This window comes from Primulina eburnea, chromosome 1 (genome assembly GCF_022965805.1).
Source record: "Primulina eburnea isolate SZY01 chromosome 1, ASM2296580v1, whole genome shotgun sequence".
NCBI classification, from domain to species: Eukaryota; Viridiplantae; Streptophyta; class Magnoliopsida; order Lamiales; family Gesneriaceae; genus Primulina; species Primulina eburnea.
In genome coordinates, this window is record NC_133101.1 from 16,921,768 (window position 1) to 16,993,856 (window position 72,089).

Genomic DNA, 72,089 nt, shown 5'->3' on the forward strand with positions numbered 1-72,089 from the left:
CGCTCGGGCGGTAATATTCTACCGCTCGGGCGCCAAACATTCTGTCCAAAAAGTCAAATTGGCGCTCGGGCGGTTCTTTTCTACCGCTCGGACGCGAGATGTTCGGCCTAGCATCTTGAGATGTTCGGTTTAACATCTTGGCTTAAAATAAACCAACGCCGGCTTCGTCATTTGAGTTCCTATAACCTCAATTCTGTCAATTAATCATCGTCTGATTATATCAATTAAATCTTGGGCATTACATTATTAAATGTAATTTTTAATTAAATTTATTTGACAATATAAATTTTAATAATAATAATAATAATTTTGTAAGTGATTCTTTAAAATTAATCCAATATAAAATATATATTTTAATATATGTGTAAGAAACTCATAATTAAATTTTGTTATGATTGTATACATTATGTCATAGTTTTCGGTGCAGACATGGATACTGTGAGGGCCTTACTTTACGCAGGTGGCTATGTCATTATTGAAGATGGTAGGGTTGGATATAGTATCCCTGCGATCAGGCCCATTAAAATCCCTTGATCTGCTAAATTTTCCCAACTGGTGAATTATGTGCATCGCAAGCTGGAGATCGACCCATCAAAATTCTGCATCAAATTGTCAACGAAATATTGTTATAGCTCGTTGTCTCATTACATTGAAGAGCATGTCTATATCACAGATGATGATAGTCTACAATTTATGTTTGAGTTTCCGACACTGGATTGCATGTACTTGTATGTTGATTCATCGCCATTGTTACAGAACGTAAGTGATTATGATTTTGATGCAGTCATGCCGGTAATAACACAAGGTTTGGGAACAATAGGTTTAAATGAAGCGGGACCTTCTATGTATCACGTCGATGAACAGTCAGCTCAGACATACTCTGGGATCGACACAAGTCCTTGGGATCACTGTATCACGGCTTACACTGAAGAAGACTATGCATGAGGGATGAATAGAACACGAGAATGTAATTTTACCTCAGGGGGTTGGGATCATCATATCATGGTTCCATCTGGAGTTGATGTCGCATGGTGTTCTAGTAGAACAGGCCAATTGGATTTAAATTCATGGGCTGATGAAGAAATTACCACAAATGTTAGACATTTTGATAGTTCTACTGGGTCTGCAAATATTCCCACCCCAATTACAGAACACATGGCTGAGCAAGATGATTTATTTGGGGATATTTCGCATCATGTCATGAATAGCGATGATGATTTGTATACTACATCTATTGACAGAGAAGATGATGATCATGTTGACAATGCAAATGAAGTGACATCGACACGCGTGTTGATGTCTGGAGCAACAATGACATAGAACATTCCTATTGCACCGGAGCAACAATTACATGAAATTCCCCAATTTTTCAATGAAGTCTATGTCGAAAAAATTCCAGATTCTTTGGTATTCCTTCTGAATCACACACAAACTTTTACAATCCTGAAAGGCCAGAGCTCGGTGTAAAAATGGTTTTTAAGAGAAAAAAATATTTAATAGCTTCAGTGAAGGATTTTTCTGTTCGGGTTTTGAGAATTGAATATATCGTTGTTCAAAGTTCTTCGACAATTTGGAAGGTCAAATGCAAGAACTGGTTCGAAGGTGGCAATTGTGGGTGGGGACTTTGAGCATCGTTGAAAAAATGTTTAGGCTACTCCATGATCACAAAATATGGTGATGATCACACATGGATGTCTACCCAAGTCGGTATAGATCACCACAACCTTGACGTAAACATGATAGCCAATACACTTTTTGAAATCGTGCGTTGTGATCCTGCATACGAGATCAAAGATGTGCATGTCTTTATCCTCTTCAGTGCTTTGATCATTAATCATATTATTTAGGCAATGGTCTAGCAAAGCGGTCAGATAAAGATGTGCACCTTTAATCTGAGAAGATGTAGGCGTAAAACCTAACCAATAAGCGCATCGCTGTTGTAAAGTATGTTTGTTGTACGTGGTATCTACACCAGTGATGGGCATGCCATCAATATTCCACCCCCAAATATGGGCAATGTCATGTAGGGTGATTGTTTCCTCGCCGACTGTCAGGTGAAATGTGTGTGTCTCACGACGCCATCTCTCAACAATGGCTGTAAGCAAATGATTATCATAATTTTTAATAAGACCACACTGAATGACACCATAGAAGTCCATGCGTCCTAGACATAGACTGACACAGAGGTGAATCCCAGCATTAAGCAATCTCCAAAAACATTTGTCAGACCGACGTGGCGGAATTAGTTCATCCATGTTTTCAGCATTGATATTATTTTATATGTGTCTAGCCCGCAAATATAACACATTATCCATATTTTCAGTCATGTTGCAAACAAAAAATCATTAGTTAACAAATATTATATTTTTCATCAACAAAAAATTATTATTCAACAAATATTATATTTTTATAGTAAACGAAATTTATTTGCAATTTTCGGCTGTAAAAAATAAAACATATTACCGTAAATGATTATATTGTCTTTTCTAAATAATAGTAACATATAGTATTTTGTTAGTATGATAATAGTCTTAAAAAAAATTAACGAATAATAAATAATTACTAAAAAAATTTAATTTTGTTATTATTATTACATTTAAGCTAATATTATTATTTTTTCAATAAAAAAATTTTATTTGTTAGATTGTAGTAAAGAAAATTCAAAAAATTTTAAATTTCATTTAAGTATTACAAGTGAAAATCAGTATACCCAACCAAGTATTAATTAAATTTTAATTGTATAAATTATTGATACACGTGCAGACAGTAAACGTTGAATATTTTTTCATACAAATATATATATATAAAAAAATTGCTACAAGTTGTATTATTCATATGCAATGTATATATTTATTACGAGCTATTAATAAAAAAATTTGACTTGCAATTATACAAATTATCAGTCAATACATTTTATAACATAAATTTGACCCGACATCGTATCATGTACAAAGATTGTGCAAGAAGACGTTAAAACGTGATTTTCGGTGCAGTGAGTGACAGAATATACTAGTTTTATAAACGTTTTCAATTTGCAACATTTTTATAATTATTTTTTTAATTTATAATATTTTTTTAAAAAAAAAGCCCTCACATCATCGCAGAAAAACAGTGGTAACACCAAAATATTTTACATAAATAAGTAAATTAAATATTTTAAAAAGTAAAATATATTGGACATAGGAAAATTTATATTATTCATATATTATATTACTCGTACACAGTGTGTATGCTTCACTTCATTAGTACTTGAAACATCTATGACTGTATGGCTTATACAGTAATGTTTTAATTTGAATTGCATGTATTAAAAATTCACTTAAGCAAAAGCACGTTCTTTTTTAAAAAAATATTCTAGTCTGTTATCTTCTCCAACCAAACGAACTCTTAGTCAAACCATGGAATTATACTAAATTTTCTAATATGTATCATATTTAAATTGTAGGAAAATTATGGAGATATAATTTTTCCTTTTTATATTTTATATAAAAATATGTAAAAAAAAAAAACTGCTTACAAATTTATTGGCAGTTATGATATTAAAAAGAACTTACATTTCCGAACATATCATGTTTAATTTTCACTTATATATTTTTAAAACAATTTAATATAAGATGCACGAGTTTAAAACAGTTCAATAATAAATATAATGAACAAAAATAACAATGTTACCTCTTAAGATTTGTCTGTATGAAATAAATGATTAATCAACGAACAATATAATAACCTGTCAATGTTAAACATTCTTTCAAAAAATACAAATAAAACAATATTAATTCAACAATAATAAAATAAAATAATACTTAACAAGTCTCGATAACAAAAAATTATGAGCCTAACAAACCGACGAGAATTATTTCCAACAAACGAAAATATTGACGTTTCGCAAAATAAAAATACCGAAGATGGAAGAATATGTCACCGATGATCCAAAAAAATGAAATGTTGAGGACTACCAACAAATCGCCAAATGAAAATACCGAATGGAATGATCGGGAAGGTGCAAATAAATTGCCGAAGAAATACCGAATGGAATGGGAGGGTGCAACAAATAAATAGAGGGGAAGAGTTTTCAGAATCCGTGACCTCCTGCCACGGGCAAGAGGTCATGGATTCAATGAATCCGTGACTCTCTTCTTTCATTTTCTTTTTAATTTTTTTTTAAAATTTTTAAGTGTGAATCAAGTGCAGTGGAATGCGGATTGTATTAGTTTGGTAAACCCTTTCATTTTGCAGCATTTTTATAATGATTTTTTTAATTTATAATATTTTTAAAAAAAGCCCCGGGAAGTTTACCATACCATTATATAATATTTTTGTGTTTTTCGGAAAAGGCATTATGTAATTAATTTTATATTGAGTTTAAAAGTAGTTAATTAGTTCAAATTCAAATCCATATGATTGAATTTAATTGCAAGATTAGCTTTTACAAAAGTATAATTTCATTTGATCTAACCAATACATTTGGTTTGAAATTTATTTATTTATTTTTATTGTAATTTAAATAAAGGTGTTGGAAATATTTTATCCAGAGTTATATTTTGTAAGAAGTTTTAGGGATTTATAAGTGTCAATATTTTATTGAAAAAAATTATATTTTTGGTTTTGTAATTTTGCCACTTTGTGAGTTTGGTTTTCTATGTAATTAATTTTAGTTTTAGTTTTAAATCTTCTGATTTTTGGAAATTGTAATTTTTTTTTAATTTGATGTGAGATTACCCACATCAACATTATGGTTAGTTCCACATCAGCGCCACACAGGAAAAGAAATAAAATTTTCAAAAAAAGAACGACAATAGACTAAAACTAAAATTTGACGACATAAAAAATTTAAAAAACACCTTTTCCTATTTTATTTTTATAAATAAGATGTCTAGATAAAGTTAAATTACGCTATGATTGACGATAATGTTTTATCTGAATATTCTTCTTCAGGCCCGTGTTAGAGAGTTAAACCTTTCATAGTCCATCATTATCTGGGCCTTCAGCCCCGAAAATATTGTGGGCCATGGTCACAAACACTAGCCCAATAAATCTTGTCTTTTCCACCATTAGTGGCCCAACTCTGCAACTCCTTTATCTGTATGGTTTCAGTGAGTTTTGATTGGTTTAAAAAAGGTGATATGTTTAATATCAAAAAGACAATTTTTATTGTCTTAATTATGAAAAAGAATATGAATCAAAAGGTAGTTTTGGATGTATTTTGGATTTCATTACTGAATTTTAGAACAACAGTTTCGGGATATAATTCAATTTCTGGAGACAATTTTATTCTTTCTTTCAGTGGGAGGTTGCAACTTTCTTTCAGACGAGTTGCAATTAGCTGTCAAACAGTTTATTTTGATATTTATAAGGTTTTTAAAATATTCTATAAAATATTTTTCGTAGTTTATAGATGAATTTAAAGAACTTATCAAATATCAACTCACAAAAAACACATTCTTACAAGTCGTAAAGTAAAAAAAATCTAAGTAAAAGCCATTTTGCTACACAAGTGTTGGGGCCAGTTTATTATATATACTAGTGTACCGACGCACACGTTGCGTACTTGTATAATATTTTTTATAAATCATTTAATTTATATTTAAATGAGGATCAAAATATAATTATAAAAAATAGTGAGGGACTATACTGTAATTTTGATAATATAAATTAAAAAATAAATTGAAAAATAAAAGAATAAAAAAAGTATTCAATAAAATTGAACCTATAACCTAAACCCTAAGAAACAATGACTATATCCACTGAACTATATATAACTTGCATTAAAATTTTAACATTTTATTAATATATATAATTATTAAAACAGACCATGACAACAAAGTTAGTTATTCTAAGTGTCTCAATCTTACTAAAATAGTATATATATATATATATATATATATATATATATATATATATATATATATATATATATATATATCAACTTATTGAGTTCAATAATAGAGTCAAATTCAAATTCCATTTGATTGAATTTAAATATAAGGTTAGCTTCTCACAAAGATATAATAATTTGAAATTAAACAAAATTTCTGTTAGATTCGATTTCAAATAAATGCAAACATGTGTTGATAAAATTGAGCACATACCATAAAACTTTTGCTAGGATTGGGGATGAGTTTAGAGGAGGGCAAACAAATATTTTAAAATATTTTCAAAATTTTTGAGATTATTGAGTTGACTTACAAGTTCAATAATTTTTTTTGACTTCGAAATGATAAAAAAAACTATATAAGTGTGGAAATAATTTTTCTATTAACCAAACTAATAAAGTAAATAAAGGCACAAAGTAAACATAGAGATGAAACAATTTGTTTATGAAAGTTCGAAGACTAAGTTTCCATGTCTTATCTTTTTTTTTTTTTTTTTACTAAAAGATTTGGTCATTACAATCTTTGTACAAACCCAATTCAGTCCAGTTCAACAACTTTTTTTGAGTTGAAACTTCTAGTACACCACTATTTTCGATTTGTTCAACAACTTTTTTTGATAGAGAACAATCACAAATTTTTTCAATATAAATCTTTTCTAAAAAGAAGAGCGTGAATAGATAACATAAAATAATCAACAATTGATACGATAAAACTATGAAGAGTGTGCTTATAATGAAGCTGAATAATGTTTGAATGCTTGAATTCTTTTTGTCTGTCGGAAATGCAGCCACCTTGCCATTTGAGCTTGATCTCCTGTTTATAGGTGAAGCCTTCCAACGTTAATAAATATAGCCGGTTGGGGCAGATGTACCATTGAATCGGAGAATACAATACAACGTATCTTTGTCTTTCTCTTTAAATAGTACAGATAATGCATATCTTATTTCCACTACCCTGAAGAGGAAACAAGTTTGATTTCTGTGACCATCTTGGTTTCTTGTGCCAGATAGATTTACATGCACTATGATGGATAATTATGTTTTGGCAAGTTTATAAAAAAAATTATCTAAGTCGAATTGGTGCGGAATAATCAGAATGTAAAAATTGGTGAAGTATAAAAATTGGCAAGATGTCTTAACAATGAACTCGGAAGTGTATGATTTTCAAGTCTACCGATTATTTGAAGTCTGCTGATTCCTAGTCAACAACTCTTTTATCCAAACCGATATTTTCCTCAATTATCCAAACATTCAGATTAGCAATAAGATAACTTCGGAGAATAGTTTTGGGGTAAAAGACAACACTACAGAAGCCGTTATAGAGCAAGAATCTCACGCATTCACTGACTATACCATTTCAAGAAACCTATCTTTGAAAGTTTGATAATCTCCTATAAATATGATTGACATTTGAACATATAATATCTGAAAAATTCATTGCATGCATTCACATAAAATTTCTGCCGATTTTCAATGTTCCTCGTCGAAGTGCATCTAAGATGAATTCTACACTACCACATATTTGTTATATATGATCAATTGAGGATCATTTGTGTGTGTTAGAATTTATTCTAAACTAATTGTAATTGTGAGAAGAGTCGTTCTGCACAAATTGTTTAAATTTGATAGACTAGGAGTTTCGGTTGACGAAAATGTATAAAGTCAAATCTGAAGCTTGTAGTTGCAAATTGATTATAATCACCAAAGCATTCTAGTGAAAATTATTCTAGAAATAGAATAAGGGGAGACATATAAAGAATGCATCATCTTTGAACTTCCATAAACAATTTACTGCCTCAAAACTTTAGGGCTTTATATACTATGCTGATTATTGCTTAATTAAATGTCATTTTGGTTTAACTGAGATCACGAGTCTATTTCTGCGCATCAACATTACCTTGCCGACTTTTATATCTGTCGAGTTGATATATTGACTGTGTTTTGTTAACCCAAGTCAATCAACCAAAATTTTCATTAGGTGTTCATTTACCCCCTCCTCTAAAAACCTAGCATATCCAAACAAGTGGTATCAGAGCGGTTTATCTTGACCTCTGAACCTGCATACTAAAACAACCTCATTCAACAAAATTTCCATGTTTTCCAAATAAGAGTTTGATGGTTGGATGATAAGAAAGAAAATCTTGTAGCACAACATGATGATATATGGTACATCATTACTTATTGTGGGGACCCGGACGCTAATCATCTTCTTAATCGTTATTGGGATAATTGGATCAATATAATTAATCTGGGTCTAATTTTTTTTTTTAAATATAGTGTGGAACGCAATGGAATCAATCTAATATATATATCAGTATAAAAGTATAAATCTTATACAACATACATTCATCTAAATCTAAGGTTCAACAACTAATTATCAAGTGTTCAACCCTATTTACATCGAAGTCCGTAGTCTCCACTCTAATCACGATCTCTCCTCATCTTCTTGACCCTGATCCTATCCCTCCTGTTGCCATGCACACATACAAACACGATAACAGCCGGATAACTCCAGTGAGATATATATCTCAGTATAAACAATGTAAACATGCAGTCATATAACAACATATATAAAAGCATGAAACACATATCTATAACATGTATCAGATCTGAAAAGCATGTATCAATACAAACTCTGAATCACACTCTGTGACTCCTAGACTCTGACTCCACTCATCCTGATCTAGGGATCCCAATCTGAATAAGAGCGCAACGTTCTCCCATCTACTTTACCCCAGCTAGATGGTGGTACGTTCTTAGTCCCAGACTTTGGCTATCTATATCGAAGATCTGCAATAGGAGTCGGTCTTCTCCTCAGTCTATCGATATATATCCAAAAGTAAAGTGACTTGGAGGTTCTGCCATGACGGTTCTGTCAAAGACTAGGCGGTTCTGCCCAACTCTAACTCATGCTTTGCTATAATCAATAGAATAAGCATATCAATATCAAAAATTGCAAATATCAAATGCAACAATCATTCAGTATGTGATTTTGGGAGACTCAAGTCAATCTAACTCGAGTTGTGCAATCCCGAATGAACATTTATTTATACCTTTCTTTCCGTCTTTCTGAATCTGTCGAAGTCTCGAACGCAAAGTCTGTCAATACTCAATATGGCAATGACAATAACGAGGAATACAATATCAATACCTCCCTCACTCGATTCTGGATATAATCAGAACTAAATCACATTCTGTTTCAACGACATAACTGCTCAATTTCAATATACCCAGCAATAAAAATCGACACATAGCAATTCTTGTAACTCATTATCAATAACGATACACATCAGATATCATATCTCAACCCAATCAACTCTGAAATTCATAACAATTCCATAATCAGTCTGTTTTTCAATCTGTCTTTGATTCTACGATGTCTAGCATGTCAAGAACATCATATATGAATCATATTCGATTCTGACAACATCATAATTTCAAGACATTACAAAACGTAACAAAACTTACGTCCAGTTGTAGTCTGTAACGAGAGGATCACTATACCGAAGTCGGATTCAAAATCGGACGAACGGATTATTCGCAAATCGAATTCTAAACTCATGAACTTAAAACTTCTCCCAAAGCCTCTCTTCCTGTTTCTTGAATTCTGAGGCTAAATCGTGTTTGATATATATATTTAAATTGCATGCCAAAGCTAGGTGGCTCACTCCTTTGCAATACACGTCTCGCGCATATGCGCGGCCCTCTTCGGCTCATATACGCGAGACATAATGTCTCGGCGCGTCTGTATCACGGTAGCTCGCGCATATGCATGCCCTCATTCGGCGCATATGCTCGAGGTCCTTCAGCTTTCTTTGCAACTCTCGGGTACCCTCGCGCATGTGCGCCGATACACGTCGCGCATATGCGCGAGGTGTTCTGCCTATTCCGCGCATATGCGCCCAATCTGATCGCGCATATGCGCGAGGCTCATTTCCTCGCACAAAATTCCAACTTCTTTTCGGCTTCCCCGGTCTGATCCGTTCTGTCTATAATCACATCAATTAATCAACGAATCATTTTAAATTAACAACACATCAAATCTCGGGCATTACAATTCTACCCCCCTAAGATTCGATTTCGTCCTCGAAATCACAGGTAATCAATCAAATATCAAATCAGATACAATAAGGAATGTAGAATAGAAGCTTAATAAAAATACTCACATCAGTGAAATAAAGCTGGTGATAGGACTTGTTTTTACATGTTTTTAGTGTTGGTTTTGAGTCGCGTTCATGCATCATATAAGTTTGTTTTAGTTGAAATTTGCATTTTTTTGGCATTATTTAGCATTTGACTGATCTCGTGTATTCTATGGTTATTTTGTAGGAATTGAACCAAAAAGTGGGAGAAACTTTGGCATAATATCGAAGAGGTCTCGCTAGGGCGGTCAAAAGTGACCTCCCCAGCGAGCATTGTGGTCTGGCCGAGGATTATTTTGCGCAAGTGTCTCGCTAGGGCGGTCGAAACCAGGGACATACTCGAGGAAGCTTATTCGAGGACCTCTAGCTAGGGTGGTCAAAATATACCGCCCTAGCGAGAAGCGAGATTGAGTAATATTTGTTTCCAAATTTCTAGGGACTCTATCCTACACCAAAACCTAACACACGAGATCAGCAGCCGTTTTTCATCTTTTATAAGACTTTTCATCATTTTTCTTGGAGAAGAGGCTAGGAGAAAAGGAGATTTCGAAGACCTCGTGATTTCCACGCGTCGTGGCCGTCATCCATCGTCATCTTTAGTATTTTCATTATTCAGTATTTTATTTCTTACATTGACTGTGGTTTTTATCATGAATTTCAGTAGCTAAAACTCTAGATTTGTTGGGATTTGAGGGGATCCTACCCCGTACTCGGTGTTTAACATTATTTCTCGACGTTTTTATTAGTGATTTGTTAATGCTATTGTTCGTTTTTGTTTCAATCGAAGCCTAGCTAACTTCCTTTGATTATTTCATGTTGTTGATGATTTCGATAGAATAATTAACAATAGAATCAAATAGTATAAACCACGGATCTACAATTTTAGTAGATATACGGAATTGGATACGTGTCGATAGTGATAGTTCACCCGAATGAAAGCTAGTGGATTCCATAGAATGTAATGCAATCTTGAACTGTTAAATATTTGAGGACACTTGAGTAATGCATGTTTTTTATTAGTATTAATATAGTTTGACAGAGTATATTAATTAGTCTAGGGAATTCCGTCGAATGCACTAGTAAAAGTCGAGTGTAATTATTTAAACACGAGTGGTAGGTGAACTGCTAATTCCCAACAAATTCATTTCTCATTTGATTTAATCCAAATTAATCATTGCTTTCTTGAATACGTTTTCTTTGCATTTTAATTATTTTAGTAGTTTAATTTACATTAGTTTAATCATCAACTCATTTTATCATTGCTAAAGAAATTTTACTTGAAAATAAAAATAGTGTAACGCAGTCCTTGTGGAACGGTACTCGTATTCACTTACGTTTATTATAACTTGACTATCGTGCACTTGCGATATTTAAATCGAGCTTTCATTTATAAAATAAATTTTGGGATTATTCACTGTGCAAGTTTGGCTCGATCAAGTTTTTGGCGCTGTTGTCGGGGACTGTTGATTCACAAATTTTTATTTTTCATTTAAATTCTTTAGTATTATTTATTTTATTGTTATTTGATACTCTCATTGTGTTGCAGAATTTTCTTGTGGTGCATGCGAAGATCACTCGAGTGTAAGCTTGAGCCTTTTGACCCCGAGATCGAACGCACAGCTAGACGTCGACTACAGCAGCAAAGAGCGAAGAAAAGAATGGAAGGCGATCAACAAATAGAGGAGCCAAGGCGTATACCGATGTTGGACTATGCACAGCCGTCTCTTGATGGAGCACGTCCAAGCATCGTAAGACCAGTCATTCGAGTTAATCAGTTTGAGATCAAGCCAGCTATCATTCAGATGATTCAGAACACTGTCCAATTTGGGGGAAGTGCACTTGACGACCCTAATTCTCATATAGCTGACTTTCTTGAAATTTGTGATACTTTTAAGTTTAATGGCGTGTCTGATGATGCTGTTCGTTTGCGTTTATTTCCATTTTCACTGTTTGCCTGTAGGGTCTATTACTACATGGGAGGATATGGCAAAGGCATTCCTGATCAAGTACTTTCCTCCGTCGAAGACTATGAAGCTCAGAGCCGACATTACTACTTTTGCTCAATATGAGCAAGAGTCACTTTACGAGGCATGGGAGCGCTACAAGGACTTGTTCAGGAGATGTCCACACCATGAGCTGCCTCTTGGGTTAGTTGTTCAAACTTTCTACTACGGTCTGCTTACTCCTAACCGTACTATGATAGATGCTGCTGCCTGTGGTAACTTACTGAGAAAGACGGCGGAGGAAGGATATGAGTTATTGGAGGAGATGGCTGCTAGTAGCTATCATCCTCAGTCTGATAGGCAGAGACGAGGTGCTGGAGTTAATCAAGTTAATGATTTGTCGGCGGTTTCAGCACAGTTAGAGGCTTTGAATAGAAAGATTGATGTGATGAACATGAGTGGGTCGGCTATGCATCTGCAAGAAATTTTCTGTGATAAGTGTGGGGGTGAGCATGATGTGCAGGATTGCCAAGATGGCAATCCATTCTATGTGCCTGAGGGAGCACCGGTAAAACAAGTGGGATTCCAGAACCGTCCTAGAAATGACCCTTACTCGAACACATATAATCCGGGATGGAGGAATCACCCAAACTTTTCATGGGGAGGTCAAAACAACCAAAATCGCCAACAAAGAGGTCCACCGTATGGGATGCACCAATGATTCAAGCCAGAACCGCCTCGGGAGGAGAAGTCCAATTTAGAGCAAATGATGACTAAATTTATTTCTGCAACAGAGACAAGATTTCAGAACCAAGATGCATCCATAAAGGGGTTAGAGAATCAAATTGGACAATTGGCTAAGTTGATTGCTAATAGGGAGCAAGGAGCTTTGCCAAGCAACACGAAAACTAACCCAAGAGAACATGTGAAGGCGGTGGAATTGCGTAGTGGAAAAACACTCGAGTCTAATGAGGAAAAGACCAAGCACGGTGAGGATGAGGTGGAAAATCGAGGAGGTAAGTCTTCTAACTCTACACCTACACCTATTGCACAGAATAAAATTGTTATCCCTCCACCTTTTCCTGCAGCAATGAAGAAAGCTAAATTAGATGCACAATTTGGTAAATTTCTTGAGATATTTAAAAAATTGCATATTAACATTCCTTTTGCTGATGCTTTATTGAATATGCCAAGTTATGCAAAATTCTTGAAAGATATCTTAGCAAATAAGCGGAAGCTAGAAGATCATATGACGGAGAATTTGACTGAAAATTGCTCCGCTTTAGTTCAAAACAAGATGCCTCCTAAGCAAAAAGATCCAAGGAGTTTCTCTATACCTTGCATTATTGGTGACATTAATTTTCATAAAGCTTTATGTGATCTTGGTGCGAGTATTAATCTGATGCCTTTATCTGTGTTTAGGAGACTGGGATTAGGTGAACCCAAGCCAACTAGGATATCGTTGCAGCTGGCTGACAGATCTGTCAAGTATCCACGTGGGATTATCGAAGATGTTTTGGTGAAAGTGGATAAGTTCATTTTTCCTGCAGATTTTGTGATACTTGACATGGAAGAAGATTTAGAGATGCCTTTAATCCTAGGGAGACCGTTTCTGGCTACAGGGAAAGCGCTGATTGATGTTGAGGAGGGGAAATTGAGACTGAGAGTTGGAGAAGAAGAAATTATTTTTGATGTTTTCAATACTCTCAAGCACACAATGCACAATGATAGTTGCTTTCGTATTGATGTCTTGGATTCTCTTGTTTGTGATTTTATGCAGGATGGATTGAAAGAACCATTGGAGGCCACTCTCACCACTGAAAAGCAGGAGGACGAGCTAGACGAGGACAAGATGGAGATGGTAGCTCACTTGAATGCCATTCCACCTTGGAGAAAGCAAGTGAGGCTTAGACTAGAGGAATTGGGAGACAGAAAAGATTTAATGCCTCAAAAGTCAAGCCTAGAGGAGCCCCCTACTTTGGAGCTCAAACCACTACCTTCACATCTCAAGTACGTATATTTAGGAGAAAATGATAAATTGCCTATTATTATTTCCTCTTCTTTGACAGATGATATGGAGAGTAAGCTCATGGGAGTCCTTAAGGAGCATAAAGGAGCATTCGCTTGGAAGGTGTCGGACATAAAAGGGATAAGTCCTTCGATCTGCATGCACAAAATTCTGATGGAAGATAAATACTCACCTCTAGCACAACCACAAAGGAGACTAAATCCAAAGATGCAAGAGATAGTAAAAGCTGAAACAATTAAACTTCTGGATGCAGGTATTATCTATCCTATCTCTGATAGTGCGTGGGTAAGTCCTGTACAATTTGTGCCTAAAAAGGGTGGGATTACTGTTATTACTAATGAAAAAAATGAGTTGATTCCCACTAGAACTGTTACGGGTTGGCGTGTGTGCATAGATTATTAGAAATTGAATGATGAAACCCGTAAAGATCACTTTCCCTTGCCATTTATCGATCAAATGATTGAACGATTAGCAGGTCATGAATTTTATTGCTTTTTAGACGGATATTCGGGATACAATCAAATCACAATTGCACCTGAGGACCAAGAGAAAACTACTTTCACTTGCCCTTATGGTACTTTTGCGTTTAGACGTATGCCCTTTGGTTTATGCAATGCACCTGCAACATTTCAAAGATGCATGACCGCTATCTTTCATGTCATGACTGAAAATTTCCTTGAAATTTTTATGGATGACTTCTCTATTTTTGGCTCCTCATTTAATGAATGTCTAGAGAATTTGAACTTGGTGTTAATTAGATGTGAAGAGAGCAATTTGGTGTTAAATTGGGAGAAGTGTCATTTTATGGTTCAAGAGGGGATTGTGTTAGGACACAAGGTATCAGAGAATGGAATTGAGGTCGAAAAGGCCAAGGTGGAAGTAATCAAAAACTTACCACCACCTTCATCAATAAAAGGAGTTAGAAGTTTCCTAGGGCATGCTGGTTTTTATAGGCGCTTTATTAAATATTTTTCTAAAATTGCTAAACCTTTATCCTCTTTGTTGATGAAATATGTTGAATTTAATTTTGATTCTGCTTGTCTGCACGCATTCGAGATACTCAAGGAAAGCTTGGTGACAGCACCTGTTCTGACTGCCCCTGATTGGGAGTTACCGTTTGAGGTGATGTGCGATGCTAGTGATACAGCTGTTGGTGCGGTGCTGGGTCAAAGGAAGAACAAGGTATTTCATACCATCTACTATGCAAGTAAGACTTTAAATGATGCTCAATTGAATTACGCTACTACTGAAAAGGAATTACTTGCTATAGTATTTGCTTTCGATAAATTTCATTCATATCTTGTTCTGTCTAAAGTAACTGTGTATACAGATCATTCTGCCCTCAAATACTTGCTTGCTAAGAAAGATGCGAAACCTAGGTTAATTAGGTGGATTTTATTATTGCAAGAATTTGATCTCGAGATTCGAGATAAAAAGGGTGTGGAAAATGTAGTTGCTGATCATCTGTCTAGGCTTGAGCATGTTAGAATTAAGGGCAGTGATGATGATATAGATGACAGGTTTCCGGAAGAACAATTGCTTGAGATGAAACTTTGTCCATGGTATGCAAATTTCGCTAACTTTCCTATCACAGGCACACCTCCACCAAACCTATCGTTTCACCAACGAAAGAAATTCTTTTCTGACGTGAAATACTATTTTTGGGAGGAACCGTTTTTGTTTAAAATTTGTGCAGATTCCATGATAAAACGGTGTGTTGCGGAGGAAGAGTTTGATCGAATTCTCAACCATTGCCATGACCGTGAGGTAGGTGGTCATTTCAGACCAATAAGGACAGCATCCAAGGTACTTGAAAGTGGCTTTTATTGGCCAACTCTCTTTAAAGATGCTCGTTCTTATGTGCTACATTGTGATAAATGCCAGCGGACAGGTAACATCTCTAACCGTCACGAAATGCCTTTAAATAATATCATTGAGTGTGAGGTTTTTGATGTGTGGGGGATAGACTTTATGGGACCGTTTCCTAGTTCTTTCACGAAAAAATATATTTTGGTGGCAGTGGAGTATGTATCTAAATGGGTGGAGGCAGAGGCTTGTGCCACTAATGATGCACAAGTGGTGTTAAAATTTTTGAAGAAACATATTTTTAATCGATTTGGTGCACCACGTGCAATCATAAATGATGGTGGCACCCATTTTTGCAACAAAATTTTTGATAAACTGTTGGGCAAATATGGTGTCACCCACAAGGTCTCCACTTCATACAATCCCCAAACTAGTGGACAAGTTGAAGTATCCAATCGAGAAATTAAGAGGATTCTAGAAAAGACAGTTAATGTGAATAGAAAGGACTGGTCCATTCGGTTAGATGATGCTTTGTGGGCTTATCGTACTGCTTTTAAAACACCTATAGACACTACACCATATAGGTTGCTTTTTGGTAAAGCATGTCATTTACCAGTAGAATTAGAGCATAGAGCATATTGGGCGACCAAAGCACTAAACTTTGATTTTGCTTTTGCAGGTGAAAAACGATTGCTGCAATTGAATCAGTTAGATGAGTTTCGAGGAAATGCTTATGATCTTGCACTATCTTACAAGAAACGCACCAAACGAGCCCATGATAAACACATTATAAGAAGGGAATTCAAAGTGGGTGAAGCGGTGTTACATGATGGCAAGGAGGGGACATTTACTGTGAACGCTCAAAGATTGAAGCACTATATCGGTGGCACAATTGAGCCACAAATTGGAGTCACTCGGCTCCATTACAGTCATTGAGGACATGGGTGAAAAGTAGAGCTCTAGACTATAAATTGAGAACTACTTCTATTCCTTATATTGATTTTGATTATATTTTTTTAGTTATTAATCGCATCATTTGCATTTAGGTAGTTGCATGGCATTGCATTCAAATTTTTTCCCGAATACTTCTCGCTCGGGCGGTCAGTTTTCAAAACTGACCGCCCCAGCGGGTACTCGTTTTTTTAAAAAAGTCTTTTGCGAAAACTTCTCGCTAGGGCGGGCAAAATATACCGCCCTAGCGAGTCGCGCAGATAAAAAAAATTTTCTCCCCGAAAACTTCTCGCTCGGGCGGTCAATTTTGACCGCCCTAGCGATTCGCGCAGATTAACAAAAAAATTTTTTTCCGAAAACTTCTCGCTCGGGCGGTCAGTTTTGACCGCCCTAGCGAGTCGCGCAGATTATAAAAACTTTCCTCTTCTCTTTTCTTCCCCACTTCGAAACCCTCACCCCCTTTCCCGATTTTTTGCTCCCAATCTCTCAATCTCACTCAATTCATCTCTTCTCACAAAATTTCAGGTACAATCGTGCACCCTCACCTTCACCAAGTGCCAAGACGCGATTTTTACGGTCAAGAACTCAACTCTCCGGCGAACCCACGATTTCCGGCCACCGCCGCTCTTTTCCGGTCGCCTCTTCCGTTCCCGACCGACACCAAGTTCCAGAAAACATCTTCCTACTACGGGCTACTTGTGCTCTTCTCCAATTTTCCACAATGGCACCCAAAAGATCTAAGGTAAGTCATGGTGCTTCTAGTTCTCGTTCCACTCCATCTATGTTTGTGAATGAAAAATCTAGGGAGAGATTTGAGCATGCTAGACTTCATAGGAAACCAATCCCTGAGCGTGGATTTAGCTCGTTTATTATCGGTCAATTTTCGGAGTTCCAAGTAGCAGGAAGAGGGTGGACTACCTTTGTGGCACAACCGAATGCAGCAGTGGTTCCGGTTGTGCGTGAATTCTATGTCAATGCTCCGGAGGGGAATGAGCATAAGGCATTTGTGAGGGGACATCTAGTCCCGTATGATTCCGAGACGATCAATGACATGTTGGGTTTACCGGCAGTGGATGATTCGGTGTTTCAGGTGTGGGTGTTTAACCCGGATTATGATTTGATCATTCGCACACTCTGTTATCCGGGCACCACGTGGAAACAACTGGGGACGTATACGGTTTTTCTTGAAAAATTTTTGAAAGTGGACGCGGCATTGTGGTATGCGTTCTTGTCTAAGAGATTGATGTCGGTCGGTCATACGAGTGATGTGCAGCGTGAGCGGGCAGTTGTTCTTTATGCCATCTATACTGGGATGGTGATTGATGTGGGCAGGCTCATTTTCGGACAGCTTAACATGTGTATAAATAGCAGCAATTTGGCTTTTTACTTCCCGACGATAGTGACTGAGCTGTGTGCCCGAGCGGGGGTGATATTTGCAGATGATGATGAGTGGTTACCGCCGATGAGAGCCATTGATGAGGTTCTTTATAGATCCAAGAGGGAGAAAAGACAGGCTGAGCTGCCCGAGGAGGTATTTTTCGATTATGGGGGAGTAGCTCAACCACCTCCGGCCTTAGGACATGCACCACCACCTCCGTAGCCACGCCGCCGTTCCATGCGAGATCGCATCGACGAATTGGGCGCTTGGGCCACTTATCAGACTGAGTACCAGGCCGTTAATCAGGCTCACATTCAGAACATCGAATACCTGGTGCAGGGGATCTCAACTCATTTGGGCATCGACACTTCCGGACAGCCACCTACACCCGCATACCCGCCACCCTTCAGTTTCAGTACCATTATCCTATTCTCCCAGCAGCTGCAGAGGGAGTTCCACCGCCAGAGAATGAGGAGGAGGATGATTTTTGATCAGGGGAGTTTACTGTTTCCCCTTTCTTTTTATTTTGCATATTCTGTCTTTGCATTTACATTCATGAGTTGTTATGTTTTTAGTGTTTGTTTCGTTTTGTGCGATGAGGGCATTGCACAACTCTAGTATGAGGGGGGGGGGGGGGGTAGGTTGTTAGTAGTGCTTGTGTTGAGTTGGTTGTTTTTTATTACGTTATAGTATTGCATGTTTGGTGTTGTTTATGGTGAGAAGAAATAGTTTATGAGCCAATGATGATGTTGAATTGATACTATACAAAAGTATTGATTGGATCATCTCATGAATGGTACTCTTAATTGTCAAAGCATGAATTTTGGTACAAAGTTTGAACTTTTTGAGCACATATGTGCGGGGACTAGAATTTTGTAGGAATCATGGTGAAATCTGAAGGTTTTGTGTGGTTAACTTGAAAGGCATCATTTATGAGTTGATTTAGCATGTAAACCCGTGAAAATAAGTCACTAATTGGGACCTTGAATGAGAACATTTGATTTGCCTTGAACTTTACATATACCCCCTTTTTCAATGCACTGAATAAAAATATCATACTCCTAACCAGCTGTAATCCAAGGTTATATATTCTTAGCCTAGGGAGTACATGTATGAAAATTGTGCAGCCAAAAAAAAAAGAAAGAGAAAAAAATGGTGGAGATGTAAGGTGAGGGGGAGCCGAAATAAAATGAATGAAATTCTATTCCTAGGCTAAAAGTTGGAGATGTAAGGAGACGAGGAAAGTCAGACGAAAAGTCTTGACGATTGCACAATGAAAATGATCGGTGTACTCCCGACTTTTAGCCACTTGAGCTTATTTTCCTTCTTTTCGACACCCTTATCTGCACTTAAGAATTGAATAAAGTTCAACTTATGGTTAGTGATAAATGGACACGGGGGTGCATGCTAGTGAGACTTGTCTTGAAGTGTTAATTGAGTGACTCGCATGATTTGATGATTGATCTATTTGAAATACAAATTACTAGACCCATCATGACACACACACACGTTCAAATTAGTGTCGAGATTTATGTGTAGATGAGAATGAGTATTCGTTTGCGATTTGACTTGATTATGATTTGTATGTGGGAAAGTTCGCTGAGGCATGAGCATAACAGTTGTTAACTCACCATGGACATTTACTTGTGTTGGTTATTTCTTGTTTGAGTATTTTGTGGTTGTTGTGTTTGTTTAGAATCTCGTGCTTTAGCCTATTTTGCTCGAGGGCGAGCAAAAGGTTAGTATGAAAGGGTTGATAGGACTCGTTTTTACGTGTTTTTAGTGTTGGTTTTGAGTCGCGTTCATGCATCATATTAGTTTGTTTTAGTTGAATTTTGCATTTTTTTAGCATTATTTAGCATTTGACGGATCTCGTGTATTCTATGGTTATTTTGTAGGAATTGAACCAAAAAGTGGGAGAAACTTTCGCATAATATCGAAGAGGTCTCGCTAGGGCGGTCAAAAGTGACCTCCCCAGCGAGCATTGTGGTCTGGCCGAGGATTATTTTGCGCAAGTGTCTCGCTAGGGCGGTCAAAAGTGACCGCCCCAGCGAAACCAGGGACATACTCGAGGAAGCTTATTCGAGGACCTCTCGCTAGGGCGGTCAAAAGATACCGCCCTAGCGAGAAGCGAGATTGAGAAAGATTTGTTTCCAAATTTCTAGGGACTCTATCCTACACCAAAACCTAACACACGAGATCAGCAGCCGTTTTTCATCTTTTATCAGACTTTTCATCATTTTTCTTGGAGAGGAGGCTAGGAGAAAAGGAGATTTCGAAGACCTCGAGATTTCCACGCGTCGTGGCCGTCATCCATCGTCATCTTTAGTATTTTCATTATTCAGTATTTTATTTCTTACATTGATTGTGATTTTTATCATGAATTTCAGTAGCTAAAACTCTAGATTTGTTGGGATTTGAGGGGATCCTACCCCGTACTCGGTGTTTAACATTATTTCTCGACGTTTTTATTAGTGATTTGTTAATGCTATTGTTCGTTCTTGTTTCAATCGAAGCCTAGCTAACTTCCTTTGATTATTTCATGTTGTTGGTGATTTCGATATAATAATTAACAATAGAATCAAATAGTATAAACCACGGATCTACAATTTTAGTAGATATACGGAATTGGATACGTGTCGATAGTGATAGTTCACCCGAATGAAAGCTAGTGGATTCCATAGAATGTAATGAAATCTTGAACTGTTAAATATTTGAGGACACTTGAGTACTGCATGTTTTTGATTAGTATTAATATAGTTCGACAGAGTATATTAATTAGTCTAGGGAATTCCGTCGAATGCACGAGTAAAAGTCGAGTGTAATTATTTAAACACGAGTGGTAGGTGAACTGCTAATTCCCAACAAATTCATTTCTCATTTGATTTAATCCAAATTAATCATTGCTTTCTTGAATACGTTTTCTTTGCATTTTAATTATTTTAGTTGTTTAATTTACATTAGTTTAATCATCAACTCATTTTATCGTTGCTAAAGAAATTTTACTTGAAAATAAAAATAGTGTAACACAGTCCTTGTGGAACGGTACTCGTATTCACTTACGTTTATTATAACTTGACTATCGTGCACTTGCGATATTTAAATCGAGCTTTCATTTATAAAATAAATTTTGGGATTATTCACTGTGCAAGTTTGGCTCGATCAGCTGGGAACCTCTGTCTCATATCAGACTCAGTCTCCCAGGTAGCTTCTTCAATGCCATGACGACTCCACTGAACTTTCACAAGTGGAATAATCTTCGTTCTGAGATGTTTTTCCTTCCGATCAAGAATCTGAATCGGCTTTTCAAAATAACTCAATGTTTCATCAAGTTCGGCCTCGTCTGGCTGAATAATATGTGAAGCATCTGGCATGTACTTCCGCAATAATGATACATGAAAGACATCATGTATCCCAGATAATGAAGGTGGTAATGCGAGTCAAATACCAATGGTCTACGTCGCACATTGGCATATTTGGCTTGTCTATCTTGGGCTGCCTTCATTATTTTCTGTATCAGCTTCACTTTCTCCTTCATATCTCTGATTATATCAGGTCCAATCTCAGGGACTTCAGAGATATCGTCCCAATACAGAGGGGATCTGCATTTCTTACCGTACAACGCCTCGAAAGGAGTCATCTCAATACTCGTCTGATAGCTGTTGTTGTACGAGAATTCACAAAGTGGCAAGGCATCTTGCCAATTAGTGCTAAAATTCAGCACTACAGCTCTAAGCATATCTTCCAATCTCTGGATAGTCCGTTCTGACTGTCCGTCGATCTGTGGATGATATGCGGTACTAAGATGTAACTTCGTACCTAGAGCCTGCTGTAAACTCTGCCAGAAGTGCGAAGTAAACCGAGGATCATGGTCTGAAACAATCGACTTCGGCACTCCGTGCAATCTAACCACCTCTCTGACATATATCTATGCCATCTGGTCATGTCGGTATGTCATCTTGTACGGAATAAAACATGCGGATTTGGTCAATCTGTCAATTACGACCCAAATCGCATCACAACCTCGAGAAGATCTCGGTAGCTTCGTCACAAAATCCATGGAAATGTCATCCTATTTCCATTCAGGAATAGATAAGCTTTGTAATAGTCCTCCTGGTCTCTTTCTTTCTGCTTTCACCTGCTGGCAATTCAGACATTTTGATACAAACTCGGCAATATCAGCTTTCATCTGTTTCCACCAAAACTGTCTTTTCAAATCATTATACATTTTTCTGCCACCAGGATGAATACTGAATCGACTGCTGTGTGCTTCTGATAAAATCTGTCGCTTCAATTCTGAAACATTCGGCACAACCAGACGATCATTCACATACAGTACACTTTTTCGTACCTGATACTCAGATCGATGCCCTGCTCTAACCATCGATATTGAGTTCTGAACATTCTGATCACTTTTCTGAGCTACTTTAACTCTTGAAATCAGCTCTGGTTCAACTTGAACAACATATAATCTCATCGGTCTGTAATTTGTCTCAAATACTAATCCAGACAAACAGCATTCTTCAATCATATTCGAAACGCCAATTGTCGATAAGGATAAAGAGCATACCTTTCGACTCAGTGCGTCCGCTGCTGCATTGGATTTCCCCGGATAGTATTTGATTTCACAATCGAAATCCTTCAGTAAATCAAGCCATCTTCTCTGTCTCATATTCAGCTCTGACTGTGAAAACAGATACTTCAGGCTCTTATGATCAGAATAAATCTCAAACTTTTACCCATAAAGATAATGTCGCCATATCTTCAGAGCAAAGATAATGGCTGCCAATTCAAGATCATGGATTGGGTAACGAGTCTCATGTGGTTTCAGTTGACTCGAGGCATAAGCGATAACATGTCCTCGCTGCATTAGAACACAACTCAATCCTCGGTGAGATGCATCACAGTAAACCACAAAATCACCAGTACCTGAGGGGATAGTCAGTATCGGTGCACTGGTCAATCTTTTCTTCAATTCAAGAAAGCTGGTCTCACATTCTTCAGACCAAACAAATGGAGCATTCTTCTGAGTCAACTGAGTAATAGGCTTGGCAATACTCGAGAAATCTTTAATAAATCGTTGGTAATATCCTGCCAAACCCATAAAACTGCGAATTTCGGGCACTGATGTCGGTCTCGGCCAAGAAATCACCGCCTCAACTTTACTGGGATCAACAGATATACCATCTCCGGATATAATGTGACCCAAGAATACAACCTGTCTCAACCAAAACTCGCATTTCGACAGTTTAGCATATATTTTCTCAGCCCTCAGAATTCCCAACACAGTTCTCAGATGCTCAGCATGCTCAATCACATTCTTTGAATAAATCAAAATATCATCAATGAATATGATAACAAAATCATCAAGATATCTCTGAAAGACACGGTTCATTAATCCCATAAATACAGCTGGCGCATTCGTTAAACCAAACGGCATGACAATAAATTCATAGTGTCCATACATGGTTCTGAATGTTGTCTTTGAGATATCAGAATCTTTGGCTCTCAGCTGATGATATCCAGATCTCAGATCAATCATGGATTATACAGAAGAACCCTGCAACTGATCAAAAAAATCAACACTACGAGGCAAAGGGTATTTGTTTTTTACCGTTGCCTTGTTCAGTTGCCGGTAATCAATACATAATCTCATAGAACCGTGTTTCTTCCTCACAAATAATACTGGAGCACCCCAAAGAGAAACACTCGGTCTAATGTATCCCTTGGCCAGTAGATCTTCTAACAGATCTTTCAATTCTTTTAACTCAATCGGTGTCATTCTATACGAAGCTCTAGAAATCGGTACTGTACCGGGCATCAACTCAATGCTGAAGTCAATATCTCGGATCGGAGGCAATCCCGGAATCTCGTCTGGGAAGACGTCAGAAAACTCACACACCACTGGCAGATCTGCCAACGATGGACTCGATTTCAGTAAATCAACTGAATAGACAAGGAATCCCTCTGCTCCTTTCTGTAACAATCGAGTCATAGACAATACGGATATCAAAGGAATTCTGATCTAGAACCCTTACCATAGAATTTCCACTCGTCAGCCATATCTGGTCTGAATCTCACAATCTTGTGGAAACAATCAACAGTCGCTCTATACTTGGTCAGCATATCAATCCCGATAATACAGTCAAAATCAGACAACCCAAGTACAATGCAATCTAACTCAATCTCCTGCCCATCATACTGTAGTATGCAATGTTTTACAGAATTCATTGATATTAAACATGTCCCCAATGGAGAAGAGACAGACACTACAGACGATAATGACTCAATAGGCAATGCATGACTCAATGCAAATTTCTCAGAAATAAATGTATGAGAAGCACCAGTATCAATCAATACATAAGCAGGGTAACCAGAAATAAAACAGTTACCTGCAACGACATCATCTGGTGCTTCCTCTGCCTGCTTCTCTATCATTGCGAATACTCTGGCTTGCTGTCTAGGAGGCTGGCTCACTGTCTAGCTACCTCCGGGCCTCTGCTGTGACTGAGCTGGGGCTGGCTGAAATGAATGAACAACAGCAGATCGTTTATCAGTCTGTGCCGTTGATCCAGATGATTCGGCTCCCTGAGATCTTTGGGAACCTCTCTGTCGACACACTCTAGCAAAGTGTCTCGGTTGTTTGCAAACGTTGCAGCTACCAGTCACTCCCTGGCATTGCTCAGTGGGATGTCTCCCTCCGCAAGTTCTGCAGTAAGGTCCAGTATAACTCTGTTTGGAACCACTGGAGCTAGAAGAACTGCTCCATGATTTCTTGAACGGCTTTCCTCGGGCTTTCAAGAAATCTTTCTTTCCAATACTGCTGCTACCACCCTCAAATCTGGAAGGAGGTTGATGTGGCCTCGGTATTTGAGGAACATACGAAGCTCCTTTCTGTCTCATCATACTAGCTTCTGCTCTTTTGGCTCGGTTCAGGGCATCAGTGAAATTATTCGGTCGCCATATGTTCACCAATGTAAAAATATCGGGGTTCAAGCCATTGATGAACTGATCAGCAGTAGCTTCCTCGCTTTCAGCAACATGTGGAGCAAATCTCAACAAGGTGGAGTACTTAGTCACATACTCTTCAACGTTTAACTGCCCCTGTCTCAAATTGGCAAATTCTGCCCTTTTTTCTTTCTTGTACGACACTGGAAAGAACCTCTGATAAAATTCAGTTCTAAACACATTCCAGGTAATAGTCTTACCTCGATGTTCTAATGCCCGCTTGGTTGTGATCCACCAGTTCTTTGCCACATCGTGTAACTGGTGTCCTATCAGCTTCACTCTCCGCTCAATTGTGTAATCCAAAGACTCAAACAACATTTCTATGTCATCTAATCAGCCTTCACATTCCACAGAAGTCTCTGTTCCTTTCAGGGTTGGCGGTTTAAATGACTGAAACCTCTTCAACAGTGTTTCCATTGGTGTCACTGTAACGTCCATTGGAGGATTCGAAGTACTACCCTATTCTGGTACTCTTCTCGGAGGCATATCTGATAATCAAATGGATTAGTAACAAATACCACAATTCTGTTTCAGTCCTCCTCCGATCATCTTACTGCTGATCTAGAATCGGTGCTGATCCATTCTCAATAAAACATATTACCATATCAAATCAGATAAGCAAGTAACATGTATTAAAGCAGTAAGACATGCTAGCATTCAAAAGCAGGAAAGAAAACTCAATCTACCCCGCTCACTAGCTCCTATCTCAATCTAAAGGATCTATCGCTCTGATACCACCTGTTGTGGAGACCCGGACGCTAATCATCTTCTTAATTGTTATTGGGATAATTGGATCAATATAATTAATCTGGGTCTAATTTTTTTAAAAAAATATAGTGCGGAACGTAATGGAATCAATCTAATATACATATCAGTATAAAAGTATAAATCTTATACAACATACATTCATCTATATCTAAGGTTCAACAACTAATTATCAAGTGTTCAACCCTATTTACATCGAAGTCCGTAGTCTCCACTCTAATCACGATCTATCCTCATCTTCTTGACCCTGATCATGTCCCTCCTGTTGCCACGCACACATACAAACACGACAACAGCCGGATAACTCCGGTGAGATATATATCCCAGTATAAACAATGTAAATATGCAGTCATATAACAACATATATAAAAGCATGAAACACATATCTATAACATGTATCAGATCTGAAAAGCATGTATCAATACAAACTCTGAATCACACTCTGTGACTCCTAGACTCTGACTCCACTCATCCTGATCTAGGGATCCCAATCTGAATAAGAGCGCAACGTTCTCCCATCTACTTTACCCCAGCTAGATGGTGGTACGTTCTTAGTCCCAGACTTTGGCTATCTATATCGAAGATCTGCAATAGGAGTCGGTCTTCTCCTCAGTCTATCGATATATATCCAAAAGTAAAGTGACTTGGAGGTTCTGCCATGACGGTTCTGTCAAAGACTAGGCGGTTCTGCCCAACTCTAACTCATGCTTTGCTATAATCAATAGAATAAGCATATCAATATCAAAAATTGCAAATATCAAATGCAACAATCATTCAGTATGTGATTTTGGGAGACTCAAGTCAATTTAACTCGAGTTGTGCAATCCCGAATCAACATTTATTTATACATTTCTTTCCGTCTTTCTGAATCTGTCGAAGTCTCGAACTCAAAGTCTGTCAATACTCAATCTGGCAATGACAATAACGAGGAATACAATATCAATACCTCCCTCACTCGATTCTGGATATAATCAGAACTATATCACATTCTGTTTCAACAGCATAACTGCCCAATTTCAATATACCCAGCAATACAAATCGACACATATCAATTCCTGTAACTCATGATCAATAATGATACACATCTGATATCATATCTCAACCCAATCAACTCTGAAATTCATAACAATTTCATAATCAATCTGTTTTTCAATCTGTCTTTGATTCTACGATGTCTAGCATGTCAAGAACATCATATATGAATCATATTCGATTCTGACAACATCATAATTTCAAGACATAACAAAACGTAACAAAACTTACGTCCAGTTGTAGTCTGTAATGAGAGGATCACTATACCGAAGTCGGATTGAAAATCGGACGAACGGATTATTCGCAAATCGAATTCTAAACTCACGAACTTAAAACTTCCCCAAAACCTTTCTTCCTGTTTTCTTGAATTCTGAGGCTAAATCGTGCTTGATATATATATATATATATATATATATATATATATATATATATATATATATATATATATATAATATTGCATGCCAAAGCTAGGTGGCTCACTCCTTTGCAATACACGTCTCGCGCATATGCGCGGCCCTCTTCGGCGCATATGCGCGAGACATAATGTCGGCGCGTCTGTATCATGGTAGCTCGCGCATATGAGCGCCCTCATTCGGCGCATATACGCGAGGTCCTTCAGCTTTCTTTGCAACTCTCGGGTACCCTCGCGCATGTGCGCCGATACATGTCGCGCATATGCGCGAGGTGTTCTGCCTATTCCGCGCATATGCGCCCAATCTGATCGCGCATATGCGCGAGGCTCATTTCCTCAAACAAAATTCCAACTTCTTTCCGGCTTCCCCGGTCTCATCCGTTCTGTCTATAATCACATCAATTAATCAACGAATCATTTTTGATTAACAACACATCAAATCTCGGGCATTACACTTATAGACCAACCAAGATCACGAAGGTTTATATTGAATGTAAGGCCCTGTAATTAATTATCCGGTAATTTTGCCATAATTAGAATAATTATTGAGTTGTAAATTTAAATAATTATTTATGCCAAATAAATTTTAGAAGTGTGTTAAAGATATGTATTTTAGAATATCGGAGAATTTAACAATATAAAATACATATAGAGTTTAAATAACACACGAGAGCAAAATAAATACAGACCGAGATAGATGGGCTTGAGTTACTATTTTAGTAACCAAATACACAAGATATATATATATATATATATATATATATATATATATATATATATATATATATATATATATATATATAAACACACACACATATACATACACACAATTTACCAAATAAAAGAAGGAAGAATCGAGAAAGGGAAGAGAAGAAAGAAACTTTCCCAAACCCAAATTTTCGCCACCCTTGGAGCAACTGCGGGAAAATCGCGATATTTCTTCCGTCCGGCGTCGAAATTTCTATCGGTCTGAAGGGGTGTCTTCCTAACATCCTAAGCTTCGATTAAAGTCAGAAATCGCGAAGTTTGAGCAAGGATTCTGGTATATCGAAGCTGTTGTTCTGGTGCTCTGTTTCTGCACGAATTCTTCCGATTTTGGGTGAGAGTTTTTAGGTTGCTGCGATTTTTGTAGCTTGAATTTGTAGAAATAATCTAAATAAACTTTGTAGGGCTTTATGTTAGCTGTTCAAAGCCACTAGAATCATCAAATTTCGATAAGAAACGAATTTGATATGATTTTTCTACCAAAATGTGTCAAATCAAAATCTTCAAGTGTGTTGTGCAGGACACCTACTGTAATTCGAGTTTTTGTCAATTTTGAGCTCGGATTCTGGACTTGTGATTCAAATAAAAGTTATAGAGCTATGTATTTTCTTCGTAATGATATAAGTTTCGTTAAATTACATTAAGAATTTACTCATTTTGCCGAAACTGCTCAGTACGAGATTCTGTCCGAAAATCTGTTGAGTGGCAGTGTGTTCTTGAAAATTGTGAGAGTAATATACTGAGATTATGAAGATGGTTTCAACTGGAGAAACTTAGATAATTGAGTTATCTTTCATTTCCAGTTGGCGGATATTGATTTGAGTTAATATTGAGTGAGATACGAATTTAATGTTCTTTTGTGCCAAATCGGACATTGGTATGAAATGTAGTTTTCATGATCGACTTATTGTGGTTTTGTTTAGGCCGAGAGTCTTGAAGTGAAGCTGTTATTGGAATTGCCAAGTTGTTATAGGTATGTTACAGCTTGGTAACGTACGACGGTAAAACATAAATTACGTTTAATTATCATTCTGTGTTACATGGATCATGTTTATGAATTGTTGACTGTTATAAATTGTTAAATGCCTTCGTTGTGATCTATCTTTATTATTATGACATATTATTGGCATTTAGCATCGGGCATATAGTTATGACATTCATGTTGAGCCCTATCGTTCTTGTTGGCCCATTGTTGATATCCGTTGTTATCTGGCACTGTTGTTTATCTCGGGATCATTGTGTGGCTGATAGGCCTATATCCTGGCCTCCTCGTTGAAAAGGCATCCTTAACCATGGAAATGGTAAGTTTTCCATCTGGAGCCGAGTTGCTAAGAGAAACTACAAGTGTTTCCCAGCTATCAGGAAGTGAACTGAGAAGTAGGAGTGTCTGCATCTCATCTCCAAGCGGTATCTCTACAGACGATAATTGATTTACCAGACTCTGGTACTCACTGGTATGCTCGGCAACAGAAGTTCCACTTTTGAACTTCATATTGACTAACCGCCTCATCAACAGGGCTTTATTCCGAGCGGTCTTGGCCTGGTACATGTCCTCCAGCTTCTTCCAGAGAGCATATGTGTCTGTCTCCTATGCAACATGGTGGAAGACACTATGATCAATCCATTGTCGGATTTGACCAATAGATTTCCGGTTTAATTTCCTCCACTCTGACGCTTTGGTTGGATCAGGATTTTCACCTTTCAATTCTACGGGATCGAACAAATCTTTACAGTTGAGGAGATCTTCCATCCGAGGTTTCCACAGCGTGTAGTTGGTTGTCGTGAGCATAATCATAGCTCCAGAATATGATGTTGACTCTTCTGTGGTCATCTTAAATATTTATTTATCAAAATAGGAGCTGAATCTCGTAAAACGGAGTACACCGTTGTGTCCGGAACGGCCGAAAATGATGGAATAGGCACTTCGGGGTCAGAAATTCTATTGCTGAAAATTTTGGGATCACTATATAACTTTCTGATAGTTCAGTGGTCTCTAAGTCATTACCAAAAGTTCAAGGGCCATTCTGTACTTTAGGAAAGATAAAGGACCATTTTGAAACGAGCAGAAAGTATAAGGACCAAAATGCAATTTTCAGAAAATTGAATAGTGCTGATGACGTGGCACTGACTGGACGCTTACGTTGCAATGACGTGGCGAGCACTGTTCATCATCTTCTTCGTAAAGAACTTTTGAAAAATCACAGAAAATTCGTTTGATGTCCGATTTTCGATTTGAAAATACCGGTAGACTCGTGGGAACGAGAGCTACGTCGTGGTATAATCAAAACAAGATTTCAGACAATTTAACGCAATCGAATTTTTCACAAAGAGCTCTCCTTCGATGGCTAATACCTCTAACCAGACTCTGATACCACTTGTTGGGAATTAAACTATCAAAGATCAAAATAATTTGAGAGAAAAATCAATCTATTCAATTCATAGATTTAATTTACAGAGAGAAATAAAAACTCTCAGATCCTCGCAGCACTCTCAAGGCTCTCCTCTACTTGGGATTAGGATTCCTCAACTGGGAATGAGATGATTTAAACAACGAGTTGAAGCCTCTATTTATAGAGGATATTCTGCACATGTTAATGGGTGTGAATGGAAGATGGCAGTCATTGGAGAATCAACAATAGCTGCACCTACCGTTGAAAAAGTGGACCTTCTAGATGGTGGTTGGAGATTTCCAATTTGAGTTCTTCATAATTGTGATCGAAAATGAAAGAATATAAAAGTAGTACATCTAACCAGGCAGTGAATTTGATTCTTGGAAGAGTTGCCAAGACAAATCCCTTTAAACACAAACAATTTTGGGCGGATGCCAATTCTCAAAAACCATTGGAACGATATTGGCGCTGATGAGATTGTTCACACACTTAATATAACTAAAACTTGTTTTAGATTTTCCCGAAAGGGATTTGACTCGAGCGATGTAATGAGAAACTCCAAAGCCAAATCTAGATTCTACACTCCAATGCACTTTTAAGGGAGACTTCAATGCTATCGGAATATGCAAGGATTACCTGAATTATACCCTTGATTCTCCAAACTCCTCGGTAATAGACAACAATAGGTGAATCATCAGGATGCAAAGCTTCGACCTCTCTTCGCACATTCTCACACGACACATTATGATCGGTCGACAATCGTTCTGCAACAACCGAATTATAATCTCCATCGAATCCCTCCTACCAAGAACAGCTCTTGAATCTCCCAAGTTTGCCACATATAATTCACCACCTGAAATTGCACCAACGAGACAACATGATCCCACCGAAGCAATCTGCGGCTTCAGTGGCAATGATCGCTTAACTAAGTGAGTAAAATCTTCCTCTGTCGCATTAAAAGCCTTGTTTATTACATCTGACGATAACCTCCCATGTTCTGTGGCAAATTCTACAGGAAACAGAGTAAAAATAAACAAACTTTGTTTTAAACTTATCGTCTTGCACTGCGATTCAAAAATATTCACAAAAAATTACTCTAAAACCCAACTATCCCTGCCATGAACACAAAATTAAAACTTCGCGTATGGAAACACAAAAACCCACAATCCCCAAACAAAAAAAAAACAACAATACCGAACAAAATTCAGAGAAAGAATTTACTGTGGAGATAAGGGAAGAGGTGACGATTGACGAAGCGGGAAGCCTCCGGCCTACCATGGCCGTCGTAAACTCCGACGTAGGTGGCGGACGGCGACGTAAACACCTAGCTCTGATCCTCCAGGCTGGAATTCGCCTGCACCACCGCTATCGAGAAGTCTCCAGACGCGTGCGGCTTGAGGTCCGTGTGCCACATCAAACTATCGGTGTTTCGCCACCCCAAGCACCTGAAACAGCAAGATTGCGACATCCCTTTTTCGGCAGCTCGAGAAGTTTAAGGTTTCAGGAGAATTCGATGCGTACGAGTTAGAAAATGGAACTTGAATTGTGGGTATATAAAGAGGAGGGAACCGCGTAGACAACAAAAACTTGTAGCACGCGCTTTTCTCTCACAGCTCTCTCTTCATAATCATTTGTATTCTTTATTTTATTTTTCCGACTGCAAATCTTATGAAATTGTCTCAATCTCCATATTCATAATTTTATATATTTTAAGGATATCTACAACCATAAAATCTATTTTGATATAAATTTTATATTAAAATAATGTGATTTTTGTACTAAATACAACGTCCATCTCCAACTCATTAACTTCAAATTTTACGTCAAAAAAAATATTCTCTAAATATTCTTGGTGCAAAGGTTAGAGATGTCCTAATACTGAAAAAAAAAAAAAAAAAAACTAAATTATAGTAAATTTATGGAGATACAAAACTGCATGTCTCGATTTTATTAAAATTTAACTACGAACATAAATTTATAAACAACAAAACTTATCATATGTCATAAATTATTCTAATTAATTATTATAAAGTCTTGTAAAAATAATCTCCAAATTTTTTTGTATCATATATAGAATTTTTTACATAAAAAATTACTGAACACGAAAATGATTTAATTTACATGCACAAGTTATGTATAGAGGAGATAATAATCTCGTGCTCGATAATATATAGAGTGGGTCTTATGTGAGACCATATCACGGATCATAATCTGTGAGACAAGTCAAACATACTCATATTCACAATAAAAAATAATACTCTTAGCATAAAAAGTAATACTTTTTATGGGTGACCCAAATAAGAGATTCGTCTCACAAATACGACTCGTGAGACCGTCTCACACAAGTTTTTGCCTTAGAATAATACATCAACGATGTATCTAATGTGAAATATTAGACCAACTGGAAAATTGTGGATCACACGTATATTGATAAATATCCATATTTAGATATAAATTTGAGACAATACCTAAAGGATAACATCTCATTAACATGATGTGACGTTGGTGATCCATCGCCAAATTCATGTTTGCGACAAATCAGCAAAGGAATTCATCTAGTCCCAAAAATATTGGTAGTAAGGTAACTGCAATGAATTTAAAGGTTCTGACTATGATGCTCCAAATTCTATTATATCCTTTACCAAACAAATTCCATTATTAATTTGTTGCGCATGCCCATCATAATTAAAACTCGAAAAACGAAGAATTTTTCTGGAATTGATAAATTTAATGCCACTGGAAAAATAATTTACATCCATTGAGCTTAATAAAAGAATAACTTAATTTCTCAATCCCACAAACTCAAATTAAATTATGATAAAGAACCATCAACTAGTTGGGATTCATCGATATTTTTTTTAATCCCATTCTTAAATAACCTTTAACTTGTCGCGGTGCAGCGGTGGCATGGCGAGACTAGGCGCGCATATGCACGAGCAGATGAATTGACAAACGTTGAGACAGTATAGTAGGTCTCGCGAATATGCGCGAGCATTGGACGTGCATATTCGCGAGCTGGTGAATTGCAAAATGCGGAGACAGAGAGTCTCGAGATATGCGCCGCTTCTGGACGCGCATATGCGCGAGACGTGCTGTATGAAGAATGAGACACATGTTATGCCATTCAATGAAATATGTAAATTGTTTCATTTTCATTTCAGAAATTGGAATAGGAAGAACCGAGCTCCTCCATGCGTGGAAATTTTGAAGTTTTCTTCATATCTTAGAATTGTGATTTTGCGAGATCCGACAGTCCGATTTTCAATCCGAGTTTAGTTCCGTGCTCCTCTTGTCAAAGGCTTCAAAATAATGTAAGTTTTATTGCTTTCCTTTATGGTTTGAAAATTTGATGTTAGGGGATCATAATTCGATTGATATTATATGTTCCTGAGATTATGGTAGACATATAACCGAAAACGGATCGAAGAACGGACACCGTATGAAATTTTTATTATTTTCAAATTATATTCGATGGAATTGTACAGATTTGGAATTGTAATTGTAATCGTTGATGAGTATGAGTTGTTGAGATTGGCCTCTTGTTATTTGCGTTGCCGGTATCTCGAAATTGTACCATTATGCCGTTGAAACGTATTTAGAGTGAGATTTATTGCTTTGAATTGAAAGTTGATATTGTGCCTCTCGAATAGATTATTCCAGACTTGGTATTGAAGACTTCGACTTCAAAATCAGTTAAAGAACGAGTCAAAGCCAAACCCCGAGAAAAGAAAAGTATAAGTCAATGTTAAACCGGGATTTATAACTCGAGTAAGATGTAACTTGAGTTTCCCAAAACCACATACTACATTGTTATTGTTTTGATATATTCGAATTCATTTTATTATGTGCTTGTTTTATTGATTTATAGAAAAGCAGAGAATAGAAGATAGATATTGAGAAAGAGTCTTTGGCAAAGGTGCCAAGTAACTGGACGTTTGGTTTTTATCGATGTGCTTAGGAGAAGATCGACTCCTATTGTAGATACTCGATATAGTGTACCAAAGTCTGGGAATAAGAACGTACCACCATCTAAAAGGGGAGAGTAGATGGGAGATTGTTGCGTTATTATTCAAACCGGGATCCCTAGATAAGAGTCGAGTCAAAGATTAAGAGTTTAAGAGTTTGATTTACAGATTTATATCGATTTATGTTCCGCAGATTATGATGCATGTTATTTGATACATGTTTTATGTTTTTTGTTTATGCTGGTATGAAATGCATGTATACATTGTTTATACTGGGAAATATATTTCTCACCGGAGTTATCCGGCTGTTTTTGTGTTTGTATGTGTGCATGACAACAGGTGGGACAGAATCAGGGTCGAGAAGAGGATGAAATATCGAGATTAGAATGGTGATCCAGGCATAGATGTAGATCTGGTTTTCAACACATGATATGTAGTTGATGAACTCTAGTTTGTTATGACTTTGGTTTGAATAAGTCTTGTATCTTTGATCTTGTTGTAGACATTGCACTTGATCTTGTAAATTAAATAAAATGAAGCATAACTTTAGTATTTTTACACTTGTTTATGAAGTGTTCAACTTTAAAAATAAAAAAATCGACCTAGTATATTTAATTGATCCACTTAAGCCCAAAGAAGATTGAATAAATGAATTAGCGTCCGGGTCCCCACAGCAGGTGGTATCATAGCTGTATGTTCCTTAGACTGGGATAAAAAAGAGTGAGCGGAATAGATGGAGGTTTCTTCCTTGCTTCTGTGGTGCTAGCATGTGATTGATTATAAGGTTGATGTAAAAATATTATATGCTAGTATGACGGCATGTTTTATTGCTTTAGAAAATACATGTTTACCTGATTATCTGATTTGATCGGAAACGTGTATTATTGGAGAATGAATCAGAACCGATTCTTGATCATAAGTATGATGATCATAGGAGGGCTGAGACAGATTTGTTAGATTTGATTACTAACCATTTTGATAATCAGATATGCCTCCTCGAAGAATTTCTGAACAGGGTAGTAACTCCAATAATCTGATGGATTTTACAGCGAAACCCATGGAAACACTGTTAAAGAGATTTCAGTCATTCAAACCGCCGACTTTTAAAGGCACTGAAACTTCTATTGACTGTGAGAGCTGGCTTGATGATATTGAGATGTTATTTGATTCACTAGAATATACAGATGAGGGTAGAGTCAAATTGATTGGGCACCAGTTACATGATGTTGCAAAGAGTTGGTGGCTCACAACTAAGAGAGCTTTGGAGCATCGAGGTACGATTTTTACTTAAAGATCTTTAAAACCAAATTTTATCAAAGATTTTTCCCAGTATCGTACAGAAACGACAAAGGTTCAGAGTTTGCCAACCTGAAATAGGGTCAACTGAATATTGAAGAATATGTGGCTAAGTTCTCTACTTTGCTACGTTTTGCTCCGCATGTTGCTGATAATGATGAAGTCGTGGATGATCAGTTTATCAATGGGATGAATCCTGATATTTTTACACTGTAAAATACGAGACGACCAAATAATTTTGCTGATGCCTTGAATAGAGCAAAAGGAGCTGAAGCGGGCCTGATCAGGCAGAGAGGAGCTTCGTATGTTGCTCCAGTACAGAAACAGCAACAACCTTCCACTCAGTTCCACCAACCACCTCCCAGATTTGATAGTAGCATTAGTAGCAGCGGGAAGAAGAATAATTTGAAAGCTCGAGGGAAATAGTTTAAGAAGTTTGGGAGTAGTTCATCTAGCTCCAGTGGTTCACGACAGAACCAGAGTTATACAGGGGTCTATTGCAGAACTTGTGGAGGAAGACATCCAACAGAGCAATGCCAATGAGTGTTTGGTAGTTGCAACATTTGTCGACAGACGGGACACTTCGCTAGAGCTTGTCAACAGAAAAGTTCTCAACGATCCCAGGGAGCAGAATCATCTGGATCAGTGGCTCAGACTGATAGACGATCATCTGTTGTTCACACGTTCCAGCCAGCACCTGCCCAGTGATAGCCGAGGCTAGGAGGAAGCCAGACTGTTAGCCAACTTCCGAGACAGCAGGCCAGAATGTTTGCATTGACTGAAGAACAGGCCCAGGAAGCACCTGATGATGTGGTTGCTGGTGACTGTTCTCTTTATGGTTGCCATGCTTATGTAATGATAGATACGGGTGAATCTCATACTTTTATGTCTGAGCGATTTGCATTGATGCATGCTTTGCCTGTTGAGTCTTTATCTGCTATAGTATATGTCTCTTCACCTTTGGGGAGAGGTCTTATATCAGTGAATTCTGTTTGACATTGTATGCTGCAGTATGATGGTAATGAGATAGAGTTAGATTGTATCGTACTCGATTTGTCTGATTTTCGACTGAATTATTGGTATTGATAAGCTAACCAAGTAAAAAGCTACCGTAGATTGTTTCCAGAAAATTGTAAGATTCAGACCTGAGATGGCTGATGAATGGAAATTTTACGGTGAGGGTTCCAGAGCTCGAATTCCTTTAGTATCTGCGTTTTCTATGACTCGATTATTATAGAAGGGAGCAGAGGGATTCCTTGCGTATTCAGTAGATGTGCTGAAGTCGAGCCCTTCATTGACAGATTTGCCAGTGGTATGTGAGTTTGCGGACGTTTTCCCATATGAGATTCCGGGTTTGCCTCCAGTCCGAGAAATAGATTTCAGCATTGAATTGATACCAGGTACAGTACCTATTTCTAAAACTCCATACAGAATGACACCAGTTGAACTGAAAGAATTGAAAGATTAGTTAGAGGATTTACTGGCCAAGGGTTACATCAGACCGAGTGTTTCTCCTTGGGGTGCTCCAGTATTGTTTGTCAGAAATAAAGACGGTTCAAATGAGACTCTGCATTGACTATCGGCAATTGAACAAGGCTACGATAAAGAATAAATATCCTTTGCCTCGTATTGATGATTTATTTGATCAGTTGCAGGGTTCTTATATTTATTCCAAAATCGATCTGAGATCTGGATATATTCAGCTGAGAGTCAGAGATTCTGATATACCGAAGACATCTTTCAGAACCAGGTATGGCCACTATGAGTTTATAGTCATGCTGTTTGGTTTAACGAATGCTCCAGCTGTATTTATGGGTTTGATGAACCATATATTTCAAAAATATCTTGATGATTTTGTGATTATCTTTATTGATGATATTCTGATTATTCAAAGAATATAATTGATCACGCTGAGCATTTGAGAATCGTACTGAAAACTCTGAGGGCCGAGAAACTGTATGCAAAGCTATCGAAATGTGAGTTTTGGTTGAAACAAATTGTATTTTTGGGGCACATTATATCTGGAGATGGTATTTCTGTCGATCCTAGCAACTTTGAGGCCGTGATCAACTGGCCTAGACCGACATCAGTGCCGGATATATGTAATTTTATGGGTTTAGCGGGCTATTATCGTCGATTTATTAAAGATTTTTCTAGTATTGCTAATCCGATTACGCAGCTAACCCAGAAGAATGCCCCTTTTATTTGGTCAGAAGCATGTGAATCCAGTTTTCTAGAGTTGAAGAAGAGATTAACCAGTGCTCCGATGTGGAATATTCCGTCAGGTACTGGTGATTTTTTTGTTTATTGTGATGCTTCTCACAGGGGACTTGGTTGTGTTCTGATGCAGCAAGGACATGTTATTGCTTATGCCTCAAGACAATTAAAACCACATGAGACTCGCTACCCGATTCATGATCTTGAATTGGCTGCCATTGTATTTGCATTGAAGATCTGGCGACACTATCTATATGGTGAGAAGTTTGAAATTTATTCTGATCACAAGATTTTGAAATATCTATTTTCACAGTCAGAACCGAATTTGAGACAACGGAGATGGCTTGATTTGTTGAAAGATTTTGATTGTGAAATCAAATATTATCCGGGAAAGTCAAATGCAGCAGCTGATGCGCTGAGTCGAAAGGTATGTTTTTTATCCTTATCGACGATTGGTGTTTCAAATTTGATTGAAGATTGCTGTTTTTTCTAGATTAGCGTTTGAGACAGATTGTAAACCTTTGAGACTTAATACTATTCAAGTTGAACCAGAGTTGATTTTGAGAATCAAAGAAACACAGAAAGTTGATCAGAATATTCAGAATTCGATTTCTATGGTCAGATCAGGGCATCGATCAGAATATCAGGTTCGTGATAATGTATTATATGTGAATAACCGTCTTGTTGTGCCATATGTTTCAGAGTTGAGACAACAGATTTTGGCAGAAGCACACGGTATTTGTTTTAGTATTCATCCTGGTGGCAGAAAAATGTACAATGATATGAAGAAACAATTTTGGTGGAAACAGATGAAATCAGATATTGCAGAGTTTGTATCCAAATGCTTGAATTGCCAATAGGTGAAAGCAGAGAAGAAGAAACCAGGAGGTCTATTGCATAGCTTATCTATTCCAGAATGGAAATAGAATCACATTTCCATGGATTTTGTGACGAAGCTACCACGATCCTCCCGAGGTTGTGATGCGATTTAGGTCATTATTGACAGATTAACCAAATCATCATGTTTTATTCCTTACCGAATGACATACAGACACGATCAGATGGCAGAGATTTATGTCAGCGAAGTGGTCAGAATGCATGGAGTGCCAAAGTTCATTGTATCAGATCGTGATCCTCGATTTACTTCACACTATTGGCACAGTTTGCAACAAGCTCTAGGTACGAAATTACACCTGAGTGCTGCATATCATTCACAGACAGATGGACAATCAGAACAGACTATCCAGACATTGGAATATATGCTTAGAGCTGTAGTGCTAGATTTTGGCACTAGTTGGAAAGATTCTTTACCACTTTGTGAATTCTCCTACAACAACAGCTATCAGACGAGTATAGAGATGGCTCCGTTTGAAGCGTTGTACGGCAAGAAGTGCAGATCTCCTCTCTATTGGAATGATATCTCTGAGGTACCTGAACTTGGACCTGACATGATTCGAGATATGACTAAGAAAGTAAAGCTGATTCAGCAGAGAATGAAAACAGCTAAGGATAGACAAGCCAAATATGCAAATATTCGACTTCGACCTATAGTATTTGAGGCAGGAGACAGAGTATTTCTGAAGATTTCTCCTTTCAAAGGCGTTGTCAGATTTGGCAAGAGAGGGAAATTGTCTCCACGTTATATCGGCCCGTATGATGTTCTTGAGAAGATAGGTGATCGTGCCTATAGACTTGTACCGTTATGCCGTTGAAACGTATTTAGAGTGAGATTTATTGCTTTGAATTGAAAGTTGATATTGTTCCTCTCGAATAGATTATTCCAGACTTGGTATTGAAGACTTCGAATTCGAGAGTTCAACTTCAGAATCAGTAAAAGAACGAGTCAAAGCCAAACCCCGAGAAAAGAAAGTTATAAGTCAATGTTAAACTGAGATTTATAACTCAAGTAAGATGTAACTTGATTTTCCCAAAACCACATACTACATTGTTATTGTTTAGATATATTCGAATTCATTGTATTATGTGCTTGTTTTATTGATTTATAGAAAAGCAGAGAATAGAAGATGGATATCGAGAACGAGTCTTTGGCAGAGGTGCCAAGTCACTTGACGTTTGGTTTATATCGATGCGCTTAGGAGAAGATCGACTCTTATTATAGATACTCGATATAGTGTACCAAAGTCTGGGAATAAGAACGTACCACCATCTAGAAGGGGAGAGTAGATGGGAGACTGTTGCGTTCTTATTCAAACCGGGATCCCTAGATAAGAGTCGAGTCAAAGATTAAGAGTTTAAGAGTTTGATTTACATATTTATATCTAATTATGTTCCGCAGATTATGATGCAAGCTATTTGATACATGTTTTATGTTTTTGTTTATGCTGGTATGAAATGCATGTATACATTGTTTATACTGGGAAATATATTTCTCACCGGAGTTATCCGGATGTTGTTGTGTTTGTATGTGTGCATGACAACAGGTGGGACAGGATCAGGGTCGAGAAGAGGATGAAAGATCGAGATTAGAGTGGTGATCCAGGCATAGATGTAGAGCTGGTTTTCAACACATGATATGTAGTTGATGAACACTAGTTTGTTATGAATTTGGTTTGAATAAGTCTTGTATCTTTGATCTTGTTGTAGACATTACACTTGATCTTGTAAATTAAATAAAATGAAGCATAACTTGTTTTAGTATTTGTACACTTGTTTATGAAGTGTTCAACTTTTTAAAAAAAATCGACCTAGTATATTTAAATAATCAACTTAATCCCAAAGAAGATTGAAGAAACGAATAGGGTCCGGGTCCCCACACTGCCGAAAGAGGTGTGTTAAAATTAATTAGGGAATAATTCTTTGGTTAAATAATTTTCGTACCAGTTGTAAAGGTCAAAAAAGTTTTGGTCTTTCTTCGTTGTGATGTGTCTAAAATTTCTCTCCATCAAGGGCGGAGCCAAAAAAATGAAATAAGGGAGAAAAAATAATTTTTAAAATATTTTAACATCAAAACATATAAATTAAAATATAGTAATAGATATTTATCTTAACAGTTCATTTCATCACTTTATGAATATCGAAGTGAAAGGCTTGACTAAATTATTGTATGTGTATCACACATTGTTGGGTGTAATAATTGTCCATATTAGTTGGAACAGTCGAAACATGATGCTTGGGCTACTGTATGGTTTAAAATATTAGAGTTGCATCGTTATCAACACCTATAGCTTTTGGTAAATATGCGAGAGTTCGGTCATACAATTTGTATTAGAGTCAATGTCACGTGTTCGATTCTCATTGATTGCAAGGAGAGCAATTATTAAGAGATAGATTTTTGAGCAATAATTGTTCTTCCTGAGTAGAGCAATTGAAACGTGGTATTTGAGATGTTGTACGATTTAAAAGATTAGAGTTGCACCGTTACCACCAGCTATAGTTTTTGGTAAAGCTGCAAGCATTCAATCCTACACATGTGTTGCATTATAATTGCCACATTTTGTTGTAATAATAATTTCTAGAACGTTGTTTGTTTAAAAGACCTTAAAATTACTCAAATTAATTTTTAGAGTCGTCTCCAAAAAAATTTGATTTTTAACAAAATTATTGAATTTGAGCATGTTCAAAATTTTTTGGAGACGAATTCGAGTCGAAATTATTTAATTGATAATTTGCGAGCCGCTCAAGATCTTTAATATTTTATTGATATAGCATAATTATTTATTAAATGAATATATTATGAATTTTTATTTCTAAGTTTGAATCGAAATAAAAATTCATAATATATTCATTTTTTTTATCTATTAGAGTATGTGTCCAGCGAACCAACTTGTGATTTCTGTTTTATTTACTCTTATGTAAAAATAATTTTTATTTTAATAATATTTTAAGATTTTAACCAATTATGTCATTTAATTTATATACATATCCATGCAAGCTGAATAGATAAAGTCTTTAAATATACATGAAGTACACTGAGGTCTATCTCGCAATGTAAAGTCATGAAACTCATTAGAAATCATATCATATCTTTCAAATTTTAGAAGTCTATTGGCACAGTTAATGCAGTTCACACTTGGTGAATGGAAAGCTAATTGAAATTCATTTAAGTGCTGCTCGAAAAATGTGGTGCTAAATTGCATACATGTAAGTATGCTTTTATTGGTCAAGATGAATATCATGTGTTGGCTCCACATATATCTTTTGTGGTTCTCATTGGGATTGAGTTATTGTATTCGTTGAACTCTTCGTATTGGGTCGATCGATGATGATGAAGTCATTGCTAGTATTCATAAACAAACAAATTTACGACTTCACCATTTTCAGTGAGTAATTTTTCTTTCTTTCAATATAAATTTTCCTAATTGTTAGTGTTTGCATAGAAAATTTTGTAGGCGTGCCAGACACAAAATCGTACCAAATGAATAATCTGACTTTTATTATCAAGCGACACAGATCCGATTTTTTGTTAATTCTAACTCCCTCAGTACGCTATAAAGTTAAGAATTTAAACGAAAAATCTGATGAAATTTGTAAAAAAAAAAATCCATGAACAACATCTAATCTAATTATGTTATTATGAATTGAAATAACATTTTTACAACTATAAACATAAAAGTTGTTCAGGAATATGCTAAGAAATTTACGATAAACTAAAAGGAATGAAGATAAAATCGAAATTTGCAGAAGCTTTTGTTGTAGATCTTTTTGTGTTGATGAGTTTGTGTAGAGTTCGTTCTTAGATTCTTCTTTCTGCTTTTGTACGATACTCATCAACGATTGATGCTCGTTTTTTTACACGACCATGTACGTGTGATAGTGGCCTCGTTCATGGCCCATAACTTAGTCAATCTTGCATCTCCTCAAAATTTCAGACGCCAAATCTCTTTTAACCTAATGGGATGGAAATGTTTTCTTTCTACTGTGCTTCTATTCCATATATTTCCTTGGACCATCAATTTTATGTTATTTTATTTTTCAAGGCCAACAAATTGTTGGACTTTGAGGCTTATTGGGCTTATCTTTGAATGAGAAATTGGATAAGCAAGCAAGGCCTAGTTCATGGCAAGTGGGAAATGTCCCACATAGGAAAATAGACATAGCATTGATGAGCTTATATTGAGTTGCACTTTGTAGAGGTGTAACAATGATTGGTCAAGAGGCTCTCTCTCGCGCGCACAGGCGCAGGGGGGTGCAAATCATGGGCCCGATTTGCATTGGAAAAAGGCTTGACTTGTGTGCAGGCGTACGTGCGCGACCTGGGCGCGTCGAATGTCGGATCGATCAAGGCAAAATTTCCCATGCTATTTTTATTTTCGAAAATTGGAATTATGGTCCAAGACCTTTGGTATTTCAGCTGACCCTTGGTGTTGTAACTGAGATGGCCTTTGGTGCTTCAGCTGCTAACTTTTGGTGCTCCGGCTGCTGGCCTTTGGCCTTTCGGATGACCAACGGTTACAGCCGTAACTGTCCATATGAGTGCCTATAAATAGAGGCAGCCTCAAGTCTTTCAGTATCATCCAACACACTCTCCAACATTCCCAAATTCTCGAAGCTTTACTTGTTCTGTTGTCTCGGCTGCTGCTGCTCCTACCAGCTGCTGCCTCTCTGTTGTTGCTCTGCCCAGTGATATAGTTTAGGTACTTCCTCAGTTCGCCGTGGTGGTGCCTTGTGCTACGGTACTACTGGTTTTCCGTTGTATCCTGGGAAACAGACGTCCGCGTTCATCCTCGCAGCACACACCGGAGGGGACGAATCTGTTTTAAGGACACTGTATTACATACAGGCCTCGGTTTGCTTTAATTTTTGCACTGTCCTGCTGTTTTGTTTATCGCAATACTGTTCGATTTACTAGTTCTCTTTTCGTGTACCTTTCTGTTTGTGCGTACACGTTTTGTATAACAATCTTAAAATAGAGTACTTATAACGAGTTTTGTTTCAGATATGGCTACTGAAACTAACGTGCAAAGGGAAACTGTTCATGTTGTCCCTCCTCAAGTTGTCACTCATGGTACCCCACGTGCTGCTGCGGTTGCTGTTCCAGCAAGTCACGGTGAAAAACCCGAAAAGTTTACTGGTGTGGACTTCAAAAGGTGGCAGCAGAAGATGCTGTTTTACTTGACGATGCTGAACCTGGCTAGATTCCTCACGGAGGATGCTCCTAAACTCAACGAGGGTGAGGGAGATGTTGAATCTGTTAGTGCGGTTGAGGCATGGAATCATTCTGATTTCTTGTGCCGAAACTATGTACTAAACGGATTGGCAGATTCGCTCTACAACTTGTTTTGCGAAAAGAAAACGGCTAAAGAGCTGTGGGAATCCCTCGACAGAAAGTACAAAACCGAGGATGCCGGGGCCAAGAAGTTTCTTGTTGGTCGCTCTCTGGACTTTAAAATGGTGGATTCAAAGCCGGTTATCAGCCAAGTTCAAGAACTCCAAGTGATTCTTCACGAGATTCACGGTGAGGGGATGACTTTGAGCGAATCATTCCAAGTGGCTGCTATTGTTGAGAAGCTACCACCAGCTTGGAAGGATTTCAAGAATTACTTGAAGCACAAACGAAAGGAGATGAATGTTGAAGAGTTTATTGTTCGACTTCGTATTGAGGAAGACAACAAGAGTTCGGAAAGAAGATTGTTCTCTCCTGTTGCTGCTAAGGCAAATGTTGTCAAGCATGGTCAAAGCTCGAAAGAGAGAACCTTCTCCTCCTCCAACAAAAAGTTGAACATGGGACCCAAAGGAGGCGTTTCAAAGAAGTAGTTCTCGGGAAAATGCTATAACTGTGATGGCATGGGTCACAAGGCATCGGAATGTAAGAAGCCAAGGAGAAACCGAGAGGCAAATGTGGTAGAGAACATTTCTCAGGAGGTTTCAAACATGAATCTCTGTGCTGTAATATCAGAGGTTAATCTGGTGGGTTCGAATCCAAGGGAGTGGTGGATCGACACGGGTGCCATTCGCCATGTTTGCTTGGATAAGGAGATGTTTGCAACTCTTGAGGAATCTGAGAATGGGGAAAAGCTGTTCATGGGAAATTCCGCCACTTCTGAAATCAAGGGTCAAAGAAAAGTTGTCCTAAAGATGACATCGGGAAAAGAACTGACGTTGAACAATGTGTTGTATGTGCCTGACATCCGCAAGAACTTGGTGTCCGGGTCGCTTCTTAACAAGCATGGTTTCCGCATTGTCTTCGAGTCATATAAGGTTGTTTTGTCTAAGAGTGGAATGTTTGTTGGCAAATGTTATGTTTGTAATGGTTTGTTCAAACTAAATGTAATGGCTATTAAGCCCGTGATCAATAAAGTTAATACTTTTGCTTACTTGCTTGAGTCTTCTTGTTTATGGCATGGTAGACTTGGACACGTTAATTACGATACAATTCGTAGATTAATAAACATGAAAAGCATTCCTGCATTCCAAATTGATAAACAACACAAATGTGAAACTTGTGTTGAGGCAAAACTAACGAGATCATCTTTTCGAACTATTGAAAGAAATAGTGAACCACTTGATATAATTCACAGTGATGTATGTGATTTAAAAGGTGTACAAACTCGTGGTGGAAATAAATACTTCATTACTTTTGTTGACGATAGCACAAAATTTTGTTATGTGTATCTCCTCAAAAGTAAGGATGAAGCTATTGATAAATTTATCCAATATAAGAGTGAAGTTGAAAATCAACTTAGCAAGAAAATTAAGGTGCTAAGAAGTGATCGTGGAGGTGAATATGAATCATCGTTTGCTGAGTTTTGTGCTCAACATGGTATCAAACACGAAAGAACTGCACCTTATTCTCCTCCGCAAAATGGCATTGCAGAGAGAAAAAATCGCACTTTGAAAGAAATGATGAATGCGTTGTTATTAAGTTCTGGTTTACCACAGAACATGTGGGGGGAAGCTGTTCTAACAGCAAATTACCTTTTAAATAAGGTGCCCCGAAAAAAGCAAGATAAAAGTCCATATGAGTTATGGAAAGGTAGAAGTCCTTCCTTCCAATATTTGCGAGTGTGGGGGTGCCTTGCCAAGGTAGCAGTACCCACTCCAAAGAAAGTAAAGATATGACCAAAAACCGTGGATTGCATTTTCATTGGATATGCTCAAAACAGTAGTGCGTATCGTTTTCTTGTATATGAATCTCAAATACCTGATATTCACAAGAATACGATAATGGAATCAAGAAATGCTTCGTTCTTTGAACACATGTTTCCATGCAAATCTAAGGAAGAACCAAGTTCATCCAAAAGATTATATGAAACAATTGATGAAGAACAAGAGCTTGAAAAGACATTGAACCTAGACGTAGCAAGAGAGCTAGGACTGAGAAATCCTTTGGACCGGATTTCATCACTTTCATGATGGAAAGTGAACCTCAAAGCTTCAAGGAAGCAACTAGTTCATCTGAGGGACCTCTATGGAAAGAGGCTATCAATTCTGAAATGGAATCCATTTTACAAAACCATACGTGGGAATTAGTAAATCTTCCTCCGGGAAGCAAACCACTAGGCTGTAAATGGGTTTTCAAAAGGAAAATGAAATCAGATGGAACAATAGATAAGTATAAAGCCAGATTGGTAATTAAAGGTTACCATCAACGTGAAGGGCTTGATTAATTTGACACATATTCTCCTGTATCGAGAATAACCTCTATTCGTGTGATACTAGCGATTGCCGCATTGCGGAATCTTGAAGTACACCAAATGGACGTAAAGACGGCTTTTCTAAATGGAGATTTAGAAGAGGAAATTTACATGGGACAACCTGAGGGATTTTTTGCGATTGGGCAAGAAAATAAGGTTTGTAAACTGGTGAAGTCTCTATATGGCTTAAAACAAGCACCAAAGCAATGGCACAAAAAATTTGATAAAGCCATGATGGAAAGTGGATTTAAATTCAGTGAATGTGACAAATGTGTATACATAAAAAACACTGAAAATGGATATGTCATTTTATGTCTTTACGTAGATGACATACTTATCATTGGTAGTAATGATAAGATGATTAAATCCACAAAGAAACTATTGAACTCAAGATTTGACATGAAAGATTTGGGCTTAGCCGATGTGATCCTTGGAATTAAAATCCATAGAACATCAGAAGGGATAGTCCTAAGTCAGTTACATTATGTTGACAAAATACTTAAGAAATTCAATAACGATGACTCTGCATTGGCTAGAACCCCGATAGATACCAGTCAGCATCTATCAAAGAATCGAGGTGAGAGTATGTCTCAATTAGAATACTCTCGAGTCATTGGAAGTCTGATGTACCTAATGAGTTGTACAAGACCAGACATAGCCTATGCAGTAAGCAAATTGAATAGATTCACGAGTAATCCAGGAGTTGAACACTGGAAAGCAATTATCAGATTGCTAAGATACTTAAGGTACACTCGTGATCATGGGCTGCACTATACAAGATATCATGCTGTTATTGAAGGATACAGTGATGCAAATTGGATATCTGATATGAAAGATTCAAAATCTACAAGTGGGTTCGTATTTACTTTAGGAGGTGCAGCAATTGCGTGGAAGTCTTCTAAACAAACTGTAATAGCCAGATCCACAGTGGAATCTGAGTTTATAGCTCTTGACAAGTGTGGTGAAGAGGCTGAATGGCTGCGTCACTTTTTAGAAGATGTTCCAAGATGGGAAAAACATGTGCCGGCTATATGCATACATTGTGACAGCCAATCTGCGATTGTTAGGGCACAAAATAATATGTATAATGATAAGTCTAGGCATATACGTCGTAGACATAATACCATTAGACAACTACTCTCAACTGGAGTTATCTCTTTTGACTATGTAAAGTCAAAGGATAATATAGCGGATCCGCTAACCAAAGGGTTAAACAGAGAGTTAGTTGCGAAAATGTCAAGGGGAATGGGGCTCAAGCCTATAGAATAAATTAGTGCGAACGAAAACCCAACCTATGCTGACTGGAGATCCCAAGATCTAGGTTCAATGGGACAACCTAATCGCATTAATTTGGAGAATCACTGTGGGGGTTATCCCTAGTCCATTCCTATTATAAAACAGTGAATGTTGAGGATAAGCTTATGGCTTTTAATGATTCTGATAAGAAGCAATATAGAATCATCTATGTGAGAGAAAGGTGGGGCCGCTTCGAAGGAATTGCAGGGCTCAATTCTAGACCCTCTTGCAGAACCAGGAGTGTGTTCATGGCCAAAACGAACACAATCATGAGAACTGAATAGTATTAGGAAGAGTCTTGTGTGAAGTATATCTTAACTCACACAAACGGCTGTACAGTTCAAAGACATCATGTCTACTGTCAACCAGTGAATTATTATGCTTTCACAAGGGAAGGTTCAAAGGGTAATACCTACCTATCCTATGCAAGATTCAACTGTTGAACTTTATCACGGAAAATCGTTGAATATCTTTTCAATTTCCATTCATGTGGGGGATTGTTGGACTTTAAGGCTTATTGGGCTTATCTTTGAATGGGAAATTGGATAAGCAAGCAAGGCCTAGTTCATGTCAAGTGGGAAATTTTCGTCAAAGGAAAATAGACATAGCATTGGTGAGCTTATATTGAGTTGCACTTTGTAGAGGTGTAACAATGATTGGTCAAGAGGCTCTCTCTCGCGCGCACAGGCGCAGGGGGGGTGCAAATCATGGGCCCGATTTGCAGTGGAAAAAGAATTGACTTGTGTGCAGGCGTACGTGCGCGACCTGGGCGCGTCGAATGTCGGACCGATCAAGGCAAAATTTCCCACCGAGGTTCACGTGGCTTTTGCTATTTTTATTTTCGAAAATTGGAATTATGGACCAAGACCTTTGGTATTTCAGCTGACCCTTGGTGTTGTAACTGAGATGGCCTTTGGTGCTTCAGCTGCTAACTTTTGGTGCTCCGGCTGCTGGCCTTTGGCATTTCGGATGACCAACGGTTACAGCCGTAACTGTCCATATGAGTGCCTATAAATAGAGGCAGCCTCAAGTCTTTCAGTATCATCCAACACACTCTCCAACATTCCCAAATTCTCGAAGCTTTACTTGTTCTGTTGTCTCGGCTGCTGCTGCTCCTACCAGCTGCTGCCTCTCTGTCGTTGCTCTGCCCCGTGATAAAGTTCAGGTACTTCCTCAGTTCGCCGTGGTGGTGCCTTGTGCTACGGTACTACTGGTTTTTCGTTGTATCCTGGGAAACAGACGTCCGCGTTCATCCTCGCAACACACACCGGAGGGGGCGAATCTGTTTTAAGGACACTGTATTACATACAGGCCTCAGTTTGCTTTAATTTTTGCACTGTCCTGCTGTTTTGTTTATCGCAATACTGTTCGATTTACTAGTTCTCTTTTCGTGTACCTTTCTGTTTGTGGGTACACGTTTTGTATAACACAAATATCCTCCGTAGCCAATTTGGCCAATAGACCAATTTCGCTATTTATACAAACTCAACTGTGCTGTCAAAACCTATTTACAAGTACTAGGCTCAAATTTTAAAAGACGGATGGAAGAGAAGGGCAAGACGTATAAAATTAATCATCACTCTTCTAAATCAACAATAAAACCACATTTAAAAAATTTTAATTCATCTTTTTCCTCCAACTTCTCTAGCCAACAAATTCTATACAACACCGACTTTCCCATCAAATTTCTACCTTCTATATATCCTAATTTTGTTTCCCTTCCTCAAATACAACTCATTAATGTAACTAGTCATCCCACTTGTCACTAACGCTCATCAGGCCCATTTGCCGCTTCCCCTTTGATTTGTCATTTCTTTAATTCCGACAATATGTCATTTTTCTAATTCTTCATAGCACAAAATATTTAAAGTTTATGTGACCTTCACGATCATACACTCAAGATGTTTGAGATTTGGTGTGAATGGGGGTTGTGTGTTCAGCTTTATGACTTATATATTTCAGAATTTGTTGATTCCATAACTTTGAGACCTTGAACTCAAGAGCATGAATTACTGATTGAATTCATTTTTCCTTGATTTGAATCTACTTGTACTTCTCTGAATCTAAAAGCACGTGTACAAAGAATGCGAAATATTTATTTTTAAGAAAAATTCATACATGAATATTTGTTGATTTTCTCGAGCTCGTGGCATTTTACGCTAATGTTCTAGTTAATAAACAAACTTTATTATTGATCTCTTTGCGATCTTGTATCATGTACACCTAGAAAATAAGTTCAAAAATACTACTGAATGAATTTTAAGACCAATATTCGGCAACTTTATACAAATTTATGTTTATAGTAGTCAAATATTTCAACAACTAGATCATACTTTGGTTGTGTTTCATTCTATTTTGTTTTCACTGTAATTTTAGCCTCTATGTGTGCCATTACCTTGATTTCTCATATGGTTACCATTTATTTAATAAGAACGACCAATTAGAGAATATGAGGATTTGAGAATTTCAAAGGTCAATACAAAAAAAAATATCTTAAAGACCAATAAAAATGAAGAAGCTTGTCTCATAGGAGTGTCACTGGCCAATTTTAAAAAAAAAATGATCAATCCTAGATGGAAGCTTTGCAGGTGGATGAACACATACACATGCAATGCCACACACACTGTGAACCTAGTGCGGAAAACTAGCGTCAATCCTCGGGCTATGTGCACCTTCAGTCCAGCAAAGTCAACCATCGAGACCTTCTTTAACATTATTATCATAATCACCTGCATCGATCACACCTAGTGAATCTAAAGACTCAACACAACATATTCTTGATAACAACAATATATGTATAAAGATCACATACAACAGTGAAAAATACTTGTACTTAAAATATCATTTCCATGAAGATGCGTAAACTTTAAACATGAACATTTTCGTAAACATTTTCATGATGCATAAACTTTAAATATAAACATGTTCGTAAATATTTTCGTAAACATTTTCATATCAACATAAACATATTCATATTCATCATAAACATATTCATATTCGTATTCATATGAATATATTCATATTCATATTTGTTTTCGTTGAATTAAGATCGTGATTGTGACTCGTATTCGTATTCGATGATGGATCCATCTACATAAAACCACAGTACTGGGCGGCGGGAACATCAGCAACACTCTCACCGGTCAACTGAGCCTTGGCCAATGTATTAACATATTAACGTATTCATATTCGTATCCATGGAAATACGATCGTTGGGCTCTCACTGGGACCATAACCCTAACGATATCTCCAACATATCATCGTATTAGTCACAATCCATTCACATCCTTCAACATATTATCATCACTTAAAAAAATCATGCATATACGTATCGTTTTTATTTTTGAAATCAAGCATACAACATGTCTTTTAACGTCAACATTTTATCGTAAAAATCCATAAACATTTAAAATCAACATTTTGACATATTAAATTGTAAACATTTAAAATAAACATTTCGACATAAAAATCGTTAAACATATAAAATAATCATATTATCATATAAAACAGCATTCAGAGCATTGCCATGATGTTTACTAATTTCTAGGTGTAAAATGACTGTTTTACCTCTAGACGTAAAATTTCTACGTTTTGACTTTTTCTTAATTTCTTCGACTCTATACCATCCCAAATAACTATTTATTTTTTAATATTTTTATTTGGCTTAAATCGACGACTTTTAAATTAATATTTAAATATAACGTATTAATGCGTTTTAATCTCGAATTAAACCAAACCTTAATATAAAATTCTGAAATTAAAAAATTAGACTTTTAATAATTATTTGAGCTTAAATATAATTTTTCATAATTTTATTAAGCTTAAATCTAGGCGTTTCAAGTACTTCTTGATTATTCGTTTTTAATGCTTAGACGTACATCCCGGTTTTGACTCGTATTGACTCGAACTTAACCAAACTTCAACCAAAGCTTAATAACACCTAAATAACCCATACTAAACCCAAATCAAGCCAATTATAACCCTTGAACAAGCCTAGGAAGCTACTAAGTTTTCTAAACTTAATTTTCGAAGCCCTAGTTTGTTAGAACCCTATCTTGCCTCGACCCTAGCCCTTCTCCAACCCAACCAGCCCTTGTGTACCCTTCCTAGGACCACGATGATTCCCTTAACCACCTACTGGAGCAGACTCTACAAATCATTCAAGCACGGCCCTACCCACGCCCCTCTATGCCATCCATGACAGCAAAAAGGCTAGCACCCTTCACCCTTCCCTTCCAGCCCTTGCACAGCCCATATAAGACCATGACTAGACTCTCTTAGGAACATTGAACACATCCCAACAGCAGCTAAGAGCCATGTGCTTTTAGGAACCATAGCCAAAAAACCTAGCCCATGAAACTCAATATTTTCGTTCATGTTGCTACCCTATCTTGTCCAACCCTTAAACATGCACCTAAGGACCCTTAAACATGTGGAAAAACGTCCCTTTGTTAGAGATTTTCTCAAAAATCATGTTTTCACGTATATATAAACATGATATAATATGCGGAAGCTTAAATCGAGTGTTACCTCCGGTCATTGAAAATTTTTTGAAGCTTTCGGATTTCTTTTCGATTGAAGTCTTCTAAACACTTCAACACTCCTTTAGATGGTGTATTTTCAGTATGAGATTGTGTGTTCAGGGACCTCAATGCCTTCGGTATTTATAGGCACACTCATACCATCACCGAGTGTTTTGGGAGCTCGAGAGTCAAACCAAATTTGTATACGCATCTTAATGTTCAAAATTTGAGGCTGCCGTGTACAATTTTTTCAACAATTGTTGGCAATGATCGTCGTCATTTTCAAAACGTTTATTTTACGGGTCACAATTTTCTTACATTCTCCCACTTGACCCGTATATCTCATTTATCATAGGAGAAATTAAAATACACGAATCATGGCGATAGGACATCTAAAAACGATTATTATCTTCCATGTATCACAATGCATTATATCTCTCAAATAACTTAATGAATAAACCCTATGTTTATTCGAGGTCCAACTTTATTGATATTTTTCATGATAACTGAATATGTACATAACTGAATATGAAAAATATCATAACTTAATGAGTTTCATTAATTTTGTTTTTACAACAAAATTACATAAAAGAACCAAGTCCCATTCTTTCTGTATGATCCTTGAATTTCAATGGTGGCATGCCTTTAGTCAAAGGATCTGCAATCATCAATTCAGTGCTAATGTGCTCGATAACCATGGTTTTATCTTTAACACGTTTTCGTATGGCTAAATACTTAATGTCGATGTGTTTGCTTCGACTACCACTTTTGGTATTTTTAGCCATAAAAACAGCAGCTGAATTGTCACAATATATTCTTAATGGCCTAGATATAGAATCCATAATTCTAAGCCCTGAAATGAAACTCTTCAACCATACACCATGTGAGGTTGCCTCAAAACATGCTACGAACTCAGCTTCCATAGTGGAAGTAGCAGTCAATGTCTGCTTTGCACTTCACCAAGATACAGCTCCACCAGCTAGCATGAAAATATATCCTGAAGTGGATTTTCTTGAGTCAATGCAGCCAGCGTAGTCTGAATCAGAGTAGCCAATTACTTCCAAATTCTCAGTTCGTCTGAAAATAAGCATATAATCTTTGGTTCCTTGAAGGTACCTCATGACATTCTTTGCAGCTTTCCAATGGTCTAAAACTAGATTACTCTAATATCTTCCCAACATCCCAACAACAAATGCAATGTCAATTCTAGTGCAAACCTGAGCATACATCAAGCTTCCGACAGCAGAAGCATAAGGAATGTTTTTCATTTGTTCCCGCTCTAAATCATTCTTTGGGCATTGGCTCAAATTGAATTTATCGCCTTTCACAATGGGCGCTATACTTGGTGAACAATCTTTCATCCGATATCTCTCTAAAACTTTGTAGATATAGGTTTCTTGAGACGGACCTAGAATACCTCGAATTCTGTCTCTATGTATCTTAATGCCAATGACATAAGATGCATCGCCCATATCTTTCATATCAAAGTTTTTAGAGAGAAATTGTTTCACCTCATATAACAAACCTTTATCATTGGTTGCAAGTAATATATCATCCACATATAAAACAAGGAAACAAATCTTGCTCCCACTGACCTTCTGGTATATACATTGATCCATGGGGTTCTCAACGAATCCGAATGAAGAGATAACATCATGAAATTTCAAATACCATTGACAGGAAGCTTGTTTCAATCCATATATAGATTTCTTAAGCTTACAAACCAATTGCTCAGCATTACTAGAGAAGAATCCTTCAGGTTGTTTCATGTAAACCTCTTCCTCTAGTTCTCCATTGAGAAAAGTTGTTTTCACATCCATTTTTTGTAAATCTAAATCAAAATGTGCAACTAATGCTAGAATGATACGAAGAGAATCTTTCTTATATACAGGAGAAAAATTCTCATTATAATCTATTCCTTCCTGCTGAGTGAATCCTTTAGCAACGAGTCTTGCTTTATACCTTTCAATGTTGCCTAATGAGTCTTTCTTGGTTTTGAAGACCCATTTACATCCAATGGCTTTTATACCATCAGGCAACTGAACAAGATCCCAGACTCCATTAACTGTCATAGAATTCATCTCTTCTTTCATAGCATCAAACCATAGTCTTGACTCATTACAACTCATGGCTTGTGAAAACGTTTCAGGATCATTTTCGGATCCGATGTTAAAATCCGATTCTCGTAAATACACAACATAATCACTAGATATTGCTGATCTCCTAAGGTTGTTTGGTTGATCAACAATTTCTTGTTGTTCTTCATTAACAACTTGATCTACTGGATTTTCATCAACGATTTGTGGAACTTCAATAACTGGTTGTCTAACACCCATTTGGTCTTGAGGGGTGTGAATAACGACCAATCTGTCATTCGAATAAGAGGGTTGTGCATTAATGTGATCATTCTAAAAAATTATGTCATTTGAATGATCACTCCCACTAATCAAATCATTCTAAAGAAATTTTGCATTTCTTGATTCCACAATTCTAGTGTTGTGAGATGGACAATAGAATCTGTACCCTTTGGATTTTTCGGCATACCCAATGAAATATCCACTTATAGTTATTGGGTCCAGTTTCTTTTCATGTGCGTTGTAAACTCTTATTTCTGAAGGACAACCCCAAACACGTATATGTTGCAAACTCGGTTTCCAACCTTTAAATAACTCAAATGGCGTCTTTGGGACAGCCTTAGTTGGAACTCGATTTAATATATACACAGCTGTCTTAAGAGCTTCAGTCCAAAAGGATTTATGAAGTTTGGAGCTACTAAACATGCTCCTCACCATGTCCAATAATGTTCGGTTTCTCCTCTCAGCTACACCATTTTCGTCCAGAGAACCAGGCATAGTATATTGGGCAACAATCCCATGTTCCTGGAGAAACTTCGCAAACGGACCACGTGCTTGTCCATTCTCAGTGTATCTACCGTAATATTATCCACCTCTATCAGTTCTCACGATCTTAATATGTTTTCCACATTTCTTCTCCACTTCAGCCTTAAAAACCTTAAAGGATTCTAGTGCTTCGTTTTTGTTATGAAGCATGTAGATATACATGTATCGTGAGTAATTATCAATGAAGGAGATGAAGTATTTCGGACTTTGCATGTCCATATCTGGACAACAAATAACTGAATGTATGATTTCTAATATTTCTGTACTCCTCTTGGCACCCTTTTTAGACTTATTGGTCTGCTTTCCCTTAATGCAGTCCACACAAGTCTCAAAATCAGTAAAATCTAAAGTACTAAGTACTCTATCATTCATTAATCTTTTAATCCTTTCTTTTGAGATATGTCCCAATCTCATGTGCCACAATATAGAGGAATCTTCATTTATAACACATCTTTTAATACCTCCTTGAACATGCATAGTGGTGTTATTATTTTGTAAAGAAATAGAGAAAAGACCATCAACCATTGTACCATTTCCAATAAGATTTGATTTATAAAACAAATTTATTGATTTATCCAAAAACTGAAATGAATAACCAAGGGGTACAAGTTTTGAAACTGAAATTAAATTCCTAGAAAAACTAGGAACATAAAATGTCTTTTCCAATTTTAAGACATTTCAGGATCTAAATTTTTAAAAAAAAATGCGGAAGGTAATGGAATCAAACTCCTATACATATCAGTATAAAAGTATAGATCTGATACAATATACAATCATACACATCTCAGGTTCAACAACTAACTGTCAAGTGTTTAAACCCTCTCTAGTCCAAGTCCGTTGTCTCCACTCTACTCGATCTTTCTTCACCTCTGTGACCCTGAACCTGTCCCACCTGTTGCCATGCACACATACAAACAAGACAATAGCCGGTAACTCCGGTGAGATATAAATATCCCAGTATAAACAATGTATCAATGAAATAATATAAAACATATATAAAATCATAAACAATCATAAAAACATGTATTCAATCTAATTACATGAACCAATACGAATCTGTATCTAAGTCAATGACTTATTATCTTATCTCAACTTATTTCTAAACTAGGGATCCCAATCTAATTTAGACTTCGGCATGCTGTATCGAATGTCTATAATAGAAGTCGATCTACATCTAAGCTCATCGATACACCGTAAGTCTAGAGTCTTAGCGGTTCTGACAAAGACTCGGCGGTTCTGCCCTAGCTAGGCTGATCTGCCCTAGACTCGGACTCTTGCTCTGCTATAATTCAATATACTAAACATATCACTCTGATAATCTGCAAATATCAATGCAATAAAATAAAGTATGTGATTTAGGGAAACTCAAGTCAAACCTAACTCGAGTTGTGCAATCCCGAATCAACATTTATTTATACCTTTCTTGCTGTCGTTCTGATACAATCGAAGTCTTGATTCAAAGTTTGTCACTGTTCAATCTAGCAATGACAATATCAATATACTGTATCAATATTCTAATCAAATCACGATATCTCTGTTTTATCGAATTCTGGCAGTACAATAGTACAATCCTGCGATACCGGTGATACCAAACCAATATCTACTAATTCCAATAATTTACAATCAACCACTGTACAAATCTGACATCAATTCTAGTCAATTTCATTCTGAAATTTATAACAATTCCATAATCAGTCCGTTTCTTAATCTGACTTCGATTCTACGCTGTTTAAAATGTCAAGAACGCTATACGTGAATCGTATCTGATTCTGGACATAACATAATTTCAAATCTTAACAAAACGTAACAAAACTTACGTCCTGTAGTAGCTGTCGTTGCTAGGAACACGGTGCCGTACTCGGATTCAAGTTTGAACGGACGGATTGATCGTAATTAAAATTCTGAAATCAAAAGCAATTTCCTTCCTCGGAGCTTCGTTTCTTTTCTTCTGAATTGTTAAAGAATTATGTCTATATATATATATATATATATATATATATATATATATATATATATATATATATATATATATATATATATATACACGCAACATGCAATTGGACGAGTGGCTCAATCTTTGTAGCACACATCTCTCGCATATGCGCGACCTATCTTGGCGCATATGCGCGAGACAATATGTCTCGGCGCGTAGCTTCACGGAGACTCGCGCATATGCGCGCCCTTACTTGGCGCATCTGTGCGAGGCCTTTGCTCAAAATTGGCAACTCTCGGGTTGTCTCGCGCATGTGCGCGAATCCAAGTCGCGCATGTGCGCCTACCTTTCTGGACCTCTCGCGCATGTGCGCGCATATAGTCGCGCATGTGCGCCGATGCTACTGTCTTCGCACATCAATTTTCACACGCGATCTCATTTCGTGTCTCGGTTAGCCCTTTCATAATCGTCTCGATTAAAAATCCATAATCGTAATTTAACACGATATAAAATTTTGGGCATTACATTTCTCCCCCCCTAAGATACGATTTCGTCCCCGAAATCACAAGCATTCAATCGTATCAATAAGGAGTATATATACAAAACTGTATAAAAAATTTACATTATCGAAATAACTCTGGGAACTCTTGTCTCATATCTGATTCAGTTTCCCAGGTGGCTTCTTCCGTGCCATGACGAGTCCATTGAACTTTTACAAGTGGAATAGTATTCGTTCTGAGATGTTTTTCTTTACGATCAATAATCTGAATCGATTTTTCAACATAGCTCAACGTCTTATCCAGTTCGGCCTCGTCTGGTTGAATAGCATGTGAAGCATCAGGAAGGTATTTTCTTAATAACGATACATGAAAGACATTATGTATCCCGGATAATGAAGGCGGTAAAGCGAGTCGATAGGCACGATCTCCTATCTTCTCGAGAATCTCATAAGGCCCAATATATCGTGGAGACAATTTCTCTTTCTTGCCAAATCTGACAACTCCTCTGAAAGGTGAAATCTTTAGAAATACTCGGTCTCCTACCTCAAATACCAACGGTCTATGTCGAAAATTGGCATATTTGGCATGTCTATCTAGCGCTGCCTTCATTTTATTTCGAATTAGCTTCATTTTTTCTGTCATATCTCTGATCATATCTGGTCCAATCTCAGACACTTCAGATATATCATCCCAATAGAGAGGGGATCGACACTTCTTTCCGTACAACGCTTCGAATGGTGCCATCTCAATACTCGTTTGATAGCTATTGTTGTACGAAAACTCAAAAAGCGGCAATGCATCTTGCCAATTAGTGCTAAAATCAAGCAATACTGCTCTCAGCATATCCTCCAGTCTGTGGATGATACGCGGTACTCAGATGTAACTTCGTACCGAGAGCCTGCTGCAAACTCTGCCAGAAGTGCAAAGTAAATCGAGGATCACGGTCTGATACGATTGACTTCGGCACTCCATGTAATCTGACCACTTCTCGGACATATATCTCTGCCATCTGGTCAAATCTGTACATCATCTTATACGGAATAAAACATGCAGATTTGGTCAATCTATCAATAACGACCCAAATCGCATCACAACCTCGGGAGGAACGCGGTAGCTGCGTCACAAAATCCATGGAATGTGATCCCATTTCCATTCAGGAATGGACAAACTCTGTAATAACCCTCCTGGTTTCTTTCTTTCTGCCTTTACCTGCTGGAAATTCAGACATTTGGAAACAAATTCGGCAATCTCAGTCTTAATTTGTTTCCACCAGAACTGTCTTTTCAAATCGTTGTACATCTTCCTACCACCAGAATGAATACTGAATCGACTGTTGTAAGCTTCTGACAATATCTGTCGTCTCAAATCTGAAACATTCGGCACAATCAGACGATTATTCACATACAAGACATTATCACGTACTCGATACTCCGATCGATGTCCTGTTCTAACCATCGATACTGATTTCTGTACATTCTGATCAACTTTCTGAGCTGCCTTAATTCTCGTAATCAGCTCTGGTTCTACTTGCACCGTATAGAGTCTCAACGGTCTATAATCTATTTCAAATGCTAATCCAGACAAACAGCAGTCTTCTATCAGATTTGAAACACCAATCGTCGATAAGGATAAAGAACATACCTTTCGACTCAGTGCGTCTGCTGCTGCATTAGACTTTCCTGGATAGTATTTGATTTCACAATCAAAGTCTTTAAGCAAATCCAGCCATCTTCGCTGTCTCATATTCAATTCGGATTGTGAAAAAAGATATTTCAAACTCTTATGATCAGAATATATCTCAAACTTTTCACCATAAAGATAATGTCGCCATATCTTCAATGCAAAGACAATGGCTGCCAATTCAAGGTCATGAATTGGATAACGGGTCTCATGTGGTTTAAGTTGTCTTGAGGCATAAGCGATAACATGCCCTCGCTGCATCAAAACACATCCCAACCCTCTGTGAGAAGCGTCGCAATAAACCACAAAATCACCAGTACCTGATGGAATAGTCAACACTAGGGCACTGGTCAACCTTTTCTTTAACTCCAGAAAACTGGTCTCACATTCTTCAGACCAAACAAATGGAGCATTCTTCTGACTGAGTAATTGGTTTAGCTATACTCGAAAAATCCTTAATAAAACGACGGTAATATCCCGCTAAACCCATAAAACTGCAAATTTCGGGCACTGATGTCGGTCTTGGCCAAGAGATCGCGGCTTCAACCTTACTGGGATCCACTAATATCCCATCTCCAGATATAATATGTCCCAGAAATACTACGTGTCTTAACCAAAACTCACATTTTGAGAGTTTAGCATATAACTTCCCAGCCCTTAAAATTCGCAACACAGTTCTTAAATGCTCAGCATGCTCATTCATGTTCCTTGAATAAATCAAAATATCATCGATGAAAATAATCACAAAATCATCGAGATATTTCTAGAATATACGGTTCATCAATCCCATAAACACAGCTGGAGCATTTGTCAGACCAAATGGCATGACAATAAATTCATAGTGTCCATACCTGGTTCTGAATGATGTCTTTGAGATATCAGAATCTCTGACTCTCAACTGATGATATCCCGATCTTAAATCAATCTTGGAATATACTGAAGAACCCTACAACTGATCGAATAAATCATCAATATGAGGTAAAGGATATTTATTCTTTATCATTGCCTTGTTTAGTTGCCGATAATCGATGCAGAGTCTCATCAAACCGTCTTTCTTTCTTAGAAACAGTATTGGAGCACCCCAAGGAGAAACACTCGATCTGATATACCCCTTGGCCAGTAAGTCTTCCAGCTGATCCTTTAATTCTTTCAATTCAATTGGTGTCATTCTGTACGGAGCTCTAGAAATCGGCACGGTACCTGGCATCAATTCAATGCTGAAGTCTATCTCTCTAACTGGAGGTAATCCCGGAATCTCATCTGGGAAGACGTCAGCAAACTCACGTACCACTGGCAAATCAGCCAATGATGGACTCGACTTCAGTAAATCTACTGAATATACAAGGAATCCCTCTGCTCCTTTCTGTAACAATCGAGTCATAGATAATACGAATATTAAAGGAATTCTCGATCTAGAACCCTTACTGTAAAATTTCCACTCTTCAGCCATATCTGGTCTGAATCTCACTATCTTGTGGAAACAATCAACTGTAGCTCTATACTTGGTCAGCATATCAATACCGATAATACAATCAAAATCGGACAACCCAAGTACGATGCAATCTAATTCAATCTCATGCCCGTCATACTGTAGTACACAATGTTTAACAGAATTTACAGATATCAAACATGTCCCTAAAGGAGAAGAGACAGACACTACAGTAGCTAAGGACTCTACAAGCAATGCATGACTCAGTGCAAATCGTTCAGAAATAAACGCATGTGAAGCACCAGTATCAATCAGTACATAAGCAGAGTAACCACATAAAGAACAGTTACCTGCCACAACTTCATCTGGTGCTTCCTGGGCCTGCTCCTCTGTCAAAGCAAATACTCTGGCCTGCTGTCTAGGAGGCTGGCTAACAGTATGGCTACCTCCTGGCCTCTGCTGTGACTGAGCTGGCGCTGGCTGAAATGTGTGAACAGCAGCTGATCGTCTCTCAGTCTGTGCTGCTGATCCCGACGACTCGGCTCCCTGAGATCTTTGGGAACCTCTCTGTGGACACACTTTAGCAAAGTGTCCCGGCTGTTTACAAATGTTGCAACTACCAGTCACTCCCTGGCATTGCTCAGTTGCATGTCTTCCTCCGCAAGTCTTGCAATAAACTCCAGTGTAACCCTTGCTCTGTCAGGAACCACCGGAGCTGGAAGAACTACTGCCAGATTTCTTGAATTGCTTTCCTCTAGCTTTCAAAGATTCTTACTGCTGCTACCACCATCAAATCTGGGAGGTGGTTGATGTGGTCTCGGTGCTGGAGGCACAAATGAAGCCCATTTCTGTCTCATCAGACCGGCTTCTGCTCCCTTAGCTCTGTTCAGGGCGTCAGTAAAATTATTCGGTCCCCCTGTGTTCACCAATGTGAAAATATCTGGGTTCAAGCCATTGATGAACTAGTCAGCAGTAGCTTCCTCGCTGTCGGCCACATGTGGAGCAAATTTCAACAAGGTGGAGAATTTGGACACTTATTCTTCTATGTTCATCTGTCCCTGCTTTAGATTGGCAAACTCCGCCCCCTTGTCCTTTCGATACGATACTGGAAAGAATCGTTGATAAAATTCAGTTCTAAATATATTCCAGGTAATAGTCGTACCTCTATGCTCCATGGCTCTCTTTCTCGTAATCCACCAGTCCTTTGCAACATCGTGTAACTGGTGTCCAATCAATTTCACTCTCCTCTCATCTGTATACTCCAAGGATCCGAACAACATCTCTATATCATCAAGCTAGCTCTCGCACTCCACAGTGTTCTCTGTTCTTTTCAAAGTCGGCGGATGAAATGACTGAAATCATTTCAGTAACGTTTCCATTGGAGTCGGGGTGACATCCATTGGAGGATTTGATGTACTTCCCAGTTCTGGTACTCGTCTCGGAGGCATATCTGATAATCAAATAGATTAGTAACAAATACCACAATTCTGTTTCAATCCTCCTCTGATCATCTTACTGCTGATTTAGAATCGGTGCTGATCTAGTCTCAATAAAACACATTACTATATCACATCAGATAAAGAAATAACATGTATTTAAAGCAGTAAGACATGCTAGCATTCAAAGCAGGAAAGAAAACCTCAAACTACCCCGCTCACTAGCCTCTTCTATCTCAATCTAAAGGATCTATCGCTATGATACCACATGTTGTGGGGACCCGGACGCAAATCATCTTATTAATCGTCATTGGGACTAATTTAATCAATTATAATAAACAAGATCTAAATTTTTTTAAAAAAAATTCGGAAGGTAATGGAATCAAACTCCTATACATATCAGTATAAAAGTATAAATCTGATACAATATACAATCATACACATCTCAGGTTCAACAACTAACTGTCAAGTGTTTAAACCCTATCTCTAGTCCAAGTCCGTAGTCTCCACTCTACTCGATCTTTCTTCACCTATGTGACCCTGAACCTGTCCCACCTATTGCCATGCACACATACAGACAAGACAACAGCCAGATAACTCCGGTGAGATATAAATATCCCAGTATAAACAATGTATTAATGCAATCATATAAAACATATATAAAAGCATAAACAATCATAAAAACATGTATTCAATCTGATTACATGAACCAATACGAATCTGTATTTAAGTCAATGACTTATTATCTTATCTCAACTTATTTCTAACCTAGGGATCCCAATCTAATTTAGAATTCGGCATGCTGTATCGAATGTCTACAATAGAAGTCGATCTACATCTAAGCTCATCGATACACCGTAAGTCTAGAGTCTTAGCGGTTCTGACAAAGACTCGGCGGTTCTGCCCTAGCTAGGCTGATCTGCCCTAGACTCGGACTCTTGCTCTGCTATAATTCAATAGACTAAACATATCAATCTGATAATCTGCAAATATCAATGCAATAAAATAAAGTATGTGATTTAGGGAAACTCAAGTCAAACCTAACTAGAGTTGTGCAATCCCAAATCAACATTTATTTATACATTTCTTGATGTCGTTCTGATACAATCGAAGTCTTGATTCAAAGTCTGTCACTGTTCAATCTGGCAATGACAATATCAATATATTGTATCAATATTCTAATCAAATCACGATATCTCTGTTTTATCGAATTCTGGCAGTACAATAGTACAATCCTGCGATACCGGTGACACCAAACCAATATCTACTAATTCCAATAATTTAGAATCAACCACTGTACAAATCTGACATCAATTCTAGTCAATTTCATTCTGAAATTTATAACAATTCCATAATCAGTCCGTTTCTTAATCTGACTTCGATTCTACGCTGTCTAAAATGTCAAGAACGCTATACATGAATCGTATATGATGCAGGACATAGCATAATTTCAAATCTTAACAAAACTTACGTCCTGTAGTAGCTGTCATTGATAGGAACACGGTGCCGTACTCGGATTCAAGTTTGAATGGACGGATTGATCGTAATTAAAATTCTGAAATCAAAAGCAATTTCGTTCCTCGGAGCTTCGTTTCTTTTCTTCTGAATTGTTAAAGAATTATGTGTGTGTGTGTGTGTGTGTATATATATATATATACACGTAACATGCAATTGGACGAGTGGCTCAATCTTTGTAGCACATGTCTCGCGCAGATGCGCGACCTATCTTTGCGCATAAGCGCGAGACCATATGTCTCGGCGCGTAGCTTCACGGAGACTCGCGCATATGCGCGCCCTTACTTGGCCCATATGCGCGAGGCCTTTGCTAAAAATTGGCAAATCTCGGGTTGTCTCGCGCATGTGCGCGAATCCAAGTCGCGCATGTGCGCCAACATTTCTGGACCTCTCGCGCAGGTGCGCGCATATAGTCGCGCATGTGCGCCGATGCTACTGTCTTCGCACATCAATTTTAACACGCGATCTCATTTCGTGTCTCGGTTAGCCCTTTCATAATCGTCTCGATTAAAAATCCATAATCGTAATTTAACACGATATAAAATCTTGGGTATTACAATTATGCTGATCGACCGAACCACGCATACCAGCAGAGATTTTGGTCTTTATGAACATTACACAGAGTCGATTAGATCGCTCCCATTTTTCATAAAGATCAACATCATCCGGAATGCTGGTTTCAGTAATAGCAGATGGTTCGTCTTTCCGTATAGCATAATCAATATCCATCCACCCCAATTGAAGAAGAATTCTTTCTTTCCAAATTTTATAATTATCGCCCTTTAGATCGGGAATGTCACATTTCATATCAGAAAAACTCGCAGGTTGCATAACTGCACAAAATATCATATGCTTAAAATTTTGAGACAATATCATGTTTTACCAATGTAATTCATGTTTTAAAAATCTAGTGACATAAAATTTGTCTGTGAGCTAAAATTTTAATTCGATAAGATTTTTCTGTAACTTTATGATAAAACTATCAAAATGTATTTTCCTCAACTCCTGTGGGTAAATTAAGAAAATTATAATTTGATATTTTAACCTAATTTAGTTATATAAATATAATAAAAATCCATGTGAGGTAAATTTTATTATGTTTATATAATTAATTACAATTGATGTTCATTATGTGATCCAAATCCACTTAATGCATAATTTTTCATAATTAAGGATGTTGTGGCTATTCCTCAATTATTTAAAATTATACGCTTCACTGGACAAAATTTTGGCTTTACTTAATGCTTTATATAATAATTATTTCGCAATCAACACTTTCCAAGAGTGCTCCCAGGAAAGATAGGTAGTGCTAAGGCCCTTTAAATACCCAACTCCTAGACAGAGCAACGTTCCTCAGGGAGACCAATGGCTAGTCAATGCAGTTTAAACCGGTCTATGAAGAACTCCCTCAGATCATGTTTTCTTACGTCACCTTATAATTATTATTCAACTTAATTATTCACATTTATGTGAATCTTTATAAGAAAATTTTTTTTCATATTAAATAACTTTATATTCACATTTTTACTTAATATGAACAATTACATTCCCCATCAGTTTTTCTCTTCAATCAGAGTAGTGATAAAGTGAGAATCACATTTACATAAAAATGTGGGCTCCTCATCAATTTTTCTATTTTATCAAAGTAGTGATAAAGTGAGGATTATTTGTTCATTTGTGAATATCTGAAATATTTTATTATATTATATTCACATCTTACTTGATATGTTCATCTCAATATAATTTAATATGCACATAATGTGAATATTGATTTTCAAAATATTTTTCGATAAATTTGCATTTAAATTTCAAGAATAAATACAAACACAATATTAAATTTGCATGTACAAATCAAACACTTATCTGTAATATTTGACATTATATAACATGCAAAAATAATTTCTAAACATGTATTGAAAATTTCACTGAATTTGGAAATATTTTAATGCGTACAAATTATTTAACCAAATGCTATATGTGTATATAACTTAATAACACATTAATTATTTATTTATTATTATTATTATTATTAAAAATAAGAAAATAAATAAATATACATATACACATATATCGACACATGCATAATCAATATATGTGGGTCCCTCATATAATATTTATTTATTATTTATTATTTTAGTTTAAATAATAAATAAATAAAATAATAAATAAATTTAATACATATCAAATTTAATTGACGGTTCTTTCGAATTTAATGTATTGCAGCATGATTGGTCAACATAATCATATCATTCATAAATTATCACAATCCTTCTTCCATCTTTCTTCACACATGCAACCGAGAAATTCATTTCACAATTTTCAGAAACTTTTCCTTCCGAGAACTTTAAATTGCAACGTGAAGAAATTTTCCGAAGAAATTTCCAGGTCAAACTTTAAATTGCAATGTGAAGACATTTTCCGAAGAAATTTTCAGGTACGTAACCTTTCTTAAAATTCACACCCAAACTTCAAGCTTCTTAAAAAAAAAATTCAAGGCAGAGGTATCGTTACTATGATACCAAATGTTAGAGATTTTCTCAAAAATCATGTTTTCACGTATATATAAACATGATATAATATGCGGAAGCTTAAATCGAGTGTTACCTCCGGCCATTGAAAATTTGTTGAAGCTTTCCGATTTCTTTTCGATTGAAGTCTTCTAAACACTTCAACACTCCTTTAGATAGTGTATTTTTTGTATGAGATTGTGTGTTTAGGGACCTCAATGCCTTCGGTATTTATAGGCACACTCATACCATCACCGAGTATTTTGGGAGCTCGAGATTCAAACCAAATTTGTATACGCATCTCAATGTTCAAAATTTGAGGCTGCCGTGTACAAATTTTTCAACAATTATTGGCAATGACCGTCGTCATTTTCAACACGTTTATTTTACGGGTCACAATTTTCTTACACCCTTCCCATAGCCATACCATGGCAGCCCTTTTGTGCTTCATAACCGTAAGTTTTAATAAAAATCAAAGTTTTGGTATGCACAAGTCATAAAAACGAAAATACATGGAGGGATTCATATTTTTCATGAACACATGATTAAACATACATAATATGGTGTGAAAGATGAGAAAAAGAAGAAGTATGGCATGCCTTTGCCTTTAAAACGCTCGAAATACGAATACCGTAGCGGTGAAAGTCGGTGACGAACGGATGACGATTTCTATTTTTTTTCTACCCTTTTCTCTTGTCAAAACTCTACCAAAAACCCACCTTGAGATGCATGGGAGTCGGGTGATCGTTGTTGGAAGAAATAACGATGAAGAAAATCAAATAACAGATGAACAAAAAAATCGAAACTTCCCCCTTGCAAGTCCATGAAGGTTCGGCCGTTTCTCTTGTTTGAATTTGACGTGAAGTGTTTGTGTGTGTTTCGACGTGTACGTGTGTGTGTTTAGGTGTTTAGGTGTGTGTAGGACTCTTTTAAAAATAATTTAAAAATGATTCATAAATATTTAATTAATGGGCTTAATTAGGCCAAGCTTTTTAAATATTTAGTTAGGCTCATTAAGATTAGTAAAATCATTAGGCCTTAAATTAAGTGATTTAAAAATATCTATTTACAAAAAAATCACTTATGAAATATATAAAATCTCTTGCTCCCACTAATTAATTTAAACTTTACCTTAACAATTTTAAAATTATTAAAATATTTAAAATATATTTTTATAACTAAAAATAAAATTATAACTTTCAAATCTTCTTGATCGTCTCCGGTCCTCCGTTTTGGCCAACTACCAATATTCGTCTGAAAATTTTAAATTTTGAATTCAAGCAAAATTACACAATTATTCATTTAGTCACTCAAAATATATCATTCATACATCTAAAATCATTTAATTAAAATATTTTAGTAATTTAATAATTTTCATACATGCGGCCTGCATGAACTGATTTTCGGGTGTTACAATAATAGTTGTGCTATTATAGAATTTTTCGTTTTCTTTTGAAGTCCCAAACTTGTTTTGATGGTATTTTTCTAGAGGAACTGCAGTCTTGCCGGCCAATAAACTAGTTGGACTATCTTCTAGATGGTGTTGAATTACATAATTCGTATTCTTGTACAAATATATTGGTCATAGACTCGTATCAATGAATGGCAGCGGTCCTCAGTCTTGCTTTGTTACGAGACTCTTTTGATTTGTGTTGTTTAAAATAAAACTATCTTAGTTGTTGACATGAAAATTTATTATATTTGAGTTAATTAAGATCATTTAGAAAAGTAATTATAAGAGTAATTTTATCTATAATAAATTAAATAAATAAAATGGATTATTATTAACATTTTTTGGAATATAAATTAAATACCTTCTGCACCAAAAAACCATAAATTTCGGGGACATCTACAAATCCGTTGTTTTATTAAGAATATTGATGTTGACATTATGATTAATATGATATGTACCATCACTAATAATATACGAAAGAAAAATCAATATTTTTTTTAATTAAAACTATTATTATTGTCATAGTTATCGTTGGGTTTAAACGTGCATGAGTGAGAGTAACATTGCTGACGCTACGACGCTTGATCTGCTTGGCTATGTGTGCCATAAAAGGAAGTGGTAATATTTTCTCTGCTAGAGACATGACCGACGATAAAGAAAGGATAAGAGTGATATCTAAATGATATAAAACAACACCAGCACTCCAGCAGATATACATGTGCATTCCCAAACTCAAGGGCCTAACAGTCCGACCCATCAACACTCAGATATGTGCACTTAGAGCTTCAAAAATATATGAAAATAAAGTTGTGTCTTGACGAACAGTTATAGCTTTTGATCAAGTGGTAAGTACTCGATCCTAATAATTAATTTTTATTTTATGAATTTTTATAATAATTTTGTACTGTTTTTAATATTTTAATTAATGTTTTTAATAAAAAAAGTATTAATATTTTAATTAAAATAGTTACGATAAATATATTTTTTCTTATTGATTTTATTAATGTATTATTGTAGGTTATAATAATATTGAAATATGATTGATGATTATGAGTTTTATTAATACTAATATTATCATTATTAACTATATTTATATTATTAATTATAATAATATAAATATTAATATTATCATTATTAACTATATAATTTAATTAGAAATATAATATCTGTAAGCCGGGTTTTTTTAAAAAATAATTTATATTTTAAAATTATTTTCAAAACTAATTTTAAAAAAGAAACTCTTTCAAAACTAATGCAATCCGCGTATCAGGAACGCGGACGCTGCTCACGTGGAGCAGGGTCCGCGCTTCGTAAGCGCGGACGCTGCACAAGGTAAGAGGGACGGAAATTTAGCGACGGAATATATCCCACAAACCGTCGCTAAAATCAACTCCGCGACGGTTTATACGGGCCATCGCCGATTTAAATCAGCGACGGTTTATATCCGTCGCTAAATGTAGCGACGGTGTATAAGTCGTCGCAATTTCAAATTTTGGAATTTTTTTAATGGTATTACATGGTTGTTTGTTTAACTAATTTAGACATTATATTTAAATATTTCACTAAGAAAACATGTAAAAAGTTAACATATTATATTATTAATTTATGTGAAACAGTCTTATTAGCCTTATTTTCTGAGATATGACAAAAATTCATGTGAAACAGTTTCACGAGTCTTATTTTCTGAGACATCTATCTTATTTCGGTTATCCATTAAAAATAAAAAATATTATTTTTTATGCTAATAGTATTATTTTTTATTATAAATATCGATAGGGTTGACGCGTCTCACAGATAAAGATTCGTGAGACTGTCTCAAAAGACCCTACTCTAGAGATATTATGCACGAACTTTATTACATTTCTTATTATTATTACTTTAAAAAAATTTAAGTTTTAAAATATGAAATCTTTATAAGAATAAAGATAATAAATGTATCTTAAAATTAAATTTTTTTTAGTAATAATAATAAGAAACATAATAAAGTTCGTGCATAATATCTCTAGAGTAGGGTCTTTTGAGACGTTCTCATGAATCTTTATCTATGAGACGCGTCAACCCTATCGATATTTACAATAAAAAATAATACTATTAGTATAAAAAATAATATTTTTTTATTTTTAATGGATAACCAAAATAAGATAGATATCTCAGAAAATAAGACTCGTGAGACTGTTTCACATGAATTTTTGTCATATCTCAGAAAATAAGACTCGTGAGACTGTTTCACATAAATTAATAATATAAATATATTGTAAAATATAGTATGTTAACTTTTTACGTGTTTTTTTAGTGAAATATTTAAATATAATGTTTAAATTAGTTAAACAAACTACAATGTACTACCATTAAAAAAATTCCAAAAATTTCAAATTGGGACGACTTATAAACCGTCACTACGTTTAGCGACGGATATAAACTGTCGCAGATTTAAATCAGCGACAGTCTCTATAAACCGTCGCAGATTGATTTTAGCGACGGTTTGTGGGATATATTCCGTCGCTAATTCCGTCCCTCTTACGTGGCTCCACCTGTGCAGCGTCCGCGCTTACGACCGCGCTCCTGAAGCGCGGATTGCATTAGTTTTGAAAGTGTTTTTTTTTTTAAATTAGTTTTGAAATTAATTTTAAAATTTAAATTATTTTTAAAAAAAAACCCTGTAAGCCGGCCCAATTTGTAAATATAGGGTTAGCAGGGGCAATAAAGGTCGAGGAAAATGAATCGATGGGCATCATCGTCCAACTGTGTAGAGAGATGGCTTCGCTATTCTTTAGCTGGCCTTCTACCCCCGCTGACGTTCTTGGTCGGTAGTTGGTGTGACAGAGGGTACCGTTGTTCGGACTTTGATTGATTGGCCGTTGTTGGGTCTATCGTCAAGTTTGGATAGCTGGCTTGGCAGAGCAGTAGACGTTATCCGTAAAAATCTTACACGTGGTGTTCCACCTCATTCGACCACGACTTTTTTTGGTGATCGACGCTCTGTATATTGCTTGCAATCTGATTCTATGTGATCTTGATATTTTACACAAAATCTCGATTCTCATTGACCTCGAATCTTGATTGCGTGTGTTTTGAATTTGGGTCATTCTTTTTATATGTGGAGGAAAGAAAGTCAAATCCACGATGGGAGTGGATTAATCTTCTCAAAATATTTGTTTTCCCTATATGCAAAGCCGAGGTTGGGTGCCTCTTACCCTTCCCGAGATGGAATATTTTATTCCGGGAACCAACACTACACAAGGCTCTCTCTTGGGTATGCCATCTTTTTCATTGATCAAGTTTGCAGAATATTAGAAGAACAAAGTAATTTCCATTGATGAACAAACAGAGCTTGAGGCTCTGAACTGAAGAACAAAAATGAATTGAATTAAAGAGATAACGAGAGTGTGCCAAGCTATTTATACAGAGGGGTAGGTGTTTGTGTGTGTGTGTGTGAATGCCTTATTAATAACTCCTACTTCTAATACAGAAAACCACTATTTGTTTGGTATTGAAATTAGGCTCTTTGATTTATACGTATCGGTTCTTGTGACTAATGGTTTGCGAGATTTATTTCAAATATGCATATGTTGTTGTCGTTATTGCTAGAATATATCAGAGTTAGTTATAGTGTTTGTGTATGAGAAATTAGATGTTTGGCAGGGAGATTGTTTTGAGACCGAATTTTTTAAATTCGATTTAGACCCTAAAATTCTAAAGTATACTAAATATGAGATACAATTTCTTTATTATTGCAACTTAGATCCAAACCATGAAATCTCTAAAACAATGTTTTCATAACTAAGATCGTTGATCGAACCAATTTACTTTGAAAAACGGTTCAATCGGTCGGATCGGTTGAACCGACGGTCGTATCAAAAAAACGTTATATTATATAAAATAAAAATATAATATAATAAATACTATATTTGAAATTATAAAAATTTAAAATATATATACGAATAATAAAAAATATTTATTTATCCATATGTATATAATATGAGAAAAAATATGTTCACCAAAATTTAAAAATTAAATAAATATATACTTAAATTTAAAATACCAATTATATTTATATATTTTATAAAAATAAAAAACAAATTATATTATTACTAAAATAATATTTTTAAAAAATTTAAATTTCAAATAATCGAATATATATGAAAATATTAAATTTAAGATTTAAAAATTTATTTTTTCATAAAAAAAATTCGGAAAATCGGTTCAACTGTTGCAACATGTTTTCTGTTTTATAGCCGGTTCAATCGGTTTTTACCGGTTTTGACTGATTTTGACCGATTTGACAGCTAAAATGGGTTTTAAGATGTTTCGGACCGAACCCATGACCAGTCCGATCCGATTATAAAAATACT

General features: G+C 36.6%; 1 protein-coding gene, 1 non-coding gene and 1 pseudogene across 2 annotated transcripts in view; 1 reads left to right on the forward strand and 2 right to left on the reverse strand.

Moving 5' to 3' along the window:
• LOC140805097 (uncharacterized) overlaps positions 1-945 on the forward strand; it is a 5,527-nt gene extending 4,582 nt beyond the window's left edge. The window contains exons 3-4 of the mRNA XM_073161288.1: positions 428-484; positions 674-945. Of these exons, the coding sequence (XP_073017389.1) occupies positions 428-484; positions 674-945 (329 nt within the window). The remainder of the gene's footprint in view (positions 1-427; positions 485-673) is intronic.
• Positions 946-6,622: 5,677 nt separating this feature from the next.
• On the reverse strand, positions 6,623-32,092 carry LOC140828598 (probable protein phosphatase 2C 63; annotated as a pseudogene).
• Positions 12,046-12,152, reverse strand: LOC140815015 (small nucleolar RNA R71). Its single transcript, XR_012114237.1, has one exon. It is a non-coding gene; the product is annotated as a small nucleolar RNA R71 (small nucleolar RNA).
• Positions 32,093-72,089: the final 39,997 nt, after the last annotated feature.